This window comes from Amblyomma americanum, chromosome 4, assembly GCF_052857255.1.
Source record: "Amblyomma americanum isolate KBUSLIRL-KWMA chromosome 4, ASM5285725v1, whole genome shotgun sequence".
In the NCBI taxonomy this organism is placed as follows: domain Eukaryota; kingdom Metazoa; phylum Arthropoda; class Arachnida; order Ixodida; family Ixodidae; genus Amblyomma; species Amblyomma americanum.
In genome coordinates this window covers 32,237,356-32,309,444 of record NC_135500.1, presented here as the reverse complement: position 1 = coordinate 32,309,444, position 72,089 = coordinate 32,237,356, and the positions used below count along the sequence as shown (strand labels likewise).

Here is a 72,089-nt window from a genome sequence, read left to right as displayed (position 1 = left end):
CTAAAGTAGCAAGCGCCGGTCAATTCTGCTTCAATATCTTCTCGCCTGGGAAGCTGGTAGTGTTGCCTCTTTATATGCTCATTGATCCTTCTCGGGTCCATGCACACCCTAAGACTGCAGTCTTTCTTTTTGACCAAAACCAAAGGGCTTACCCAGTCTGTAGGTCCATCTTCTTTTGTGATGATACCAGCTCTCTCCATTCTTTGAAGCTCGTCGCGAAGCGGTTGGCGCAAAGACAGGGGCACCCGCCGCGCTGGCTGGACGACTGGGGTAGCATCTGGCTGTAGTACCATGCTGTATGGTTGCTTTAGGCATCCTAAACCCTCAAAGACGTGCCTGAAGTGCTTGATCGCTTCGTACTCAGCAGAAGTGTTGACAGTGTCCACTGTGCGCTGCACAAGGCCTAGAGCTTCACATGCGTGAAGCCCCAGTATTGCACGACGTCCATTTTTCACCACGTAGAATTTCACTGTAGTTGCAGCATCTCCAACGGTTATTTTTTGGACTGTTGTTCCGAAGTTGGTGATGATGCCTCCATTGTATGCTCGCAGCACAGAGCTCGTAGGATTCAGTTCGGCAGTTTTCAACTTGCGGTATATCGAAAATGGTAAGAGGCTTGCTTGTGCTCCGGTATCCACCTTGAATAATGCTTTACGACCCCCAACTTTGGCTTCGACAGTCCAATCACCAGTAATGCAGCTGTCGATGCAGACGTCAAGAACATCAAACTCATCATTGAACTGTGCGCCGACTTTGTTGACGAGCGCCCTGGCCGGACAACAAATCGCAAAGTGATGCAGCTTTCGACAAATGTTGCATCTTTTTCCGTAAGCAGGACACTGCCTCGGCTCGTGCCGTCGGTTGCATTTCTTGCACCGGTACGAACTACCGTTTACTGCACTGGTCTCTTGCCGGTCTACGCAGCGGTGGCACGACGCCCTACTGCGAGAGACGGAGTCAATGCTGGCACCGGGCCTGGCCCAGACCTGATTTCTTTGTGCCACTGATTCCGCTACCCTGCACATTTCTTCAGCCTTTAACAACGTTAAGCCCTTTTCCCGCAGCATTTTTTCACGCAGTTTGGAATTATTCGTCCCAAAGACGATCTGATCCCTGATCATTGAATCGTGCAGTCCTTCGAAGTTGCATTGCGCTGCTTGCTTCTTGAGGTCTCTAATAAATCTTTCGAACGGCTCTCCTTCTTCTTGTTTTCTCGAGCGAAAAACATACCGCTCATGCACTTCATTGCTTACCTCGGCACAGTATGCTTCAAACTTCCGGACCAGGGTGTCGTAATCTTCCTTGTCTTCCTGCTCACCAAACGTAAACGTGTTGAAGACGTCAAGTGCTTCGTCTCCGGCAACGCTCAACAGGAGTGCAGCTTTCGCTGCTCCGCTTCTTGGGTCGTCCTTTGGCGTGGTCGCCTTGATGAAGAGTTCCAGTTTTTGCTTAAACCGCTTCCAATTCTGCGACAGGTTACCGGAGAGCTGCAAAGGTTCCGGGGGCTTCAGCAGGTCCATAGCGCTCCGAGCTACGCCCTGCCCAACTGGCCACTTCTGACACCATGTATCAGTTCGCAATGACGGCACTCGACAGCATGAAGGCCAGAACAAGAAGAGCAAGTTTATTGCGGAGCATTGATATATATATATAGCCTTCGTGATAGCGCGGTTTAAGCACTGCGCATGTCAGGCACATTGTTATCGTGTTATCACGCAAGCCCGATACAATAGGCCCTGATACATTGTTTTCCTATTTTATGAGCACTATGTTACCTTTATATATATCTTTTAAAAGATTAATTACTCCATCTTCCACATCCAATGTGCCCAGTATGTCTCACAGATACCCTTGAATAACGTTGTAAAGTGTGCAAAAGCTTAATCTTACCGGTACTCACCTACGGGGCAGAAACGTGGAGGCTAACGAAAGGAGTTCAGCTTAAGTTAAGGACAACGCAGCGAGCCATGGAAAGAAAAATGATAGGTGTACCGTTAAGTGACCGCAAGCGGGCAGAGTGTGTGAGGGAACAAACACGGGTTAATAACATCCTAGTCGAAATCCAGAGAAAGAAATGGGCTTGGGCAGGGCATGTAATGAGAAGGCAAGATAGCCGCTGGTCCTTAAGGGTAACGGAGTGGATTCCAAGAGAAAGTAAGCGTAGCAGGGGGCGGCAGATGGTTAGGTGGGCGGATGAGATTAAGAAGTTTGCAGGCAAAGGGTGGATGCAGCTGGCAAAGGATAGGGTTAATTGGAGAGACATGAGAGAGGCCTTTGCCCTGCAGTGGGTGTAGTAAGGCTGATGATGATGATGATGACGATGAACGTTGTCGTAGGCTCCCTTAATATTTAGAAATGCTAGCCATAGGGGCCTGTGTTCCTTTTCAGCATTCTATATACACTGCGTCAATGAAAATAGATTGTCCTCCAACCTCCTTTGTTTCCGGAACCAATTTTGTAGCTCCCTTAGCACCCCCTCGTTCGCCATCCAAGCCTGCAATGTGTACTTTATAATCTGGATCACCACCCTGTAAACCACAGATGTCACTGTTACGGGACAGTAGTTACGTCATATTTGTCCCCCTTTTCCTTATATATCATGTTCATTCTACTTAATCGCCATTCATCGGGGACTTTCCTATCCACTATCATTTTATTTACTACCAGTTTCAATGTCTGCTTGGATTTTGGTCCAACTTCTTTATTTACATAATCGGAATACCATCGGGTCCTGTTGACGTGCCACTAGGAACCTTCTTCTCTGCCCTTTCCCACTCTCTTTGCTCAAGTGAAGCAATTGCAGTAACCGGTCTACCCTCCTTCGATAAATAATGTGCAAGATTTCTGTCTTTAAAATTTTCTGTCATCCTTGTTCTTACGTGTTTCATTGCTTCATCCCGTTCTAGTCGAATACCCTGATCTGTAGGAATAAACCTTTGCTCTAGCCTAGTCTTATTGCTGATAGCATTTAGACGCTTCCAGAATTTTTGAGCTGCTTTTCTATCCTTTTTATTTATTTTTGACATCCATTGGGCACCTTTTCTTCTAATTTTCTCGTTAATCAAATAGGATGTTTTCCTTCTACACTTTATGAATGTATCCCTTCTGTCTACTTCAACTTCTGGTTCCCCCCCTTGGATAATGTGTGTTTCCTGAACGCTTCCTGACGTTTCTCTATCGCCCTCTGGACCTCCTCATCCCAGCAACTCTTTGGTTTGCGTCTTTTCCCTTTTGGCTTCACTCGCACCTTAGCTAGCTCTAGCTCATGTAATTGAGTTAATTTGGCGCAAGTCCATTCTGTTTCATTATCCTCAAAAATTACTTTCTCAATTTGTTTGGCTGCTGCTTCCAATTGCTTTTTTGAATAAAAATTCCCTTCTGATTGTTCAATTTGCTTCAGTCCTACATTGATTTCTCTTCTGAAACTCAACTTGATACACTTGTAGTCACTACCTATACTCCTGGACTTAGACTTCCTAGACTTCGGTGTCTGGACAGACGCCCTCTTTTGACACAACGTGACCTAAAGTTGTCTGTTCACGAGCACCAAATCGACACATTTTTAAGTTCAGTTGAAGGCCGGCGTCCGTAAGACAGGTTAAGACGTGCTTCAGCCGGGACAGATGAGTGGCAAAGTCGGGCGAAGATATCACGTCGTCGTCGAGATAATAGAGGCACGAATGCAGAATGCAGGCCATGCAGAATGGTGACCGTCATGCGCTCGAAAGTAGCCGGAGCATTACAGAGGCCGAAAGCATGACGTTAATATCGTACAGGCCATCAGGGGTCACAAATGCGGTTTTAGGGCAATCTTCGGCTGCCATGGAGACCTGCCAGTACCCAGACCGTAAATCAAGAGAAAAGAGCTCCGTCCTTGTAGGCGGTCCAGAGCATCATCAATACGGGGAAGAGTGTAAACGTCCTTTCGCGTGATCTAATCCAGGCGGTAGTAATAACACAGAAATGAGTAGAGCAATTTTTATTCTTCACGAGTACAACGGGTGAGGCCCACAGACTGTGTGAAGCCTGAATCATGCCGCTGTGAAGCATGGTGTCAACTTGTTCCTGAAAAACTTTGTGTTCACTGGTGGAGACACAATATGGGCGCTGATGCAGAGGGGCATGGTCACCGGTGTCGATGTGCATCAAAGCGGGTTAGTGTGAATCGAAGGAGGAACGAAACTGATGAACCAGCTCTAGAAGTTGAGTGCGTTGAGGTGAAGGGCGAAAGGCGTCGATGGAGAAAAAAAAAACGTCTGGAGGCGAAGTGTTGAGTGCAGGAACCAGCGGGCTGCGGGCATCTACGTCGGAGGACGGCAAATCATCATTCCAGAATGAAATCAATGAGCTAGACGGTACCGACGCACTCACCGCAACGCACAGCGGAAGCATATGTAAACGGATTGGTCACGAGCAACGCGGTGAGGCCAGCTAACAGGGTGAGTATGGCGTAAGGTATGGGCAGGTACGTGCGGCACATAAAGAGGGGTAATGGTCTAAAAAGTATGTTGCCGTCGCAAACAAGGTCAGAAGTGATGGGCGCAAGAACAGAAGAGCACGCAGGCAGGTTAGTGTCTTCATCAACGATGGCCTTGCCAGAAGCAGCAGAAGGGGCATCGGTAAACGAGGAACCGCTGAGTGCAAAGAACTCGAGTTCAGCACTAGTACTATCGATGACTGCGTTGTGGCGCAACAGGAAGTCCCAAACCCATGATGATTTCATGACAACAGGTTGGAAAAATGATGAATTCAGTGACACAGAAAATCTCCTGGATAACGACACGAGCCGTGCACGTTGCTAATGGCGCAATAGCGTGCGTGCTTGCAGTGCGCAGCAAGTATCCAGAAAGTGGGGTCGTCACTTTTCAAAAGGAGCGACAAAAGGTGGCGGCCATAGCAGATACAGCAGCACCAGTGTCGAGAAGCGCCAAAACAGAAACATCCTCTGCGGAAACTGCGATCACATTTCAGAGAGATAAATGAGGTCTTGACATTTCGCTGGTGGCACAGTTCTTGCCTCAGGAACTGCGGCGTCCAGTTTTCCTCTATTGAAATATCCGGGCGCTGATGCATGGGAGAAAGGGAGTGGCGACAAGGAGAAGGTGAACGCCGGTGGGGAAGGTTGTGCTATCAGGTGAAAGAGGGCGACTCTGTGGCGGCTCGGCTGGCAGTGGGTATTCACTTGGAGGAGAGGCCAGTAACCGGTAACTTGGGAGACTGGAACACGACGATAGCAAAACCGGGCCAAATGACCACAAGAGTAACAAATAGGCCGGTTGTCACCAGTGCGCCTAGGATTGCCGAATTGCCGAAGCATTCGGAAAAAAGGCGTCATAGCGTGAGGGAATGGAGGCACAGACGCTGGAGAAAGAGCGTAGGTTGGGCAGTAGTTAGGCGTCCACGGCCGTGCAACGGTGGCAGCATAGGTCAGGGATGGCTTGCAGCGAAAGGTACGGGCGGTTGTGCTGGTGCTGGCGGAAAGACCGAGGGCCTGAGCCACTTGTTCGCCGATGACATTGCGAAGGTCGGGCGCCAGGTATGGAAATGGCACGGAGTGGGATGGCAGAAGCGAGAGTGGACGTGCAAATTCCTCACGCAAGAAATATTTAGTTTCGAGTAGCCGGGTGCAGTAGACAGGCTGGCAAGCGACTCAACAGGCGTGTCATGCTGTCGAGTTAGTAGCCTCTACTTGCGCAGCTCATCGTAGCTCTGGCAGATACTGACGACTTCGGCGATGGTGCAGAGATCTCGCGACAGGAGCATCTGCAAGGCGTCATCTTCGATACCTTTCAGATTATGCTTGATCTTGTCAGCCTCGGACATCTGGTCATTAATGCGCGAGCACAGGTTTACCACATCTTCAATGTAGCTTGTGAACGTCTCATCCGACTGCTGAGAGCGCTCACGCAAGCGGTGTTTTGCGCGTAGCTTGCACACACACACAGCAGGCCGTCCGAACACTTCGGTCAGGTTCGCCTTGAACGCAGTCCACGTGCACAAGTCTGCTTTGTGGTTTCGAAACCACAGGTTGGCAATGACGGTCAAGTAAAAGATGATGTTGCTCAACTTGGTGGTATCGTCCCACTTGTTTTATGTGCTCACCCGCTCGTATAAATAAGAGCCAGTCTTCAGTGTCGTGATCGTCAGTACCGCTGAAGAGTGCGGGGTCCCGCTGCCGGAAGGAGCCGGAACAGAGGACTGCTGATCCCACCTGCATGGCTTTGTGGTTCGCGTATTCGGGCATACCATAGGTTGGTAGTGTGCGGCTGCGGAGGTCCAGAGCGGTACGAGGATGGGAAACTGAACCTCCACCTAATATAACGGGGGCGTAGGTGAGCTCAAGACCCTCAATAATTTATAACTAAGGAAAGGTCTAGATCCTGCCGCCAACGTCAGTGATAGGCTCATTTTTGTGCATGACCATGCTCCGCCCCTCCACCACCATGAAAGTTCCTGCTCGTGTGGGTAGAGAGCTCGCGAGGAGCAGCTGACGGCTGCTGTGGCATCGCCTGTTCTGTTAACGGCCCGCAATCTTCTCCCTTCAGTGAATTCGTTTATTTATTTATTTATTTTTTGCTGGAAGATCGAGATATCAGCATACACACATTGCTGTGCTAATTATGGTCTGGGAAAGCCGTAATGCCTTGTTGCTGTACGGTTGGGTGCCGAAAGCGGACGGAAGATGGCAAGAAAAATATTTTGCATCCTACGCGGGAAGCAAAACTTGACAAGAAGAAAAGTGTGGCTTCACAGGAAACGGTCGGAAAGACTTTGAAACTTCGGCAACTGCCCGACTATGGAAGGTAAACGATGTTTGCTACACAGAGGTACAAGAAAAAGTTTACAAGTGCGTGTGCCAAGATGCGAGAGTATTTCGTACGCGTGCATGAATGTTGAGGACTAAAGTCCCTTATGAATATCACTGCATTCTGATGTAGCTCATGCAGTCTGATATAGCCCAGCTACCACGGCTCATGTGGATAGCGTGAAACGCAGCAGACCCGCGGCGTCTTCGCCTGCGACTATGTTGCCCACCGTCATGGACTTAGACTCTTCTCTAAAATGCTACGAAATCAATATTCTTCTGTTTTTTTAATTAGATGAAGCTAATTTTAGTTATAAAAGTACAAGCTATTTAGAAAAGCGCAAACTAACAAGCCCGCAAAATGCAGAATCCAGGCTACAGAGCACTCATCCTCTCTCGTGTTTTTCTTTTAGCACGCGTTTGAAATTCAAGGACAGACATGTTGTTTATACCTTGGTCTTCTTTTTTTTTCGCTTTTCGTAGGAGTAAGGCACCGGAACGTATTGTTCCCTCGCATGTGAAGGTAGGTTCCCCGCTTATGAATTCCGCGGGCCATGGTTTAGCGTGGGTGTCGTCTGCAACACAGGACTTTTCTATGTGGCGCGCGCGGCAGTTGTCTCTACCTTTTAAAAAGTATATAGGGACCTTAGGGTCAGCGCTTAGGCGGCAGCGAAGCCGCGGCGGCGAAACAGTTTTTGGTCTGTCAGGGTCGGCAGGCTCTTGCTCTGAGCGATGGCAGTGCGGCTGGGCTAATGCCCGTTTTATTCTTCACACCTTAATGAATATTTTTACTACTGCAACCATCGGCACCATTTTGCAGGGACCTCCTGCTTGCATGTCCCTTTCCCATCAGCCTGCAAGAGCACATGATGGGTCGCAGGGTTGCTTGACACCATTAACTGAGTTCCACAGCGCTGCGTGATTTTGCATTCAGCGATGGCACCCGCTTTTTGGGAGTTGCCGCAGTATGCATGAAGTTTGTGATACTTTCTTGCAAGCGGCGTTTACCTCCAGCTATCAGTCAAGATTTCAAGATATCTGCAGTTCATCAAGAAAATACTTCAAGGCAAACGGTAATATAAATGCATGAGACTGTGGGGAGTGGCTTGGCTCTGCAGGAAATTTTTCCGGAACCTGTATCTCGTTATATGCGATTTCGAGGTAACGAAGCTGTAGTGAATGATTCTCACCGATCATTTTGCGTGATGTTTCTTCTAAAATTAGTTGTAACATCTTCATGAATGCACACGAGCGAAATAAAGCGAAAGGGAAGATTTTAGGAATAAGTGATATCCCTTGTGTCACTTAAAGACAAAAACCTCAATGCAGCGAAGTTGGAGATATAACGAAGTTTTTTCCTAAAAGTACAACTTCGTAATATCGATGTTCAACTGTATGTTCTTTCCTACTGAGATATACGGGTAAGCCACTATAAATGATCTCAAAATAGCTGCCAAATGCATTCTACACCATTCATATTCTCCTGCCTATTCTGCTCTCATGGCCCAGATCTATAATCGCTACTTGTCCTACACAGCTATATCCCTTTATCACTCCCAATACCTTATCTGCATATTGTTAATATTCGTGTATTTATGGAATGCTGAAGATTATATCATTTCATATCAACACGACTGCACTAAGCATCCTGTTCAGCGGAAAACCCGGTGTAGTCCATCAGCGTTGTGCCAAACTCCGAACTGGTTGAAAAGGTGGCTACATCACACGTGCAGCAACGGAATTGAAAAGTGATTAAACATTACAAAATTGTTGATTAGATGGTTGCAACATGACTGAAAAGGCATTAGGACATTTGAAAATAGAAACTAAAAACTGCAAGTGTTGTAACTAGTCTGTAATCGAGCCTGATCATTGAGTTGCGAGTCAGACACGCTACCTCTACGCCACGCAGACACATTGGTATGGCTTGGTTAAAGCGGTGCTTTATATGTATGTCAAATGGTATTTACACAACGATGAGACTGTGAAAGAGAAAGCAGTGTCCGTGTCTACGCGGCCTAGAGGTGCGAGCAGTTGAAGGACCCATAAATGCTGTCGCGTGGTACCTTACAGGGAGGTCATAAGTGTCCCCCAAATTTTTAAATTGTCTCACTGTTCTTTATTTTCTATTTTCTTTCCAGAAACCCTAAAGGCTCTCACTACAAGGGTATTACAAAGGAGGTGACAAAAATGAAAACATAGAAATACAACAAAGAACATCTAACATGACAAAGTGAACAATACACAAAACTAGAAATAATGCAAGAAATAAATATGCTACAAGTATCAAAATGTGGTGGAACAACAACATGCAAAATGGAAGTAATGAACAAAGCAACATAATAAACAACGCAAAAAGTTAACGCATTACGATGAGCAGAGCAGAGCTGGAAAAACTTACACATCACTTTCATTTCTTAAAACTTGATGAAGTAACGTCACACTCATTTCACTTGCAATTGTAGAAGGCAGCCAGCTCTAGTCAATGATGGTTTAGGAATTAAATATTTTTGCAAAAGTTGAAGTGTGCCATGTGATGTGTTTGATCTCGAATGCATGGTCATGACGTGGGAAGACTGCCAAGAATGAGTGAAAGAAATAGTCAGCGAGCAACAGATGATAGGAAATTTTGTGAAAAAGTGTAAAGTGAGCCGAAGTCTATAATGATGGGAAAGGTTATCAATCAAGGCCAACCGAAGCTTTTGAAACCATTACGCTAGTGGAATGCAGGTAGTCTAAAAAAAAATGAAATGAGCATGGTTTTACAGGGATTTGCTGTTACCTATGATGTAGATTAGCTCCGGGTCCCATATGGATGAAGCGTACTTGATTTTAGGTCGGATTACGGTACCATAGGCAAGTTTTCATAGCTGCACAGGAGCATGTTGAAAGTTCGGCTTAGGAGACCAAGAGAATGGTTAGCAGTGGCTGGAATAAGTTAATGTGATATTTCCAGCTTAAGTCGGACTAGAGATAAGCTCCTAAATACTTGTAAAGTGGAAGCTGTCTCAACTGCTATGCCATTAAATGGTCCCTGAAAAGGTTGTCTGAGGTTGTCTATAAAATGCTAGCATTATGTAGAGTACAGGCCAACGAGCGTTCATGCCGAGTACAAGACCTCAAAAGCAAGCTGGTAATTTACAGTCCAAATTTTAAAATTGCCCGCTTCCACGCCTAGCGGTGACCTGGGGTGCTGGGCTTTCGCCCAAATCTTTGCTCGTTACCTCAGCAGTGAACTGTTAACATTGGTTCACGCGCGTCGGCAGCCGGCGGAGGGGGCGAGTGCAAGGAGGCCGGCGGAGGAGCGCAGACATTTCAGCGTGAAAAAAGTGAGGAGAGGAGAGGGAAAGGCGCGAAGTCGCAGAAATTCAAATTTTGACTACATATAACTCAGCTTCTACGTAGCACACCTGAAAAATACTTGCAGGAGGATATTTGTGAAGCGGCGTCCTTTAACATCCTAGACACATCGCATTTTTTTGAGACCCCACTTTCACAGCCCCTTTTAAGAGTGTATGTGGTTTCAACTGTGTGGTGGCATATCGAACTGAACGACTCTGCCGGCTTTTTAAAGCAATTTGAAAATGCATACAGTTCATTTGCAGGCTGCCTATGTCAAGAACACTGCTACTGATGTTCTCATCACACAACTACGACACCCAATTTCTCTAAAAATCATCCACACCCATTCTAAATGGTATTTTTTTATTATTTGCAAAGCTTAGATGTACAGCCTGCCTACAAGCTCCAACATCCCATGGAAGCACTGCCTGGTCCCTAGGACAAATAAACGAAATGAACATGAGAAGGTCATGGGTTCAGTTACACCGACAGCATGCCTTTTTGTATTCTGTTTACTATTCTGTTATCTTTTAGGTAAAAAAAAATATTATTACTCTACTGATTCCTTGATGATCAAAACCACAAATAAAAATATTCCTCTGTGGTTTCCTACGTTTTGGTGGCTGTTGCTTCTTTTATATGAGCATCAAAAGCACGAAGTTCACATATCACAGCAGGATACTCCATTCAGTCAAACATAGCTCATATTTTGCAACTGCTGACTGACACACATAAACGAAATTGGGGTTGATGATGATGAATTTTTATTGCGCAAGGGCATCTGTGGCCAAAGAGCGCCATGACACAAAGTTTTTTCTTATACTCAAGGTGGGGTCAAAGACCCATTTCCCAAGCATTTCACCCTAAAGAAGCCGAGCATCAGGCAGGGGAAAGTTTGTACCAATTGTATTACCGGTGGGTACCTGGAGGCACCGGAGATTGAACCCCACACCTCCCGCATGCGAGGCGGACGCTCAAAACGACTAAGCCACTGCTGCGGTCCAAATTAGTGTGGCATTATTCTGAATGAAACAAAAACTTACCAGGGCCAGTACTGCAACTTGTGTTCTTTCGGCAACAGCTGTTTGGCCGAAATGCTGAAGTGAATGAGCCGACACTTTCAATTCGACTGGCCAACCAAGTGTCACCGAAAGGGACATTTTCGAAAGCAACGCAGTTGGAATACAGACCCACGTAACAACACTTGCGCTACTCCTCTCTTTGAAGACCATGCTACCTTTGAAAGCCTAGTGTTATTCTTGAAGCACCAGAATAACTTGATAAGGAAGCAGAGAGGTAGCACAGCACATAATCCATGAAAAAAAATAAAACACTTAAGGTAAGCTGTCTGAAATCCAAAATTTCATTTAAGAACTGCACTGGAACCATGCCCTACCCTGAAAAAAGCAGTACAGATATACGCACCGAATGCTGGTCCACCATCCTGTGCAGTACATTTGGCCATGCCAGTCATAGTTGTCGACTATTAACAAGATGACGACCGGATCAAGACAAGAGAAAACTGCACATTGCTTCAGAGGGATCCCGGCCTGTGCATATGCACCAAAAGAAGAAAACATTGGATGTAAAAAAAATACCCACTCTGGGGAAGGGTAAGATGTGAAAAATTTTGTGCCGAACAGAAAGTTCTAATGCCGGAAGCTGCCTAATGAATAAGCAAAACAATGCAAAAAATTTGCCAGCACAGCTGGTGTACTTTCTCCTTGCAAGGTACACTGCAGGAAAGCATGAATATTATTAGGTTGTAGGAACTGAAAAAAACATGCAGGCGGAAAAACAGAAGCACCCCCTTGCCCATTTTTGTTCTGTGTCCTTGTCCACTTTGCACAGTGAAGTCGCATTTCAGGTATTTACCAGCTAGCCCACGCAAAAGTGCCACATTAAAGCACTTGGGGCAGTTGCACTGCTCTTTCCTACCTGGGAGGCCTGTCCTAAGGGCACTAGCTCCCCTACGAAAAGCAGGCTGGATCAGCTTCATCCAGTCTTCAATGTCAGAATACCCCGTCACCACATTTGACAGGTAGTGGAAGACATGAACAAGATTTTATTTGTGGGCATGGGAACTGGCACCAGCCATCTTCCCTACACAATCCTCAAAAGGAAATGAAGCTTTTGGAACAACACTTTAAGCCAGCCTGTCCATCCACTCTCCTCCTCACGAACCGTAAACAAATCTAATGGCCGCAGAGATAGCACCGGTCATGGTGCACACCCTAGTTAAGTAATATGCATTATTTAGCACAAAAGTTTAACCTCAGCAGACAAAAAAAGGGAGCCCACTGAAGCAGTCCATCTTATAACGGAATAGATATTCCCACAGTCGTCCAGAAAACTTATGACTACATTCAAATGAAAGCTATTAAATTCACTCGTTGACTTCCATGCAGCATTCAAATGGCTACAATAAAAGGCTGATTTGGCTCTGCCGCTTATGGGAAGAAAATTCACGCCCAGTGGCTACACTTCACAGCCGTACTGCGTAAGAATTGCAGCTTCATCAAAATAGGTAAGTCATTTCACACTGGGGAAACCTTCAGTTAAACTGCAGCTCTCTTCTGCACAGCAACCGGGGTTCCCCACCTTTTGTGAATTGCACAAAGTATCCATGGTGCACGTTAGTCCACGAACAGAAGCTGCGAGGAAGGATATAAGATCCCACAATCGCTGTGCTACGAAATTATTCACCCTGAGAGAACAACGGTGGTTATGACTGATAGAGGCGCACTGGGTAATAAGCCGTGGTAAAAACAGCGCAGCGACGACAGACACAGAGAAGACAGAAGAAGACGTCTTCTTCTGTCTTCTCTGTGTCTGTCGTCGCTGCGCTGTTTTTACCACGGCTTAAAGATGCACCAACTAGCTCAGTTGTCGGTTCTACTGGGTAATAAAAGACAAAAGAAAGGCGCTTTCGTGCGCGCCATCGGCGACAGATCGAAGCACGGGAAGCAACAACACGACGGGGCTTTCAAGCGCAGGGAAACGAGCTCCCCGTGCCCCTCCGTACTCTAAATACACCTTCACTTCGAAGCCTTCGCGAAATCAGTTCGCAGGAAGATGCCGCACAAATAATCGCGATCATTGTATATGTGCCGAAGCAGAACCACTTCCAACAAGCTCGAAGACAGTGGGAGAGCAGCGACGATATTATAACATGCGTGCACGACGCTGCCTTTTTGCAGTACTCACGAAAGTCCAGAGAAAGCTGCAGGAAGGGGTGCCGTGAAAACGTATTTCGGCGAGCCCGGTCATCAGGCCAAACCCACCAAACCTCCGATCTTTGAAACCGCCACCGCGCAGCTGCCGGGCGAGCAAAAGTTGAGTTCGAGAGTAGGCACAAAACAACCACGCGACTTCCGCTAACAAAAAAAAAAACAACGAATTTTCTCCTTGCCATCTTTTTTTTTCCTCACGCATGCCCAGAACACAAGATCGCGCGTCGGCGAATGTCAGGTGGACTGCTGGTAGTTGTAGATGCCTGCAGAGACCACCGCACCGCGCTGAAGTTGGAAACACTATAGAAGACGGGCACGTTGGTGACCACCGCTTCCGGCGGCGCCATGAAAAGGCAGACGGCCATCGCCTGCCTGCCTGCCTGAAGCATGGAGCCGACGGCCCACGATAGAGAGAGAGGCAGGATTAACTGCGCCTCCGGCTGTTCGAACGAAACTGTTTGATCTCTCAAAAAGGCGAGCGCAAGAGCAAAACCTCTTTCCCCGTAGCTTTTGGCGCGACGGAGACAGAAAAGGGAGGGAGGAGTCAATTTGTATTTTTTGTTGAAAAGCATTGGTCCCAGAAACATTTTCCCCAGTTCCATTTCTGGGACCAAAATGCTATGATTTGTTTTTGTTTCTGCTAAACACCCCAGAAAAAACGTCTCTAGACCATTAGTGGGCGCACTGCCCTTTTGCTTGTGTTTCTGTGTCCTGCCTCTACGGCCTGGAAATGTTCGATGAATGTTGTAGTAGGACTGGGACATTCCATCCTTTCTGGCGCACATGGGGAGGTACTTTGCTGGGTCTGAGAGTGTGCATGTGACCATATGTACAATGCCAGAGGTCCAGAGGCAGGCTAGCGAAACGGAAAGGAGGGCTGTTGAGGCTAACCGTGTAATTAGGCTAATGAATCGACAACTAAGATATGGGGTAATGGAAGTTATCAGGGAAGTGTACGAGGTCAGGTCCCACCCTTTTGCACAGGATGGCATTCACTAGGGTGGCGCCACTGGCAAGAGGGAGGGTAGTAGGATAGGTCGCCAGGCAACTGCTTTTTTGGGGGGACCCAGAGCTCTGAGGGAACCAGAGTAGAGAAGGAAGAACCAAGATCAAAGGGACGATGGAACCATAGGAGAAGAAATAAACACAAGCTCCAGGGCCAAGTTAATTCAGATATAGGTTTCATTAACATGAAATGTGGAAGGAACAGGCTGAAATGGGAGGAAATAGAACAGTTAAGGCAGGAGGAATCAATGGTATATGGTTTAGTGAAAACGCTTCTTAGAGACATGGAGCAACCACCCTGTAACCCTGACTACGCATGAGAATATAGGAATAGAACAGACGGCAGAAGAAAGGGGGTTGAATTGGGGCATTCATTCATAAATGTATGAATTTTCAAAGGGTTAAACTGGGATGCAGGAACACTTATGGCTAAAGGAAAAGTGGCAAGGGAGCAAACACTCCTTGGCTTTGTATACCTGTGGACATGAGCTAATGCCAAAGAAGAAAACAGGAATATGTTAGAATGTATTGCAAGCGACATTCATGAGCTAGGAGTACAGGGCGAGATAATTATATTAGGTGACATGAACGCACATATAGAAGACCTGGATGGGTACACAGATTCGAAAGGAAGCACGCCGCAGGATATGTGTGACAGGCATAATTTAGTTGCATGCAACAGTACCGAGAAGTGTGAAGGGCTCATAACATGGGACGCAGGGAGTCCGCACACAACGATAGATTATGCACTAATGTCACAGATGATGTATAATAGATTAGGGGTAATGAGCATAGATGAGCATGGTTTCAGAAGTCTAGGTAGTGACCACAAGCGTATCAAGTTGAGTTTCAGAGGAGAAACGAATGTAAGACTGAAGCGAGATGAACAGTCAGAGGGGAATTTTTGCTCAGAAGAGCAATTGGAAGCAGTAGCCAAACAAATTGAGAAAGTAATTTTTGAGGATAATGAAACAGAATGGACTTATACCAAATTAACTTGATTACTTGAGCTAGAGCTAGCTAGGTGCGAGTAAAACCAAAAAGGAAAAGACGCAAATTCAAGTGTTGGTGGGATGAGGAGGTCAAGAGGGCGATATAGAAACGTCAGGACGCGTCCAGGGAACACAGATATTCCAAGAAGGGGGACCAGAAGTTGAAGTGGACCGAAAATGGCATACCTTCATAAAGTGTAGAAGGGAAGCATCTTATTTGATTAACGAGAAAATTAGAAGAAAGGGTGCCCAATGGATGTCAAAAGTAAATAAAAAGGAGAGAAAAGCAGCTCAAAATTCCAGTAACGTCTATATGCATGAGTAATAAGAATAGGCTAGAGCAAAGGTTTATTGTTAGAAATAAGGGCATTCGACTAGAAGGGGATGAAGCAATGAAACACATAGGAACAAGGATGACAGAAAATTTTAAGAAAGAAACGTTGCACATAATTTAACGAAGGAGGATAGACCGGTTACTGCAATTGCTTCACTTGAGCAAAGACAGTGGGAACAGGGAGAGAAGAAGGTTCCTAGTGGGACGTCAACAGGACCAGATGGTATTCCGATTAAGTTAATAAAGAAGCTAGGACCAAACTCCAAGCAAACAATAATACGGGTAGTCAATAAAATGATAGTGGATGGGAAAGTCCCCGATGAATGGCGATTAATTAGAATGAACATGATATATAACGGAAAGGGGGACAAAGCTGACGTAACTACTGTCCCATAACAGTGATATCTGTGGTTTACAGGGTGGTGGTGCAGACTATAAAGGACAGATTGCAGGCTTGGGTGGAGAAGGAGGGGGTGCTAGGGGAGCTACAAAATGGGTTCCGGAAACAAAGGAAGTTGGAGGACAACGTTTTCATTGACGTAGTGTATAGAGATTGCTGGAAAGGAACACAGGCCCCCATGGCTAGCATTTCTCGATATTTGGGGAGCCTACGACAATGTTATTCAAGAGTATTTGTGAGACATAATGGGCGCATTAGATGTGGAAGATTGAGTTATTAATCTTTTAACACACACACACACACACACACACACACACACACACACACACACACACACACACACACACACACACACACACACACACACACACACACACACACACACTCACACACACACACACACACACACACACACACACACACACACACACACACACACACACACACACGCGCGCGCGCGCGCGCGCGCACGCACACGCACACGCACACATACATACATACATACATACATACATACATACGCACATACATACACACACACACACGCGAACACGCGCACGCGCACACACACACACGCGCGCACGCACGCACGCACATGTGTATATATATATATATATATATATATATATATATATATATATATACACATATATGTGTATGTATATATATATATATATATATATATATATATATATATATATATATATATATATATATATATATATATATATATATAATGGTAACAGAGTTCTTATATAATGGGCAAAAATGTATCAGGGCCTCTAGAGATACAGCGGGGGCTTAGTAAAGGATGTCGTCCTCTGTCTCCTTTGTTGTTCATGTTGTACCTGCAAGGGTTGGAGGCCAAGCTAGAGAGGAGCGGATTAGGCTTCTACCTTTCTTCAAGCAAGGGGGATTAAACAGTTATTACCGGGACTAATATACGCGGATGATATAGTGCTAATGGCTGACAACAAGGAAGATTTGCAGAGGTTGATAGACATATGTGGTACAGAGGGACATAGAGTAGGTTTCATGTTTAGTAAAGAAAAATCTGCAGTCATAATATTTAGATGAGGGCGGCGAGCATCGAATACAGGAGTTCACGCTATAAGTAGTGGATGAGTACAAGTATCTTGGGGTGTGGATAAATAACGGTGCTGAGTATCTGACAGAGCGTGATAAATATGTAATGAATAAAGCTAGTAGGAATGCAGCTGTCAGGAAAAATAGGGCACTGTGGAATTACAATAGGTATGAAGTGGTAAGCGGGATCTGGAAAGAGGTGATGGTTCCTAGCCTGACTTTCGGTAATGCAGTCCTGTGCATGCGACCAGATGTTCAAGCAAGTTTAGAAATCAAACAACGCGACGTAGGCAGGCTAGCTTTGGGAGCACATGTCAATACACCAAATCAGGGGGTACAGGGTGATATGGGATGGGCGTCGCTCGAGAGCAGAGAAGCTAGCAGTAAGATAGCATTTGAGGAGCGATTGAGAAAAATGAAGGAAAAGCATTGGGCTAGGAATGGTTTCAGATACCTGTACATAAGGGATGTTGACACGAAATGGAGAAAGCGAACTAGAAAATTGAGAAGCAAATATCTGGACAGCAGTAAGGGGGCAAACGAGCAATTATCGGTTAAGAAAAAGGGTAAAGAAACAGAGAGAGCTCTGTGGAAAACAGGGATGCGGACGATATCGGCACTGGGAACATATAAGATCTTTAAGCAGGAAATTGCCAAAGAAAATATCAATGATAATTGTAGGCGAAGCTCTTTGTTGTTTGAGGCCAGGATGGGAATTTTGCGGACTAAGACATATATAGTCAGGTACCACGAGATAGACCCGTTGTGCGTTGCGTGCGGAGAAGAGGAGGAAACGGCTGAACAGTGGATACTTTCCTGCAAAGTGCTTCACCCTACAGTGGAATGCAGCGGGGCTGATTTATCCAAATCATTGGGGTTTAGGGACGGTGAAGGGAAAGTAGATCTTAAGCGGGTAGAAGTAACCAAGCGGAGGGTATCTGATTGGTGGCTAAAATCAAGACAAGAGTAAAATTTTGCAAGTCAAGGCTAGGTGGCTTGAGCCACCGCCCGATTTAAAGGGTTCAGCTTTATCCGTCCATCCATCCTTCCTGGAAAGCTGGGCCTGTCGGAATCGCTGAGAATCGACAAGCGACTGGTGAATATTCCGTGGATGAATGACGTCGCTTCTGCTCTGCTTCACTAAAACGTGAGAAAAAGCTGTCGCTGGAAGCGATCTATTTGTTCGATGTCCGTATGGCCCACGGCAATTAGCGCAAGTAAGCGATTGGTGTTTTTTTTTCTCTCGCCTTCGGCGCTCATTTCCTTGGTCGCCTTACCTTGCTGGTATTGCATTTTCAGGAAGCCGTGAGAAACAGTGAACAATGGATAGACATCTTATCAAGAAGTACAAACCTCTCTAAGAGAGTGATGAAAGGACACTCAGTTCACACGGCGCGGGGCCTTCAACGAGCTCCTCTTAACATACCGAGGCTTGCCTTAGCGGCCCCGGCTAGAAGTCTGCAACTGTAACCACTGCCTCCGCACGCATGCAAATTGTTTGTGAAGATGCAGTCCCTACTGCTAAAGCACAACAAGGGCGACGTTACTAACAAAAGCGGAAAAAGATTTTGGAATGGTTTATGACACGTCGGTGGACAAGGTATTCTATGAGACTTGTCGCGCTGCGAAAATCTGTCTGCCATATACATCCAGGGATAAGAAGATTTGTCGCGCTGTGAACCTCTTTCTGCTATATATTTCCTGGGGTAAGGGCTCTCAATTGACGGTTGTGACGAATGGTTTTTCGAACTGGAAGAAAGCTTCATTAAAAATAAAGATTAGGAAGACAGATTTAAGAGTCACGAGGCGTCGAATATGCATCATGCGGCGATGAGCGGAACCGCAGCTAATAAAGTGTTGGGGAAACATAGCATCTGCTTGTGTAACTAAGAAGCAAAAGGAAATGAAAGACGCAAGAAAAGCACCGACAGCGACATTATTTTCATTGCAGTAGTTAGCATGCTAAGGACTGGCAGTGCATGGTCATGATGATGCACAAACTAATCTAAGACAGCTGCTGGAACTTCGCGCCAACGACATTCAAGGACTGCAATCATGGCTTTCTCGAACAATTTACAGGTGGCTTTCCAATGATATTTTAAACGAAGTGTTGGAAAAGATGGCTCGTGATGTGCTCCGGTCACTCACAAATGAGGCTCGTGCAGCTGGGCACTATGCCGTTATCACAGACGAAACAGCGGACATATCTGTTAAGGAGCAAGTGTCTATATGCTTTCGTATAGTGTTCAAAGAACTTCGAAACACATGAGCTGTTCTGTGGATTTTATAACACACGCTGACACCACAGCGACCAGTTCTGTTGCTGTTCTTAACGACGTCCTCTATAGTTTTAATCTGAGCATTGACAGTTGTCGTAAGCGTGCTATGATGGCGCTGCAAACATGAGAGGGCAGCACGGTGGCCTGCAAGCCCTAATGCAGCAGGAGGAGCCGCGAGCACTGTACGTACACTGCCTTGTGCACATACTGAACCTTATGCGGCAGGACATCTCAGAAAATGAAATATGTCGCGATTTCCTGGGCATGACAACAGAAACGATAAACTTTCTTACGTGGTCCCCGAAACGCCTAAATTCGTACGAGGCATTTCAGAAAGAAGATGAAAACGTAAATTTGCGAAAGCTTTGTGCTACGAGGTGTACGCCCAGGGCCACTTCACTGAGGTCTGTTGTTCGGAATTATGGCCACCTCATCTCGTCTCTTCATGGCCTAACATCACAAGAACGGAACGACGCCCGTGCCAAAGCCAGGGAATTTTTGAAAGCAGTGCCAAAATTCGGCGCGTACTTCAAGCACCGGACACAAAAATTTTCGCGATTAGAAACAGTAAGCACGGCGCTAAACGACAGGTATCTACCAGATATGTGGCAGCACATGGCAGAGTATGAGCATTTTTTAACAGGACATGGCCCGTGCCTTTCGCACAGATAGCACAGATCCTTTCGACCAATGGGTAATTATTGTTCCGCAGACACTGGTGTTCGCGCCCAACGGGAAGTCTAATGATAACGTGTTAATATGCCTTATCAGAACATTCAGGCTGGTGTTTCCTGTATTCACGCTCAGTTTATATATTCGTAAGAAGTGAAATGCCAACACCGATTTCTTTCCTTTGTCAGCCATTATCGCGAACGGTAGACCTCTCGTGACTGAGGTTCCATGTCCATTTTCTAGGAAGACCGGAGGAATGAGAATGCACGCAACGAAGGGACGCGCGTTAAATGTAGTAGGAGTTTATTGAGGACCTATATGTGCAGTGCGTTGCGTGTAGCTGTTCAAAACTCGATTCCATCCCTCTCCACGAGCCGATAGATCCGAGGGCAGTGACGCCTAGCTTCGCTCTCCAGCGATGTGCCATCCGCGCCGCGGGCGGAGCGCGCCGGGAATCGTCCAGCACGCACGGCGTAGCTCCGAGCCGCGGCCTGCAGGATAGCGTCTGGGGCTGCGCCGAAATGGCGCGTCTCGTTGTACGCTTCGACGGCGAAGAAGGCATCGCGCGGCAACACGGTGACCCGCGAGCGGCCGTCGGCGCAACGCAGTTCCCGCGCGGGAGGGAACTCGGCCGACTCGTGGCGGCCGCACACGTAGTGGTCTCGGAGGGTTCGCGCGATGGCTCCGGACGCTAAGGGAATCAGAAGCCTGGAGTCTTGGTACTGGCGCGCCATTTCTTCCATGCATAGCTGCAAAGAACGGATTGTGTTGCGATGAGCGGGCGTCTACGAACCTGACATACTTGCGATGTCTGCAACGCAGATGTTGAGGGAAAGTGTTATTTCTTGCCCGCGACCGTGAAGTGGTGCTTACAAAAATACAACTGCTCAATCGTATCCGGGACCATTTCGTCTTTTATCCAGGATCTGAAAAATATTCTTTTAATAAGTTTTAGCCTGTTTTTCGACTTACCATGATACAGTGCGATTAAGTGACGCAAATATCAAGACAACTACGTGTACACGTGTCGTTTTATTTCTCACTGCTTGTTTCATGCCTTTAATTGCAGTTGAATTTGTATTATATATCATCTGCGCACTCATATTGTTTTTCTTTCGCCCCTACACTAATGCCCGCAAGGACGCTGTAGGTATGTAAATAAATAAATAAATAAATAAATAAATAAATAAATAAATAAAAGCAATTTTTCATTTGCTAGCGTTATGATGCCTCTTAAAGGGGCTCCCAACAAAGGCGTGGTATTCCTGGGATGTTAAAGGACGCCGTTTCAGAAAAAATGAAGCTATGCGTCGCTGCTGTACTGCGCCTCACTGCGGAGCTCAACGAGACGGTGGAATAAGGTTTTGGGTTCAATGTGGAATAGTCGTGTGAGCAGCAGCGAATAAAAGAAAGTAAGAAATCAGCTGTGGGCGCGAACGTCGAGCTGTTGCCTGTAACTTGGGAGAGCTATGCCATTCTTGGGGGGTTTGGTGAGCAGGAAGTTGGTAGGAAGAGGGGGAATGCGCAGCCCGCTAACTGCCTCCTTTCTTGGGAGGGGTCACCGCAGCTGGGCTCTTGGATGGGCTCGTGCCCTGCGATTGCATTTAGTTCAACAGGCGCATTACACGTGCGGAATGAAAACTGCGAGCTGCTAAAGGACCCTTATGCGGCTCCTTGTGCCGTGTGGATACCTCCATCAGCGGATGTCCCTTCTCGAAGACAAGCACGGCTCCGCTGACGTGCGCAGGGTCGGCCTCTTCGGTGCCACGCTCTCCGAGGCAGTTCCGCAGACCGTCCAAGGGCTTCTTGACGATGACGTCGAGGTCGGCGTAGACACCGCCATGCTTCCACAGCAGCGCGAATCGTACTGCATCGCTGAGGCGCTCGGAGTGGCGCCCGACCAGGCTCTGGGCGCGCCAGTACCTGCACGCGGTGGCCATGGCGCAGTGAAGGCGCCATGAGAACGTACGGCGCTATCTGCCGCCCGACTGGATGCCGGTGTATTAAAAGAACAAAAAAAATAAATAAAAGCTAACAGAGGCTTGACACGAACCGAGATTTAAAAGCAGATAATGTTCAGCAGAATCCAAGTTATTGTGAAGTAAGCTGAGCAGCCGAGGAACGCAAGCGCAGCTGTTCTAAGCAAAATAAATTCCATACACGCTTGTGTTACGCATTCACACGACTGTTGTAAGGGAGTAATTACTCATTCACATCAACCCTAGCGCAGTCATACGGCTACAACGGAAAGCTTTACAGTTTTCTTAGAAACTTCGTAGTTAAAGAAAAATTCATCCTGGTGTGGGGTTCGAACCTGGTACTACCGCTACACCGGAGCAGTCGCTCTATACTAAATGAGCTAACTGGGACGGGAAGCTTATGGTAGGGGGAGAGAGAGTTGATCAATAACTCGAATTGGGAACATTGTTGGTCATATGTTTTAGGGAAATCCCCCAAGGTGGAGTAGATCTGTAATAAGGGAGTAATTACCGGGTTCGAACCCCGGACCAGGAAGAATTTTTCTTTAACTACGAAGTTTCTGAGAAAGCTGTGTAGCCTTCCTTTGTAGCCGTATGGCTGCGCTCGAGTGGATGTCAATGAGTAATTACTCCCTTATTACAGATCTACTCCACCTTGGGGGATTCCCCGAAAACATTTGACCATTCACACGACTGAACACGGCTGCATGACTTGAAGGCACAGTTTCACAGGATGTATTTTTGTGACCTCTAGACGTCTCATGACCATCGAGTGGCAACATACTTAAACTCAACAGGGGAAATATATGTGTGAAAACTGCTATTAAACCTGTAAAAATGTCTCGACGAACAATGAAACTAGGTCAAACCTGAAGTGTCGTAGCCAGAGTCATATTGCAGTACGCGATAGACCACGAAGCACCGAGAGGGAAGAAAGAAAACCGATTCCTTTACCCCTCCTGGGCCTCGGAAATGTTCTAGCAGCTTAAAAGTGTAGTAAAAGGTGATGTCTAAGTTTCGAATGCGGATTGGCGTAATGAGTCCCCATTTATTTAATACCGGGTGTTTCACTTAAGATGTTCTGCTATACGAGTATTTAAATATCAGCTTATAAATATAAATATAAGCGCATCCGAACAGAGATAAGGTGTGCTAACTAGTTGGCTGGTTAATACTGTGCAGTTAAATAGTATTGTCAATGGTGTAGCGCATTAGAATACAGCTAAGGCGTGCTAACTAGTGGACTGGTTAACTAATATTGTGTTGCTAACTAGCATTGTCAGCGATGTAGCGAATCTGAATAGAGATAAAATGTGCTTACTAGTATACTGGTGAACTAATATTGTGTAGCTAAGTAGCATTGTCAGCGATGTAGCGCATCAGAATAGAGCTAAGGCATGCTAACTAGTAGACTGGTTCAATAACATTGAGTAGCTAACTTTTTGACTATTAGTATTAGTATCGTTATTCATTACAAGGCGTAAAGCCCACCCCAAGTAATATCTATATCAGGTTATAGAATATCAAAAACGAAGTCATCCTTGGCGCTGTGGCTGAACAAATTTTGGCAATTTGGATCAGGTACTTCCATGCGCTGGAAGGGCTGCTGCAAGCTTGTCAAAACCGCATGAATTCTGGCGCGACGCAGTCATAATTTGTTGGACAACACTGATTGTAACTACGTTTTCAAAATTCTAAAAGCTGATGTGAATATTAGGGTGGGCTACACAGCTCTTAGTAAATAAGGAGACTATAACAGCAATAGTTAAAAAGTTAACCGCTCAATATTAGTTAACCAGCGTACTAGTTGGAACATCTTAGCTGCATTCTGATGCGTGACCCCAATGACATTGCTATGCTGGAAAAAGCGTTCTTATACACGATTTTAGTTTCGATATGTGGGCGCCGCCATGTTTGTTTTACCAGAGCGCCACCTACCGCCGACGCCATCATGGGCTGATAATCTGCAGCCCGTGGGCTTCATCGTGTGATTTCTGGCTGTGTCATCCGCCCGTTTTATTCCTGCCAAGCCTAGAAATGGTGCGGGGGGGTTCACCTAGTTTTAATCCTCGTGAGTGCTGTGCCATTAGCGCCTGCAAGAACCAGCGGGAGCAAGCGACCATGCTTCGACGGAGCGAACGATTAGCGTCGGTGAGCGCCATGCTCGCAGTTCACGCGTGTAGTTTTTGTCGCCGGTTGTCTGTACGGCAAACATTGCACAGTGTTGCATGTTAGAAAAACGAAAGCGAAATGTGCTGAAACTCACGATCGCATAGATCAATCGAATATCTCGTTTTTCGTGGAGCACAGTTTCTAATTAACGCTTGCGCTGCCTGCTTGGACATGGCGAGTGTGGCAATTTAGATGCAGAGCTTACGACAGAGCACTTTGTTCGCAAACTGAACATTCCGGCGACAACAGCGAGCTCTGTGACAGAAAGGAATCCACGTCTGATCATTGCAGTGTTGGTTTGCGGCGATACGCGCGATAAAAGTGAAATTTGCTCCCTCCTGCCGCTCGCGTAGGGCTGTTGATAATACGAGCGTTACAAGCCAGTTCACTGAAAGCAACCCGCATTCTTGCGTACTCTGCTCCCGCCAGTACTCACTGGCCCACAAATACCAGAAAATGTGCAATTACACAGATTGAAAGGTTGATACGGTAATGGAACGCTATTACCGCTTACTGACAGGCCGAATGGCCGCACCTGTGTTGAGAATTCCAATCTCAGTTGGGTTGCGGCACTGCTCAAGTCGTTGAGTTTGTCTTATTTCTGGCACGGTCATACATAGCGGATTTTCTTAAAGTGCATTTCATGTGATTTCCCGTGCATGTAGCATGTTCTTTCTTCTTACGTTGCCGTGGCTGCATTTTTGAATGCTCCTTTTGCAGTTGGGTAAAATTTCGTGTCACCTCTATTATTCATGCTATTGTGCAAATGAAATTAGTATTTTTGCATGTACTAACAGCATGTTTTTTTGATTTCCAGCTGGCAATGCCCACACGCTCCCGATATTCGTGAACATGTGGGGTGGCGAAACGAAGTTGTGGCCACATTTGCGAAGTCTTACATCGTGTACTGTCGAATTAAAACAACTTTGCCAAGGCCATACAAAAGTTTGAGCTCTTAAAATTATGTACAGGGTGTAGTTTGGCCAACCAGGCGCTGTGCTCGTTCCGCGCACGATATTAAGCACGGGCAATGGGTTTGCTTCTGTCTGCATTTCAATCACAAAATGCGCGGATGCGTCAGCTTGTTGTTGGCGCAAGTATTTTCTGTTCGCCAACCACGTCCACTACCAATGCAACTCGGGGCCGGCGGGAAAGGGTGAAGAAACAGACATCGCAGACATGCTGAGACCTTCCCATAACATGGTGCGCGTACATACTTGCGGCTTTTTTTTTACTTCCGTCGACTATTGCCGCAACCGGCAATAAAAAATTGATGTCTAGAGAGCGTAGGCTTTCCGTACAACATTTCAGCTTTTGTTGTACAGACGCAAACACGCGCTTGACAGGTGGCTAACCAGCCGAACGTTGCTCCGCGCGCCGAATTATCAGTGTACCTGAGGTTCTTTAACATGCACTGGCATTGCACAGCACATGGGCCTCTAAAATTTCGCCTCGATCGAAATTCGATTTCGCCGAAGCCAAAACGGCGATGACGATGCCGGAATTTCTGCAGAACGGGAGCCTTAACGCTGTCACGTTATAACTTTTGCTGGGATTAATTACAGCGTCACTAGATCCAATTTTGTAATGAGAGATTGACGGCAGTTACGGTTGAGGAGTGATTCGGCTACTGATCCGGAGTTCACGGCTTCGAACCCGACCGCGGCGGGTTTCGATAAAGGCGATGCGCTAAGGCGCCCGTGTGCTGTGCGATGTCAGTGCACGTTAAAGATCCCCAGGTGGTCGAAATTATTCCGGAGTCCCCCATTACGGCTTCTCTTTCTTCCTTCCTTCTTTCACCCCCTCCTTTATCCCTTTCCTTACGGTGTGGTTCAAGTGTCCGGCGATATTTGAGACATACCGCGCCTTTTCCTTTCCTCAAAAACCAATTTTAATTTTGTTTCATTTTCAACACATTTTAGCCGTTACGCTGACCTATAGTCTAGCACACGCAAAACGCCAGCACGTAGAATGGCAGGACATTTGCGCAATTCGTATGAAGTCAAATCATTACAGAGCTAGAGTGCCTGGGAGTCGTTTGGGCCATTGCGTTATTGCGCCCTTACTTGTTTGGCCTACCGCTCACTGCAGTTAACGACCACCATGCTGTGTGCTGTTTCTGTACCTTCAAGGACTACACTGGCCGCCTTGGGTGCTGGGCGTTGTGCTTGCAATGGTGTACATTTTCTGTCGTGCACAAATCCAGCCGGCTTCATCAAGATGCAGACTGCCACTTCCGTCATCCCACCGATCCTCCTTCTTCCATAAACTGACTAACACCTTTGTCCTCTCTCTCGGCCTTCTCACACAATGCCGATGAACAGCGCCTAGATCTCAACTTACTCTCCATCATCGACCGTCTCAACGCCGACAGTCCTAACCCTTCCCTTGCCATGTTCGTCATCAAGGGGAGCAATATGGGCCCTAATGGCGCTGAGCCCTTGCTTGCCCCCAAACACCTGCGTTCTGCCACCCTCGAAAATATCCATGATGCTTTGACGGCTGGTCATCTTGCTGCCGCTCGCACGCACTCCCGCTTTCGTCGGCGTTTCTTCTGGCCTCGCCTGTACCGCTCTGTCCAACGCTATGTGGCAGCCTGCGAGCGCTGTGAACGTCGAAAGAAGACCTCGGTTCTGCCTCCCGGACACTTGCAGCCGATAGCCATTCCGGCCGAGCCGTTTTCTCGTGTTGGCCTTGACTGGCTTGGGCCCTTCCAGGTGTCCACCTTGGGGAACAAATGGATCGCCGTCACCACCGACTATGCCACTCGGTGCGCGATCATGCGCGCCCTCCCGACCAGCTGCGCTAGTGACGTGGCTGACGTTCCGTGGCTGCTACTTCCTCTCCGTAGTGGTTGACGAACTACTTCGTGCTCCGTTCGGCACCAGTTCACCGTGGCTTATCGCCCTCATACGAACGGCCTTATGGAACGTCGCTGCTGCACGCTCAGCGACATGTTTTAAATGTGTGCTTCTGATAATCACCGCGATTCGGACGTTAACCTACCATTTGTGACATTCGCTTATTCTCTTCTCGCCATGATACTGTTAAATATTCGGATTTTTATCTTCTTGGACGAGGCTCAGTACTGCATACGTTACTGCCCGCCGCCGCAGACTCCGTCACTACTTATGCTAGTGATGCCATCGCCCTAGCCGATGCCGCCCGCCGGATTGCTCGTGACCGACTGCCTGCTTCTCAAGGGTCACAAAAACGGCGCCATGACAGTACAAACCGTGATGTGCACTATCCTTCCGGCTCCCTCGTCCTCCTCTGGCTCCCGTCCCGTCGTGTGGGCTTGCACGCAAAGCTTCTGCCCCGTTACACGAGCCCGTTCCGTGTTTTACGCCAAATGACCGACGTGACCTACGAGATTGCACCCCTCGCTCCCCAGACCCCATCCGCTAAACCTCCTTTCGAAGTAGTGCATATTGCTCGCCTTAAGCCACACCATTCCCACTCCACCTCGCCTGCTTCGCACTCACTGGGCCGGTGACATTGCCGCGGGGGTAGCGTTAGCCGCTGCCAACGAAGTGACTATCGGTGCTCTTGAAGACGACGACGCTGAGAGGGTGTGAGTGAGCGTTCTTAAACCCTCAGGTCGCAGGATACCTGTCTGCGCCTGACAAGTGTTTGTGTAACAATAGTTATTAAACGGTGTGATTGATCGGTCTATAAATTCGCTATTTTCTTTAAATACATTTTTAATCCTTCACTTCAAACCTTACGTCACATCCGTGATTTTGTGCCACCAATCTAATAAATAATAATTTGTTTTTTTTTTGAGGAAAGGAAATGGCACAGTAACTGTCTCACTTATCTCGGTGGACAGCCTAAGCGTGCCGTAGGGGAAGGGAGGAGGGTGGAAGTGAAAGATAATAATAATAATAATTGTTTTTTTGGGGGGGAAAGGAAATGGCGCAGTATCTGTCTCATATATCGTTGGACACCTGAACCGCGCCGTCAGGGAAGGGTAAAGGATGGAGTGAAAGAAGAAAGGAAGAGAGAGGTGCCGTAGTGGAGGGCTCCGGAATAATTTCTACCACCTGGAGATCTTTAACGTGCACTGACATCGCACAGCACACGGGCGCCTTAGCGTTTTTCCTCCATAAAAACGCAGCCGCCGCGGTCGGGTTCGAACCCGGGAACTCCGGATCAGTAGCCGAGCGCCCTGATCCGGAGTTCCCGGGTTTGAACCCGACCGCGGCGGCTGCGTTTTTATGGAGGAAAAACGCTAAGGCGCCCGTGTGCTGTGCGATGTCAGTGCACGTTAAAGATCCCCGGTTGGTCGAAATTATTCCGGAGCTTTTTGCTGATTTCCACCGTCGTCGGCGTCTGCACCGCCACCTGCCTTGGTCGGCAGGTGATGAAGTGAAGAGAGTAAAATAATAATAATTGTAATGGGACCGACAGGCGCAGCGCAGCGATGAAGCGGACGAGTTCAAGCGGGTCAACGAAGAAGCAGACGAAGTGCAGCTGGGTTTTTCGAACGACGCCTGTGAGTGTGCCCGTCGTGTCGCCGGTCAACCAAGATCAACCGACCTGTGCTTCAAATAAACGCCTTGACACTTGGTGGAGGTGCGGGGTATCGATCCCCGTACCTCTCGCCCGGACCCGGACCCTTCGCCGCCAAGCCCACCACTTCGCCGTTCGTGATGGCCTCTTATACCGCCGTAATTACCTCCCCGACGGCCGGAAGTGGCTTTTGGTCATCCCTCGACACCTCCGTGCTACAATCTGTGCCTCTTTTCACGCCGCTCCACAATGCGGCCACGACGGTGTACTGAAAACATATGCTGCCTTCGTCAGCGATTCTACTGGCGAGGTATGTACCGCTACATACGTCAAAACATTCGGTCATGCACCGCCTGCCAACGTCGCAAGAAACCTCCCCACCCCGCCGCCGCTCCTTTGCAGCCGTTACCTTGCCCTGGCCGTCCCTTTGACCGCGTCGGCATTGATCTTTATGGCCCGCTTCCAACTACTTCGGCTAATAATCGGTGGATCATCGTTGCCGTTGACCATCTCACCCATTACGTCGAAACGTCGGCTCTCAAATCTGCTACCGCAAACGATGTCGCTCACTTCATTCTACACAGTCTTGTTCTTCGTCACGGTGCCCCGAAAGAACTTCTAAGTGACCGCGGCCGTGTTTTTCTCTCGGACGCCGTCGAGGCCCTGCTCAAGCAATGCCAAATCGTTCATCGCTACACCAGCGCCTATCACCCCCAGACCAACGGCATGACTGAGCGGTTCAACCGCACTCTGAGTGACATGCTCGCCATGTACGTTGACACCGCCCACTCCAACTGGGATCAAGTGCTCCCGTTCGTCACGTACGCCTATAACACAGCTACTCAGACAACAACGGGGTTTTCTCCTTTCTTCCTCTTATATGGCCGGTAGCCTACATCCACCATGGACACCATCCTTCCTGATCACCCTGACCCTTCCGAGACCACCTTACTCTCCGAAGCTCACCTGTATGCCGAAGAATGCCGGCAACTTGCCCGCTCTTTCACCACACAGCAACAATGGGATCAGAAGCACCGTCGGGATTCCCCGGACCCTCCAGCGTCATACCCATCTGGCGCCCTCGTTTGGCTCTGGGTGCCTTCCTCCACTCCCGGCCTCGCCACGAAACTACTGTCTCGCTTTCACGGACCTTACCGGGTTGTCCACCAAACTTCTCCGGTGACTTATATCGTTGAACCGCTCGTTCCCTCTTCGGACCACCGTCGCCGGGGCCGCGAAACTGTGCACGTTGAGCGCCTCAAGCCTTACTATGACCCGCCCATCCTCTCCTCTCCGTAAGTCGCCAGGATGGCTCCTTTTTCGGAGGGAGAGTAATTGTAATGGGACCGACAGGCGCAGCGCAGCGATGAAGCAGACGAGTTCAAGCGGGTCAACGAAGAAGCAGACGAAGTGCAGCTGGGTTTTTCGAACGACGCCTGTGAGTGTGCCCGTCGTGTCGCCGGTCAACCAAGATCAACCGACCTGTGCTTCAAATAAACGCCTTGACATAATAATTGGTTTTGGGGGAAAGGAAATGGCGCAGTATCTGTCTCATATACCGTTGGACAGCTGAACCGCACCGTAAGAGAAGGGAAAAAAGAGGGAGTGAAAGAAGAAAGAGGTGCCGTACTGGAGGGCTCCAGGATAATTTTGACCACCTGGAGATCTTTGATCTTTAACGTGCACTGACATCGCACAGCACACGGACGCCATAGCGTTTTTCGTCCATAAAAACGCAGCCGCCGCGGTCGGGTTCGAACCCGGGAACTCCGGACCAGTAGCCGAGCTTCACTTTTGGGGGAGAGGAGAGAAAGTGGAAGAGGGTGGGAGGCGACGGGCGGAGTAGTATTTTGGGCTTCCGTCCCGTGCCTCTTGCGGGAAGTGGTTGGTATGAAGCCCACCACCAGATAACGGTGGGTACCAGCGTCCCTTCGCCTGGCGCCCGGATTCTTTTGACGTCTTCTTTCACTCCTTTATCCCTTCCCTTACGGCGCGGTTCAGGTGTCCGCCGATATGTGAGACAGATACTGCGCCATTTCCTTTCCTCCATAACCAATTATTATTATTATCACACCTTAGCTAACGCTCTAACATTCGCGTTACACTCTCGCGACCGTCCTATGATGTTTTAGTGCGCTAGTGCTTATAGTGGCCATTCCCCACATTTAGCCGTTGTGTGTTTGTCTGAAGCCGGTTTTGTGGCAGGCTGCTATACACATATATAACGCGTGTGTGTGTGCGTGTGTATGTGTGTGTGTGTGTGTGTGCACACCTATCGACCTGCCCATCATGTCAAGCGGCAGCTCATTTAATCATGAGACACTGCTCGGGCCTTAGGCCTACATGGGTCACAGCCCAACCCAAGCAAACCGAATCCCACCGACGGCAGCACCTGTCATAGAAAGGCGGCGGCGCATCGCTTCACCGGTGCACCACTGCCTCAGGAGTGGTAGGAAGACTCCTAGGGATCTATGAATTGAGAGAATGACCAATTCCGCATATATGGACATTCACCCATTATCCTTATCCGAACAACTGCCACCGTCAACACTGGATCTGAACACCGGAACCGAATACAAAACCGTAAGTCTAGCGCACCTAGTTCGCATTTCGCCTATCTACGCAAATCGACCATCATTTTTTTTCTTCGACCTTATAAAAAGCCTGGATATTGAGCTTATCTAAGACAAGAACCGTGCGATTAGGCTTACTTGTAAAAGAGTACATATCAGTTACCAGGATAACGTTTGGGAACGTCACAGTTGAATGCCTTAGCGCATTAGGGGCACATAGATTAAAACGACGTAGAGTCTTGCGAGTCTATGTCCTTATTTTGTGTCTGTCTCTACTGTGCATGAGGCATAATTTTTATCAGGAAAGAAAAGCAGCGCCAAGAGAAAATTTGCTTCTTAGGAGAAAAAGTACGATTGTCAGCAACCCGTTAATGAATATGTGAAGTTATAGAGGGCAGTGCACAGATCTCTGCCAACACCCCTTTATTAGGAAAAACATTTACCAAGTTTACATTGTCCGAAGGAAAGCGATTAGGTTTAATTTATAACAAGCAGAAGAGTCGAGATTCGCCTGTAGCACTAATCAAAAACGACAAAACCCCACCACTTGAAGTACAAATACAAATGTCCCGTTTATTCTTTCTGCATAACCTTTATTTCATATATACTTAACATGCCTCATCCCGAAATTCTCAAGTAGCTATCGTCGAGACGAAAGCACCAGTCTGGACGCCATTTGCTTGAACCAATTTTTGCGATGACTGAGGCATTCAAGCACAGTTTTTTCCCGCGGTCTGTTTCTGACTGGAACTCTCTTCCGGGGGCCATTTTCCAGTTCTCTAGTTTTAGTAAAGCTCTAGAAAAAAATTTGTTACAGTAAATTAGTATTGTAATTTTTGTATGTATTATTTATTGCAACTTCGTGAAGTGCCTTTCTAGTCCCAATCTTCGTTTACATGATATCTATAGTGCCCCCCCCCCCCCCCCACACCCTGCAACGGCCATAAATGTTGATTTGCAGTATTTTGAAATAAATTAGTAAATAAATAAATAAATAAAAATGAATAAATAAACAGAATTAATGTTCTTTCCTGCGCTGGAACTCCAAAAAACTATACGCTCAGCGCCAGTGCCGACTGCTAGAGAGCTGTGAGCCGCCAATGGGTGGAGTCCCTTACAGGACTAAATACTTTATTTCTATTTACCGAGGAAACTCCGCTGCTCCGTTAACCAGCACCCACCTGAGCGGCGTCCTGGCGAACAGGTCGTCCAGGTGGATGCGCCTCACGCGCACGTTGGCGAAGGCCAGCAGGGCTTCCAGCGTCCGACAGTCGCTGAGCGGGATGCCCACGCCGTGCCCTCCGCTCCGGTGCGGCCCGTCCAGGAAGAGGACGACCCGCGTGGTCCGGTGGTGCCGGGCGGCCGCCTCGACGGCGCACGCCTCGCGATGGCCCAGGCACCTCGACGTCCGCGCGCCGGCAAAGAAAAAGCTGCCGTCCAAATCTCCTGCGGCCGTGGTGGGACGCAGTGAAAGCTAATGGACAACTACTGCAAGAAAATTAGGTCTAGGAGTTTGGCTGGTTCATTGCTTGTTGGAGTCTAAACTACGAAATAAGGCACACATGCCCCGCCGGTCAGAAAAGTAGAGGGCGCTGCTGCACTGGACGTTGTTCGGCGAGACATTCTGGCAATCCTTCTTGCCCATGTGCTTCTTCGTCTGGCAAGCAGGTGGTGTGCCTCGCGCCATGCACCTATCCTTTGTCTCATCGGGTGGAAACCGGCTGACGAATCACAACGCCTGCAGCCCGCAAACATGCGGTGTGTTGAGCACTGAAAGCTCATGCTAGGGACGCTGCTCGAGAATGCGATGCCCGAAAGCATACGCAAGTCTGCGCCCACACACTGAGGAAAAAAGCACACGAAGTCGCGAAAAAAGTTACACAGCGCAGACACGCAGCACACCTTTCGCCAAGTTTAGCGACTACGTGGCATAACATAAAACGCTGTCGATTTTATTTCGTTGTGTACTCAAACCAAAACGTCCCTACAATCTGGAATGGAATTCACTTCCATGCGTGTTCTCGGATACGAAAAAAATAACACTAACTATGTGACCAGATTAGGGCGAAAAACAAAGCAGGAAAATGTTAGGTTGCAGTCCAACCAGGAAGAATAATTGTGCCATTCTGAAAATGACATGTGGCTCACAATTCGAAGCTGCCTGCCTGCATTCAAGATATTGAAAACAGACTCCTTCCAGGTAACCTGGGGGTTTGTGGCGTGAAAGCCCGAACAAATTTCACGTGAGGCAGAGTTAGCCGTTATGATTGCTAATGTTCCGCGACAAGGCAAGCCCGGTAGGCTGTGGGCGCTGATAAGTTGGGGACCCCTAAAAGATAAATGAAACGTCATCATCACTTTATCTTGAGTCCGACTACACCCACTGCAGGACAGCTGCGGCCACCCTATCCCAGCAAACTTCTTAATTTCACCCGCCCACCTAACTCTCTGCCTCCCCTGCTACGCTTGCCCTCTCCAGGAATCCAGTCCGTTACCCTTAACGGCCATCGGTTATTTTGCAACATAACAAAGCTTAAAGATGCTCCGATAGGAGCCCCGCTCACCCGCAGAGTGGGGTCCCTTTCTCGGCTTGCCGGATGGAGCCATCGCGATCAGGTACGTCGGCAGTGCCTCCAGAACCACGTCCACCACAAGCGTGAAAATTCCCAGGCAGAGAAGGGCGACTAGAAAATCGCTGCGCATAACGGCCGCTCCTTCTTCTTCTTCTTCTTCTCCTCAAGTAATATGGCACATACCCACGTGGGGGGGATTGGCCAAGGTATAGGGTAGAATGCCAATGAAGCATTTGCGCGGGGAAGGAAACGTCAGAAGACTGAATCAAGATAAAAAAAATTGGGAAAAATAAAATGAATTCAAGAGGTATGAGTCATCCGGAATAGAATCAATCTAGCCTTTTTTGGACATGCGAAAGAATTTTGTGTATAGCTAACAAGATAATCGATTAGTTGCACTTATGTAATCGTGAAGGTAGCCGCATACACTGCTTAACGGGAATCCCTTGGCACTCGCACCGAACGATAGAAGAACTGTAAGAGACAGAGGCAGTCCTAGTCTCGAAAGAGGAACCTCCAGCTCCTTCCTTCTTCTTCTTCTTCTTCTTCTTCTCCTCAAGTAATATGGCACATACCCACGTGGGGGGATTGGCCAAGGTATAGAGTAGAATGAAAATGAAGCATTTGCGCGGGGAAGGAAACGTCAGAAGACTGAATCAAGATCAAAAAAATTGGGAAAAATAAAATGAATTCAAGAGGTATGAGTCATCCGGAATAGAATCAATCTAGCCTTTTTTGGACATGCCAAAGAATTTTGTATATAGCTAACAAGATAATCGATTAGTTGCACTTATGTAATCGTGAAGGTAGCCGCATACACTGCTTAACGGGAATCCCTTGGCACTCGCACCGAACGATAGAAGAACTGTAAGAGACAGAGGCAGTCCTAGTCTCGAAAGAGGAACCTCCAGATATTGCTTTCTCTGAACCGCGAACCGCCGGCAAGAGAGGAGAAAATGATCGATTGATTCAACTTGCCCACATGATACACAAAGGTTTGTCGCAGCGAACCCGCACCTGCATAAGTACAAGTTTAAGTGAGGGATTCTACATCGCAGGAGCGTCATGGACACTTCACAAAGCCTTGACTTACACCACCGGATATTCCATGGATACTTTAGGTGTTGAAAGTCCACGGTAGAGAGCAACGGATCACTCAAAGTAGCTGAAATATGTTGGAACCGCTGGAAACGTGAAGCTGCTAACAGAATGAGGTGAGGGACGGGATATATTACAGGTGCGCTGAGAGCTGACCTTGCCAATAAATCAGCCACCTCGTTAAAATAGACGCCTGAATGCCCAGGTACCCAGACCAAACGGATCTCGCGCACTGTGCTCGGAACAAAAAACCTAAGTGAACGAGTCAAGAAAGATTTTTCCGAATTTTGGAGAGAGACAATAACTGAAAGGCAGTCTGTAAGAATAACAACCCGTGCGACATGTCTGGGAATTTTGAGAAGAGCCAAACCAATGGCCAAAAACTCTGCGAAGAATATAGGAGTATAATCAGGGATACGAACGGAGTAGCTCCAATCTAGATCCTGCGAATATATGCCAATCGCCGCCTTCTCACAGCTGCCGGAGGCATCAGTGGAGAGAACAGTATGCTGTGGAAAATTCTGCAGGTGTTCAGAAAGAAGACCATTTAGGGTATGTGCGGGCATATGCTTCGCATGGGACGGGAAAATAAAGTCGTAATAGAAGACGGGATCAGCCTGCGTGTCAGCAACTCGTTGCAAGGAGATCAGATCAACCTGAAGCGGAGCTAACAGATTCTGCGTGAACCTAACTTGCGGAAGCTGATAACGTGGCCAGTGATTAGTCAAAAAAAGGTGTGGTTGGGATACAAAAATTGGAATACTAACGCCTGGGGCCGGGTCAAAAGACTTGAGGAAAGTACGCACTGTTAGAAGTTGGAAGCGGGAATAGAGGTTGGGGATACGGGCTTCCAGATAAAGGACAGCGTTGGAAGCTGATTTTGGGAGCCCGAGGCATAGCCGTAGGGCACGTCTTTCCAGTAAGGCTAATGGCTGCAGCTTGTAGTTCGCGCTACCAGAGAACAAGGGGCAACCAAATTCCAGAATCGGTCTCATATAAGCCTTATAGAGCAACAGTAGCGTGTCACGACGCATGCCAAATTTTTTATTGCCAACTCGGGTCAAACGGCCCAGTGCACGTTCCCCTTTAATAACATTATTCTTAATATGGTGTCGCCAGTCCAAATTTTGGTCATAAGTAACACCTAGGTATTTAACCGACTCCACCTGCGGAATCGGAGTGGAGCGGTAGGCTAGCGAGATGTACATAGGAGCGTCGGGTGGAAATACCAGCACGCCGCATTTGCTGACATTAAGTGATAAATTGATTTGGTCCAACCAGACTTCAAAAGCATTCAGATATGCCTGCAAATGCCCGTAGAGCACATGAATATCATTTGCTGATGCGAAAAAAGCTATATCATCTGCGTATACATAAACTGTAACGTTAGGATGAATGGGGATGTCCCGAACTAATATGTTGAAAAGCAGCGGAGAAAGAACAGAGCCTTGCGGCACACCTCTTGATTGACCATAGGTATTAGAACAAAAACATCCGTCTGTACAGAAGAAAAATCTATCTTTTAGAAATTCACAAATCCAGGCGTAGAGGTAATGCGGTGGTTGTAGTTGAGCAAGCTTGTTAATGAGGAATGTGTGCTCCACGCTGTCATAGGCCTTCGCAACGTCAAGCGTCACCAAGGCCGAAACTTCTCTCTGGCGCATTGAGAGTCGTATTCGGCTCTCGAGATCCACATGCGCGGACCATATGGAACAACCGCGACGAAAGCCAATCTGTGCGGGGCTGAGGCCGTTAATATGATGAACATGCTTTGTGAGGCGACTGTGTACTACTCTTTCTATTTGCTTTGCTAAATTTGAGGTTAAAGCAATCGGCCGAATATTGTCTAATTGTAATTCATTGTCTGCATTTTTTAAAAGTAAAATTATTTTCGCAATTTTCCAACTGTGAGGAATCCAAGAGGTTTCCAATGACGCATTTACAATATCTAGAAGGTGAGTTGGAAAGTCGTGCGCTAAAATCTTTAACATGCCCCCAGTAATCCCGTCAGATCCCGGAGCAGCAGAGTGCATCGAGGAAACAATTTGCAGGAGCTCCGACACGTCGACCTCAGGATAGTCCGAGCTGGGGGTGACAGTGTGCAAAGGTTCTGCTTTCTGTACCTGGAAACGTAAGGCCAGCCCCTGCGCGATGGGTTCAAGGTTTTGCTTAGCCTCCTGCGGAGACATTACCATTGACCTTATGCGATTGGAGGCCGGAGAGCTGTTATTCTGCGCCATGAATCTATAGAGAGCCTTCTTATTCTGGGGTTTTGAGAGATACGTGTTTAAATTTTGATTATAATCCTGCTTTGCCTTTTTAACAGTTCTTTTGAAACATGCAGAGAACTTATAATTTATCCAATTAGCTGGGCTCTGATTATAGGAAAGGCTTTTCCAGGCTGCTTTTCTACGACGATAAGCTATCTCACACTCCTCCGTCCACCAAGGAGACGGCTGTCTGGCAGGAGCAGTAGTGCACACCGAGAATACAGAGCTCTCAGCAGCATCTTGCAGAAAGGTAATTGTCCACTGAGCTCTTTGTGCTCGACCTGAGCTAACTATGGAGGGGAGTGAGGCAGATATCAATTTTTTGTACATAATGCGGTTTAGAAATTTCATGGTTGCACCACCTTTTCTGATAGGCGAGGATATAATAGAAAAGGTTATTGGAAAGTGGTCACTAGATGTACCTGATTCTTCAGTTGACCATGCAGATACGCCAACCCCACGAGATGCTAATGTTAAATCTATGATTGAACGGGATCCTCCTCGCATAAAGGTTACTGCTCCGGAATTACAGCAGCGCACTGCATTCATTGACATCCAGGACCACAGAAGCTGGCCGCAGGAGTCATAGCGACTATCCCAGGCACTGTGGTGCGAATTAAAATCTCCTGCGATGACTGTGCTGTTTGCGCCGCTCAGTAAGGTATCCAAACAGTCTGTCCTGTGAACACCGATTGGGAAGTAGACGTTAGCAATAGTGACTTTGGCGCACTGTGGAAGGGAGATTTCAACCGCCAACAACTCACAGTCAGGGCGCATAACTGTCTGCGAGATTGATGCCCGGTGACATATTTTCGTAGAGATCATTGTAGAGATCCTTCCTCCGCCACGCATTTATTCTGCTTCTTCTGCTGCTGCTCAAGCGCTTGCAGATGTAGAACATAAAGATGGTGCTCGTCCATCCGTTGAAAAAATAAAAAGATAAACGGCGCAAGGAAGGCGAAAGCCAAGGTTTAAATAAAGAAAAAGCCTATCTTGTCGTCGACAGTATATGCGCAAGCGTCAAATGCATTCCAGGAAAGGTGTGGCGCATTCTAGGCCGGCTTTTTCCAAAAGGCGTTAGCTTCCAGAATACCCGCTGCGTTGGCTCAGTGGTTGGGCAGCTTGTCTACTGAGCCGGAGTACTCGGGTTCGAACCCGTCCGTGGCGGCCTCGTTTAGAAGGAGGTGAAACGCAAATGGCGCCCGCGTGCTGTGCGAGATCCTTTGGTGGCCGAAATTATTCCGGAGACCTCTACTAGGGTAAATTGGTAGCATGCAGGAAAAACGGCAGTGTGTGGCAGATACCGCGCAACAATACGCTAATAGTTTTGGACTCCAATGCGCACCCAATAAATCGCAGTTACTAATAGTTAGGAAGAACGGAGACTCTGACTTTGTTACAGTATTTGTAGGGGGAGAGCAAATTCAAGAAATGCCCCTTGCGAGAATCTTAGGTCTCTTAATAGACAGCAAGGGCAGCAACGCGAAGTGATTAGGGGACTGCAAGCAACGTATGAGCAAGTGGCGAGAATGATTAGTAGGGTATCAAACCACAAGCATGAACTTAAAGAAAAAGGAACCATAACGCTAATATAGGCTTTTATTGTGAGCAGGATCACTTACACAGCACCGTATTTGAAATGGGAGAAAAGTGAGAAGAACAAGTTGGACGTCATAATACGCAAAGTATATAAAAGAGCACTCAGTATCCCGGCCCACGAAGGAAGAGAAAAACTGCTGCACACGGGCATTCGCCGTACCGTAGACGAAATTATTGAAGGCCATTCAATATCGCACAGGATACGGCTATCAGGAAGCAGGACAGGAAGCTCCCATGTATTTGGTCTACGGAGAAAAGAGAGGGTTTGGAAGACCAGCTTAGAAGCAAGATCGAGATGCAGCCAATTTCGATAAATTTGCAGCCCGAATTTCACAAGAAAAGAAGAAAAGCTAGGGCGAACGCCATAAGGAGGACATGGGGCACGATGGAAGAGGAAATTTACGTGGACGCGGCAGGACCGGTCAACGGGATATAAACCACAGCAGGCACTGATGCGCAAGGGAAATTACCTAATGGAGCACCAGTTGGATGCCACGGAATCGCCCAACTGGAGGAGGCGGCGATAGCTTTGGCGATGGTTTGCCGGAATGCCTCGTGTGTTATTATGGACACCCAGATTGCATGCCATTAGTATACAATAGGAAGGATTGGTAAACGCGCAAATAGAATACTCAGAACTAAAGAAGATACAGGCATTATATGGACTTCAGTACATACTACAGATGTTGGAAAAGAAGGCGCTCACGCCGCTGCCTGCGCGCTATCACCCCGGGTGCCCCAACATTCGCAGGGATATACCTAATCAGCGCCACTATTAAGCTATAGGGATTTACTTCAACATTTGCGATTAGCGAGGAATGTATACGCCGAACCATGCAACAGTCTAAACAGGGAGTAAGGGCTCATCATAAGAAAATTGCAATCGAATACTTATATAAATCGCGTCAAATTCAGCTATATTTTCCAAATTCGTGCGATCCGCATTGCGCCTTCTGCGGTGAAGTGCCTAACCCATACGATATGGTATGGCCATGGCAGAAATAAAACCAGCTATACCAAGAATCAATAACCCAAGAACTGCAGGACTGGGAGGCGGCAATGTCCAGCTCAAATTCGGAAGACCAGATTTTGGTAGTGAGCCAGCCAAGAGCTGCAGCAAAAGCCAATGGGCTCCTGGAACGGGGTCTCACCCAATCATACTATGCATTAAACATTTTTTATTCCCCTCTCCCTCCACTACTGCATCTATTTTCCCCCTTTCACTCCTACCTTTCTCGCTCCCCTCAAGGCGTGGTTTAGGCGCCCACCGAGATATGAGACAGCTATTGTTCCTTTTGTGATAAACAACCTTCCAGAATGACACGGGTTCCTCCACTGGAGATCTTTAACCAGCAACAGGTTAATTGGAGAGATATGAGAGAGGAATATGTCCTGCAATAGGCGTGGTTAAGCTGCTGCTGCTGCTGGTGATGATGATGACTTCGCACAGCATACAGGCACAGGGGCCTTTTGCATTTCGGCTCCATCGAAACGCGACTGCCGCGGCCGGAAACGACCCCGGGCCCTCCGCTCGGTAGCTGAGATGCCTACTCACTGGGTGAGTCACTGAAGCGCGTTATTCCGGAGCTCTCCACTACGGTGCCTCCTTCTTCCACTCCCACCTTCGTTATTTAACGATGTATTCCTTGTCTTCACCATGAAGTGAAGCAGTTGCTGCGTCATTTCGTTCCCTCAAAACCAAATTTATTTCCTCCGCTGGTTCGACGCGGTGAGCAGCAGAGGTCTTGGGCCAGGAGTCGTACAGTAGCGTTTTTTCCAACACGAACAGCGATGGGCTGTTTAGCGGCGCGACGCACAGTTCGTTTGCAGAAGCGCCGTGTATATTTGCTGTTCAGCCCTAAGGAGGAGCGCAAACGTAGCCTTGAAATTGTGTCACTTCCCCTACGGGCGGCGACGCGTAGAGAGAGTCGCGCAATACTGCGCGCTGCCGCTAGTTATCCGAGGAATCGCCGCTGCCATTCGAGAACCTACTAAGGCCCGCGAGGTGCGGTTCGGTTCGTGGAGCGCCGGTTCCTTTAGCCTGCGATGAGCTACATACCAGAGGAACGCAAATTTTCGGGAGGAGGAGGAACTTTTACTTTGAAACTCTTCTTGAGTGGAGCCCTCAGACCAAGGCTCAATGTGCGCCGCGATCCCGCCAGAGCAGCTGTCGCTGCAGTCTTGACGATTCGTGCTGGTCAGAGCGGTCTGAGAAAGAAGGACTCTCATTCCGTGGCCTCGTTGGCCACAGCTATAAGCACCGCTGTAAGCATTTCAAATGACGTCATACATACATGCTACCTTACACTAAAATATACTATATACGAAGTGCAACACGGTCGACAATAAATCACAATATAGCGAAAAAAGCGCACCATACAATAACTAACGCGAAAACACAAATAAATGTTCACGATATGGACAACAAAAGTTGAAGTTTGCCTTTATACATTGCTTCGAAAAAAAAAACACAAGACCCCACAGCAATGAGAAATACAAAGAGCACGCTCAAAATTACCAAATAACGCATGCGCAAAAACAGAGGAAGGTTAGGCATTCAGTCGTAAACAATCTATCGGGAAAAGCATATTCGAACAAACGTGTGCGCGATTGGCGAGGACGCAAGTTGTGGCTATGACAGCCTCTAGATGCACGTGATGAATATGGCTGAATGTGAAAGAGCTGGAAAGGATGCAAGAATCTGGCGAAGTTGTTGGTAACAAAGGGGAAAATATATGCTCATTTAATTCATCGTAAGTGCGAAGAGCGTCATCGCCAGTCAAGCAGATGGTTGGTCGGTCGGTCAGTCGGTCGGTATTCATGATTTGTGGGATGTAACGTCCCGAAGCGACTCAAACTATGAGGGATGCCGTAGTGGAGGGCTTCGGATAAATTGCGACCATCTGGTGTTCGTTAACATGCACTGACGTCACATTTCTCCTCCTCCGAAATGCGACCGCCGCGGCCGGAATCGAACCAGCGTCTTTCGGCTCAGCAGCCGGGCACCGTATGCCGACTGAGCCACTTCGGCTGCAAGGTAAGCGGGAGGGCGCCCTTATGTTTGTTGAACTTTTCCGCCTTGTGGCGGAACCACATACCGAATCTTTCTGAGAACCTTCCAATTTTAACGCGACAGCGCTAAAGGCCCCGTTACGCAGAAAGTCCGGTGTCTGTGCTGTCGGCGTTATGAGCGATAAATAGGGAGGCGTTTGGTGGCCCATGCAGCCACCTCCAGAAAACAACCTAGTTGGGCTACCTAGGTCGGGTGACCCGGTGGCGACATAACAACCTACCCGCCGGATTGTGAGAAAATTTATCACCCTAGTAGGCGGCAGTTAAATTAATGATTGATCGCGATGAGCAACCTGGATCGCACAAGAACAATGAGTGGCAGCACCTGCCATCGCAGGGCAGCGTGGCATCCCTTAACCGCTGCACCATTGCGCAAGGATTGGTACGAGGACTCCCAGGGACATATGGATGTAAAGTTGAGAGTGACTAATTCCGCATATATGGACATTAACCCATTAACGCTACCGCTTCATATATTCTTAAGGCGGAGCTTCAGTGTGCAGTCTAATTTTTTTCTTCTCTGCCATGCATAATTACCCAGGTAGCTCATGACAGCGGGCCAATATTAGAAAGCCACTGGCAAAGCGCGGCCCTAAGTAGGCCCAGAGTTTCCAATGAGCATCTCATATTGGCTCTGCCATCATCAAGTCATGGCTATCATGGGCCATGTTAGCCAGAGTTCTCCCACTCTTTGCAGAATTGGCTAAGCCATTTTCAAAACCTGGCTATATTGGCCCTGTCTTGCCACCCCTTATCCAGTGTAAAAAGTGTACTGGCAGAGTGAACATTGTACCATCCATCATACTGGGTAGAAGATTGATTTCATTGTCGAGTACCATCTCGACAGTTTATAATCTTTGAATGCGCTAAAACTCGCTTGAGCTCCCGGGCTGGGATTCTGCGAGTTCAAAAATTTGAAGTTTTATTCATCTTTTTTTCTTACCGAACACTTTCGCAGTATATGTGCCGAATTGGATAAACAACGAATATTTTCCGACTGCGCAGTCGGAGATAGAATCATGGTTATGAAAAAAAATCTAAATGAAACCGAAGCTGTCAGCAGATCGCGCCGGCCAGAGGGAGCTCTCGTACAGTAGAAACTGAAGAAGGAGCGTGTCGAAGCCGTCGAGGCGCGGTGCGGCGACGTCTGCCGCAGGCTCCGTCGCTGATCACAACAATTTCCAAACGCATTCGCTCGCTGTGTGCTGCTGCCATCGACTTTTGTTCTGTCCGTTCGCTGATTTTTGTTGTGCAACGCCGTGACGGCGACTTCGATGGTTGTCAGTGGATTGTGCATATTCCACCACAGAGGAACCGCTCTGTCGCATAAGGCCGACGACGACACCATCCAAGCCGACAACTACAGATCTATAGAATTCTATCGTTAATACTAGGCAACTAGGAGCGGCTGCAACTAACCCATAAAATTCCTTTTAAAAGGTCTCGTAAATTTAGTAATTAACGAATGCGCGCTGGCATGACCCAGTTGTAATGATTCGTGTAACTATATATGGTTAAGCGAAGCCGCTAATAAAAAAATATACTTTTTTGAGAAGTGCATAGAGAGAGCTCATGCTGTTGCCTTTGTCCGATTTATGGGCATAATAACCCGCCTATTTGTATGCAATTTATGTATTTGAAAGCTTTTTTGCATGCTCTGCTTGCGTGAGTGTCTGAAAACCAGCCCGAGAGGGCTTCCTTCTAAAAAATTCAAATGACTTTCATTTCATAAATTTTCAATTAAAAAAGCACTTTTTTGTTTCACTCCAGAGAATTCACTGCCACACTGTGCAGTGAGTGTCTGCTTAATGGAGATGCTAAAACAAAGTTTGAAGTTTTATTCATCTTTTTTCTTACCGAACACTTTTGCAGTATATGGGTCGAGTTGGATAAACAACGAATATTTTCCTATTGCGGAGTCGGAGATAGAAGCATGGTTATGAAAAAACAAAACAAAATGAAACCGAAGCTGACAGCCAGCTTTGTGCGCAATTTTAGCAACGTCCAGAAACCAAGCAGTGACCTCGTAATTTACAATTGTAAGTTGCGCACGCGCGAAATATTATGCCGCTTATATTCATAAGCGTACGCAAACATGCGGTAAGAGATTCCTACGCTTTCGCACGCCGTTCCCTGTTATCGCGTCTTCCCGCTGTGTTTTCCGATTTGCGTTTTCCTTCCTTTTCTGCAGATTGTAAGGTTTCAAAATGTTGTTTTTTGTGAATTTTTTTCTCTTGTGTAATTTGCATTTAGGGCTATAGCTCTTGCTGACGTCTTTACTTATTTGCTCACAAATTAATTTTTTTGCTTTCGAACATTGCCTTTATTGATAAAAAGCATCCGAGATAGTTGCGAGTCACAATTCAACATGATTTTGTTTGTTCTAGCTTTTTGCGTGAAATTTCCACACCCACAAAAAGTTGGAGGATTCTTCGACGACCAGCGAATAAATCTACTGACAAATGGTGTTAGACGCATGTTTACCTTGCTTGTTTGCCACATTTCCCGTATGTAATATTATGAAAGTGCGAATTTGCTTGCATAATATTTTATATATTGTTTTATGTTTTTGTTATTTCATTATATCAGTTCAAGGCACCTTGAACTAGCACACGGCCCTACATAATGCACCAATGTGTGAAGCCGTTTTGGCGAAGTCCATCTCGAAGCTCCACGTTTTTCTCTTCAAAGTTTTCGGTCGCTGGACATGATGCTTCTTCTGCGGCTGTGCAAGAATACTTTGACGCTTCCGCGTTTTCCGCACCCTTGCCTTCTGATCTGATTATGACTAATTCTCCAAGAATTCCAAACCTCTTTCACATGCTTCGGCCCCCGTCCCCTGTCTCTTTTGAAGTCTCGTATCTCTCCAACTCATCTCCCAGAAGTGCCCTGTCCAAGGCAGCGCGCTAACACCCTTCCCCGCGAAGCGCCTTTTTTACTAACTTTCTCCTAGCTGTTTCTCCCGTGCGCAGCTACGCGCTGCGCCGTTGGTGCCCCCCCAAGATCTTCCTTTCTCTACCTTTCAGCTCGAATCTTTTTTTCGCGAAGACAAAAGCTGTGCATAAAATAATGGCTCTCCTCCCTGCAGCCACCACCCCTCACCACCACCACCACACTTGTCTCCCCTGCCACTCCTCACAGCGCGATGCATCTACACGACACAATCTTGACTGGATGAGCCTTGTCTTGTCTGGCACGGCGGCGCCCAACCGCACAACCAGCGCGACGAAAGAGCATGAACACTCGAGCTGGCTCCGTTTGTAGTCTGCGCAAGTGAAAACCCACATCTGACAATATATGAGAGCTCCGACGCGGTTCACTAACCTGGCCTGCGATATCTTATTTGTAAGTACTACACATATTTTATCTTGAGGCACGTTCGTAAATGAAAGCGATTTTGGGAGTAAGTGTTGCTTTGACTGCATGCGGCTTTACTTTTTCTGGCAGAAAAAGAGAACGAGACAAAGCACAAGGACGACTTCTTTGTATCTACTCTCATTGCCAAATATCTGGCTTGATGTCGTGCGCAGTGCAGATCTGCCCGAATGGTAAGAACTTTATTTTTCGTATTTGGTGCAATGAATTCACCAAACATTCACTGCTTTGTCGAACAGAGGGTTTTAATTTATGTGACCTGACATCCGATTCATTTAGTAATCGTTTGTCATGTACAGCTTATGCAGGATAGGAATCGGAACTGCTTTGTGTTCCACTACAGACCTGCCAGTAAAGATATCTGTACTACTTCCGTGCTGTTTCTCTTTGGCTAACACATTTGCAGTTGCAATATAAAATACACAATTTATGGTTAAAGCTTTTGCCAAGTTATCTCTGAATGAAAAAAAGGCATCCGCCGTGGTGGCTCAGTGGTTAGGGCGCTCTGCTACTGATCCGGAGTTCTCGGGTTCGAACCCGACCGCGGCGGCTGCGTTTTTATGGAGGCAAAACGATAAGGCGCCCGTGTGCTGCGCAATGTCAGTGCACGTTAAACATCCTCAGTTGGTAGAAATTATTCCGGAGCCCTCCACTAGGGCACCTCTTTCTTCGTTTCTTCTTTCACGCCCTCCTTTATCCCTTCCCTTACGGCCCGGTTCAGGTGTCCGCCGAAATATGAGACAGATACTGCGCCATTTCCTTTCCACCAAAAACCAATTATTATTACTATTATTATCACTCTGCACTGTCAGACAGGTGTTTTGTGTGGTTTTCAAGTCAGTTTCGAATCTGTATTACATGCATTGAAAGCAACTAACATAAATTGTTGGATTAAAAAACAAACAAATGTGTTCTGAGTTTTTCCGTCCAGGGTATTTATTTTTAACACCATCCAAAAAAACTAGCTTTGTTCAAAACTGTTGTTTTGGCGGCCATATGGAGGAGATGCTACAACCTGCGCATCTTTACCTGAATAAAATAGCGCTCTCAATTTAGAGATACGTAATTATGGCAATAAAACAAAATAATACTTTAATTTGCTTTCAATATCACATTACTTTGTTTTTTTTCACATTGAATATCTTTACTAGAGGTGCAAAACAGCGCATTAAACTAAATATCACCAATTTGGTACAAGGCAAATTAAATTTCACTTTGTGCAAAAAATGCGTTGTTAGTTGTTACAAATTGCCATGTAAAATGTGTGTCGAGTGTCTTCAGATCGACAGTGCCTCATAAAATTCAGTGTGATTTAATCATTTCTGTTTTTGTCTTGTGACGGCGTCACGGATCTCCCCGGAGAACACTCGGACCGAAAGAATGGACTAGGCGACAGGTGTACCCACACAGTCGCACGTTTAATATGCCCTACTTGACACACACACTAGAACACAAAACTAACACAAAACACAGACTATAAATACACACGAGCTGGGAACACTGCTACCCGCGTCTCCTACTAGTGTTCTACTGTTATTCTGATAGTCGTCGGTGTTCGTGCTCACAGTTGGTTCCGTGCGGCTGCGGCGTTGTATGAGTCCAGTAGCCGGCGTCCATGCGGCGTTCGGCGTGCTTGGACTGGCGTCGCTGGCGGCGTCGCTGGCAGCGTCGTGTAAGCTCCCGGTCCAAGCGCCCGTAGAGTTGATGCCGGTGTTGTTGGCGTTGGAGGCACCACTCGGATGGGTGGCAACAGCGCTGGAGACACCCCTGACCGTAGCAGGTGGTAGCGTCCTCCGTTGACTCCCCGGAACGGGCTCAAGCACGGCAGGAAGCCCGCGATGCGAAGCTGTGGAACGCGAGCTCACCGGAGCAGTATCCGGCGTCGCTCTCTTCCAGCCGAAACGTCCCTGACCCGCCAGAGACTCCACTTCTCTGTTCTTCCCTCCTGTGCCTCGCTCTCCCTCACCCTTTTATAGCCTTGGCGTAAGCCTTGTCGCCGTCTTCTCCTTCTCTTCTCCACCAATCATCTCTCTCCCTCTCACCGAATGCTTCTCCACTAATCATATCTCTCCTCCTCACCGAATGCTTCTTCTTCATCTTCTTTATTCTTCGGTTAATCCACGCTGTCTTATTCACACCTCTTTCCTTCATAATTTTATTTTAGACTCATTATTATATGTGACAGACGGCCATATTCAGGTTCATCATGACATCATGCCTCTCTTTGCAGGCTCGACGCATTGTGAGGTCATCGTGGAAGAGCTGGACGAGGAATTTGAGTGGAGTGCAAGAGTCCTCTTGCAAGAGGAGTGCACTGATTACGTCAGATTTGACTGATCAGTTCACAGGAGGACAGCTCCGTTAAGCACTTTATGGATGTCTTAGTTGTGCTACAGCAGCTCACCCAGCTGCGTTGTCCAACCTGAATCATCGGCACGCAGCAATCTTGAAAATAAATGATTTTTCCAGAGCCTTTGATACCATGCTCTTCGGGCCTCCTTTCCTTTTATTTCCAGGATTACTGGTAGCAGCGCAAGCCATTCTGCGTGCGCTAGAAGCGTGATCCTTGTATCTCAATGCAATAAACTGGTCTTTTTCCTGAATACGTATGCATGGTATTTTTCTAGCAGAGTCACCGATGAATCTTCCAAACAGAGACGACCAGAACACGTACGAACGAAGCAGGGAGTAGCACGATGTATCCAGCATAACAAGGTCTCCACTGTTCCTTATCTCTAAGATGTAAGAAATAAAGAGGCGTTATAACATGAACACTTTTATTTACTAGTAAAACAATTCGTGATCTATATTACAGTACGCATAAGCAAGACAATTATTTCGCCTCCGTGTCCATCACTTCGCACAGTAAGAGAAAAATGTGAAGGCGTTGACCCTGCCGCAAACCATTATTCCTTTGAACGCGTTTGCAATCCAGTCATCGCGGGATAAAAGAACGAGGGCTTTGCACGGTAAAATGCAGCACAAAGAAAGAAGCATTCGAGGTACAATGACAAGAATCAGAGGGTTTGTTAAGTAGTATACTGAACTTTGAAGATCCATATAACGTCGAAGATTTTTGGGCAGTCGGTAATAATTCGCGCGTAAATGGAAGTCCACAGATGCGGGGCAACCATGTGGACCTCGCGAAATTTCTTCAAGCCATGTGGTCACAATCACAAAATCCCGGTCCACTGAGGAGTGGGACTTGGAGGCCTCGCCTGCACGAGAAAAAAAAAGCAGAACATTTGCACGAAATAGTGCAGAAACATTTTGCTAGCACCTTCAGCCCTTCCAGGTGCTGAGCATGCACACGCGAACACAATCACAGAATCCAGAATTTTATGACTTCTGCTGCAGGTGATGAAGAACGATCCACGTTGGCCATGACACCACCTTTAGCAGGCTCTGAGGTTGCCCGAAACTAGGGCTTCGCCCGCGAGGGGCGCAGCGGGGTTTACGGAGCTTCTCCCAAGAGAAAGCCCCTAAAGAAAGCCGGGCGCCAGGCCGGGGGACGCTTGTACCCATTTTTACCGGTGGGTGTACGGTGGTGAGTTTCGAACCGACCATCTCCCGCAGCCGAGACGGGCGCCCTACCCACTAGGCCTACCCACTATGGCAAGGAAAAAAATTAGGTACGACCAATTGTATTGACGCGGAGGAAATGTGACAGCATTCTTCTTTCATTCGTCGATCCATTGCAGTTAAAATTTCAATCCAATTCCGAATACGCAGCTACGCAAAATGTGTCATTTAGGGACTTTTATAACAGGGTGACCCAATCGGTTTGAAGGATAGGAGAATAACGGAGTGAGGGTGCGCATACGCACAATAACCCGAGGGGTGTTTTTCTCCTGCGCCTGCGCACTGGCGCCCTGCTTCCCACTAGTCACCTAACCGATTGGGTCACTCTATTCTAAAAGTCTCTATTGTTTGATTGCGGCGAGTCCTCATACCACTACCTACGCAATGGGAATATCGGCGCAGCCTCATTTTTGCACAGAGTTCTTCTACAGAGGCTGTCTATTTTGCATGTAGGCCTGCTGTTGTCAGAGTCATTTTCCTTAGTCATTTTCATTTTTGCCGAGTCATTCCTCTTTCCGCGTCTTCCTCCTCTTTCCTACAAGTGTAGAGGGAGAGGGGAAGAGTGTACGGTTGGCAGGTGACAAGTATAGAGGGGCAAATCACCCCGAAACACCAGCTGCCATGGTTGGCTTATGGAGGCTTGAGAAAGGCCAATGACGCCAACTTCATGGTCCTCCTAATGCTACCATCGCATTAAACGATCAGCAACGCGCATACTTACGGTAGGTAATATTGTGCCCACAGGCGCCATCAGGGGAGTGCGGAGAGCACACGGTGTAACGCTGTGGTAGTGTCTAGCCCAAGTTGCGCTTGCTTCTTGAGCTTTTTTTTTGTGCGGGAGCACTACTAGGCGCATTTTCCGTTTTCGGGAAGCCTCCTTTGTGGCAGGCGGCCCACCCCCCAGCCCCCACCCAGTTGTGGGCAACCTGCCAGGTGTGTACCCCTGGCGGGCCTTCACCTGAGTGAAGGCTACATCTGGGTGAAGGCCTTCATGGTAAAAGCCTTTCGTGTAAAGTCCTTTAAGGTAAAGGCCTTTAGGTCAAATGTCTTTAGCACGTAAAGACCTTTAGTGCCCACCGTAACTACTGCTACTGCACTATATTCCTTGCTTAGCTAGGCTAAACAGTCTGCTATTTTTTTTTTTCAGTATGTTGCAGGTGGCTATGAAACGCCTTTTTTCCTCACTTTCGTGCGATTTGCGAGCATAGCTCCAGTCAAATGGGACCCGTAAGGCAGTCAGGAACCAGTGGGGCATGAGATTTTCTAGTGGAAATGAATGATCTAGTGCAAATGTGAGAATGCTTGTCTCAGTGCAGAGCACAGTACTGAGTACTGACTTTTCAAAGGGCTCAGTGTAAACAAACGCAGTACAAAGAGAACTGATCAGGAGGGAGCGCGCGCCCTGAGCAAATCTAGCAAAATCAATGTGCCTTATAAAGGAGTCACGAAAGGAAACATGACCAAGAAGGCGATTCATGTGCAGTCTTTCTAAATTCCAAACGTTTTTTAAACGGCGTTTTGTTGGAACACTGGATCACCCGCCACGTGTGAGGGCGTCCGTTATCAGCCTTATCCGCCGTTGGTGTCAGACAAAAGGCGTACAATTATTTGTGGCGCAAAAGCGGAGAATCGCTGAGATAGGTGTTGCAGCTGTTAATTTGCTAGTCTTAAAGTCTAGCCGTTTAGTAACGATGAGATCTCACCGAGATAATGTTGTTATATTAGAAAATCAGCTCAATTTTAGAAAAAAAACATGAAAGAAACGACCCACATCATGACGGGAAGAGGGGAGGCACTTCGTGTCCCGGAAAAGGGCATAGCTCCGGGGTTACAGAGTAGCACCTTATTATGCCAGTTAGTACAGTGCTTCTATGGTGTCCGTGAGGAGCTTACTGGTGCTACTCAAAAGAACGGCCTGTTTCTCAAAATCTGAAGTGTCGCGAAGTTGTCGTGAAGCTTTGTCATTTCTAATATTAACAAGCAAAAGCAAAAGGTGGTGACGCTGTCATGTGACACTTTATACTGTATCATGCGATCCTCTGTTATGACGGCGCACTACGATGTAATCCCCATGTAAAAGTGGCGTCGTCTGAAACATGATTTTTCCGCAGCCATTAATTTTATGATTGCTTTTATTTTTCGTATCCAATAGCAGTTGAGTGGAGGGACTTTTGATGTGCTCTCTTTTCAGAAAAAAAAGTGGAAGGAATATTCATGTTCTAGTTTTCCAGGCATTCTGAAATCGACAGTGTGCACGATAGTTTCTATTTTACTGTTGGAGGACCTTGTTCTGAATTAATTTTTCGTCCCATTTTTGACAACGGGTAAACTTATGCCATCTAACTTGAACTAAGTTGATAGAGCGACTGCTTCAGTCAAGCGCTGGTCCCGGGTTCGAACTCCAGACCACGACAAAATTTTCTTTCACTGCAGAGTTTCTGAGAAAGCTGTATAGCTTTCCTGTGCAGCCGTACGGCAGCGCTTGGGTGGATACCAATGAGTATTTACTCCATTATACGACGAGTTTGTAGCTGCAGATCTTGTAAATATAATGATGTTGAGGATAACTTTATCCGTCTAATGGCCGCGTTACGACTATTTCTTGAGCTATGTTTAGACATTTCTTCTTTTGATAAGGGCATTCGACACTGGAAAACTTCTCTAATTATTAGGCCCAGTTCTTATCGATATTGGAGAGCCACCAGCTTTCGCAGCCTCTAAAGGCTGTACGCATGCTGTACTGCTCTGTACGTGCGACATGCGAGTTTTACTGTGTTAAAAGTATAGCCTTCATACGGACAAAAAGCTATTATATGTGTGTATGGCCAAGGGCTCCAACCCCCAGTGATTCTGTTGGATCGTGGCACCCTCCAGGCCCGGAAGATTCCTCTTTCGGGGCACCATTCAGAGGGCGCACTTCCGGGCACCCGCCAGTAAAAATGCGTCACCCACATACGTGTTTCCACTCTCCAGAAGCTCTGCTAATCACGGGCAGGCCCATCTGCACCCACACTCTCCACCCACCAGATGCCCACGGCGAAATCAAATTCGAAATGTATGGGAAGGTGATCACTGTAAAGCGAAATGTTATACATCCCATACTGCTTAAGTAGATTTGTCACATCGCATCATATGATGGCCTGAGAATTTTTAAAACACATTTTATGCCATTCCGGCAGACGGTCAGTCCTAGACTAGGCTATGTTATATTCCAATAGAAATACCTAAATGCTGGCAACTCTGCATCCAGGGACAGCTTCCTTTGACACTGAAACCAATGCTGAAGACTGACGCACCAGTGTCTCTGCGTGGCGAGTATACTCTCGAAAAGTGGTTCTCTCTGCCACATCAAAAACCATGATTATCCAGTAACAGTAAAGTTATCATTAACCTTAATTTTCTTTTTCTGCAGCTCTCGCACACTCTGGTTTCCACGAGCGTCGCGAAGGGTCGCTGTAATGACCACGACAGCCCATTGTAATTTTAAACCAGCTGCAGCTGGTTTAAAATTACTCCTTGGAGGCTGAATGCGTGCCCCTCCGAGAGTTTGAGTTTCCCAACTCCAGATTAAAACGTTCTTTTGCCCATTATGTCGTTAAGAACGAAGTAAAAAATCTGAGGGAGCAGGCGCACGAGAAAGAAGTAAACAAAATGGAAAGAATGCTTGTTTAAAGGCAAGACTGCTTAGCGCAGGGACATATGCGGGACGGACCTTTATCTTTTCTGCCCAGTCTAGGCTGCTTAGTCAGGGGTTTTCGGAATTTCAAGCTGACCGCCAGGAAAACAAGCACCTTATGACATCGCTCCTCAATGTACGCAACGTTCCGCACCTCAGCATCCTGCATAGCTTCTCCCGGAGTCGAGACCTGGCCGCGTCAGCATTGGTCTGCTCTCTGGGACTCCACAGCCTCTCCGCAGCTGCCGATACGCCATACCTTAGGGAAATGGAGTGGATGCTTTACTGTTACCCACATGCTCGACATCGTTTCGCTTTCAGTAAGCTCCCACTATTCGAAGAAAAATGCAGTGCATGTTCTGCATACCCTCATGTGGGGTTTCAGCAGTTGAGAAGATAATGCGAGGTACCTCGAACATGTCAGGATGCTTATTTTTTTCGTCAGCAGTGGAGCCCTTTGCGGCTGCCCCTTTCTGATTGCTACGTTCCTCGTGCTCTGGCGTTCCTCCTCATTTTAGCATAGTTCTATGCCACCGCCCCCATTTAGCGTGCACAGCACGCTGCCACAGCACATGCGCAGATCACCCAGGGGCATAAGATGGCGCCAGGTGCACACATGCCTGCCGCGCCAGTACCAGCGCATGCGCCCTGGCGGCGCGTAGTGACGATAGCGCTATGTTGAGCAGGAAATGATACGCATGCCACCGCGCTGCCGTGATATGCAACTTTTTCCTCCAAAAGGTGATCTAGTATACATTTTTTCTCCTTAAATTTTGGGAAACTTACAGACGCCGCTCAGTTTCAACTTGGCGCCGCAATAGCTTGTCACGACTCTGAGTCAGATACCACAATAGTTGAACGGCTCTCCGAGGAACACACTGTCACTAATCTCGAGCTCATTGCCATACGCCTTGCCATTACTCGAATAGTAGATCGACAGGATCCGGCTCCATGCACCTACCATGTTTACACTGATTCACAAGCAGCGTACGCCGCATGCCGCGCGGGGGGAGCAGACTATGCCGTTCTCAGCGCAATTCGAACGGAAGCCCGACGGCTGCGAGAGGAGGGCTACACTATTGTTATTAGATGGATTCCTGCACACGAAGGAATCACTGGAAACGAAAAGGCACACCAGGCAGCGCGCGCTGCAGCTCTTTCCGCACCTTTGCCTGGATGCACACCCGTTTCCGCTTCTTGGGCCCGTGATGACGTTACACATCCGTCGTCACCTCCTATGGATAGGGCCGAGACATGGCATCGCGCACAATGCTATCGCCGCCGCATCCTCCAGCACGTGGCGAACCCTGAGCAATTATACCGCCGCCCACCTAGAACTTTCCGAAGGGTAGAGGCGGTACTCCTCCGCCGCGCCCAGACTGGCCAGCTTCTGTCACCAGCAAAGCTCAACCTCATCAACCCGCACTCATACCCGACCCCTCAATGCCCGACATGCCCGGCCAGAGGCACGGCCGAACACCTTTTGCGGCGCTGCCCTGCTTTTGACGTGGTGCGGGAGCGAGCACTTCAGTCCCTGGGCGGGCACCGACCTGGCACCTTGCAGGAATGGGTCGATCCACCATTACACATCGGATCATCGGACGCACTCCGGCTGTGGCGGGCTTTTCTCCTATACTTCAAGGAAGAAGAAGGGCCTGGCCGTTTCTTCGCAAAGCCGACCACAGGACCACCCCACTTCGAAGAAGAAGTGGAGACCGGCCCTCCTCCCCCTCCCCCACCCCCACCCCCATGAAGCCCCTCATTTCTGCCGCAAGGCTAGGCCTATTTTATGCAGAAATAAAGACGTTTAAAAAAATTTTTTTGATGTGGTCCAACTTGGGTGCTATTTTGAAATCAGGCAATTTCTTGACATCCAGTGGGGGAGTTTTGGTGTGACAGAGCAGCTTGTGACTGCTCCTAGCGCCACCGCACTGCTGTTTTATACAACTTTCCATCCAAAATCCGGACTAGCCCGGTCTTGCCGGCCATCTTAAATTTTGGAGTCCTACATTCGGGCGGTGGGCCAACTTTGGTCATATTGTGACCAGCCGGCCGAAAAAAGAGACGCTATGATCGATGGCAATGAGATGATTTAATGGCCGGTAGCCTAGCGCGAGCGCTCCTGCCCGCGCCACTGCACAGTTCGTCTTCTTCGTCACACTACCCGGGGCCACCGAGCGATCGTCTCGATCGGTGACAAAGAGACGCGCGAAGTGGTTACTGGCTTAAGAGGATGGTTGGACAGGAACGAGAAAGGGGTGAGGTGCTGGCCGCCACGATGAATAAGATGGCTGAATGATTCCTGGCCTTGAAGCTTCCGGGCCGCAGGTCGCCATGAGCTGACGGTCGAGTTCCCAGGACGCGCCGAACGGCCTGGGCAGGGGATCGGAGTCTTCAGGTGTAAGCGCCATCTCGGGTCGGTGGGGTCGATAGGTCAGGTCCTTGCGTCGGGTTCAGTTCGTCGTGTTGAGTGGTCGGGGCGGGGGACGGGGCGGGGGGGGGGGGGGGGGGAGGAACAACGGCGAGGTCGGTTCGGGTCTGAACGGCTGGGGCACGGCCGAGCGACGCACGCCAAGAACTCACGGCTGACGACCACGGCTGACGCAGGACGCCGAAGCTCCCCGGACCAGGATGTCGATGGTACCCCGCACCTCCACCAAATGTTACGTGGCGGCCAGCCGAAAAAAGAGACGCTATGATCGATGGCAATGAGATGATTTAATGGCCGGTAGCCTAGCGCGAGCGCTCCTGCCCGCGCCACTGCACAGTTCTTCGTCACACTACCCGGGGCCACCGAGCGATCGTCTCGATCGGTGACAAAGAGACGCGCGAAGTGGTTACTGGCTTAAGAGGATGGTTGGACAGGAACGAGAAAGGGGTGAGGTGCTGGCCGCCACGATGAATAAGATGGCTGAATGATTCCTGGCCTTGAAGCTTCCGGGCCGCAGGTCGCCAAGAGCTGACGGTCGAGTTCCCAGGACGCGCCGAACGGCCTGGGCAGGGGATCGGAGTCTTCAGGTGTAAGCGCCATCTCGGGTCGGTGGGGTCGATAGGTCAGGTCCTTGCGTCGGGTTCAGTTCGTCGTGTTGAGTGGTCGGGGCGGGGGACGGGGCGGGGGGGGGGGGGAGGAACAACGGCGAGGTCGGTTCGGGTCTGAAAGGCTGGGGCACGGCCGAGCGACGCACGCCAAGAACTCACGGCTGACGACCACGGCTGACGCAGGACGCCGAAGCTCCCCGGACCAGGATGTCGATTGCACCCAGCACCTCCACCAAATGTTACGTGGCGGCCAGCCGAAAAAAGAGACGCTATGATCGATGGCAATGAGATGATTTAATGGCCGGTAGCCTAACGCGAGCGCTCCTGCTCGCGCCACTGCACAGTTCGTCTTCTTCGTCACACTATTTCGGAATCGGGGAATTTCCGGATATACGGTGAAGGGGTTTTGGTGTAACAAAGCAGCTTATGAATGTCGCTAGCGCCATGTTACTGACGTTATATACAACTTCTGGGGATGGGCCATCGTGGGTTCTATTTCGGAATCAAGGAATATCCTGACGTTCGGCGGAGGGGTTTCGGTGTGACGACCGCTTTAATGCTATCGTAATAATAATACTACTCTGTTGGTACTCTCGCAGAATATGTCTATATCAGCAAAGTGCTTCAAAGGTACGCCAGGAAAAAGCAGTCTATTCAAGCAACGGTTACAGCCCGAGTGTTTGAAGCATCTGTTTTGTCATATTGATGCGGTAAAACCGAGTATTTCTGACTTGTCTTTACAAATTACAAGTCGTATCCTTTGCCGGAGGCAGCCAGTAGGGCGACTCTCTATACTAGCGGTGTCCATTAAGCTGTTGGCTGGTCACAAACGTAGGAGGAACGTGAAACGCTGCTCTTATAGTGACAGCAGCCACGATCACGCGTAAAGACACTGTTTAGCGGAAATTATATAATAGAAAGAACAGTTTATGAAAGCCAGTATTTGATCTATGCAAAAAACTTCACTTCCCCCCCCCCCCTTCTGTCACCATCCACATGCTTTGCTACGGCTTGTCGCCGAATTTTATGCGAAGCTGTGATGTTTGTTTTGAAGGGTCCTTATCATTCATTTAAGAATGCTTGACACGCCTGATTTCTTTGTTCCACTTGAATGATAACCTCTTGCTAGAGACAGGTGATATAATTAGCGCATTGCCGCAACAATTAATGCTCACCATGTGCGCACTAAAAGATTGGTGCGAAAGACGCTGTCGCCCCGGACGCAGACTTCGCCTCCAATAATGACTTTTTTGGCGGTACCTGCCAGAAACACAAAATTCAAAAGACAGTCCTCTTCGTACTTCGACAAAATGAGCAGAACTGACTCAGACGCACTGAAGCAAAAATTTAGAACTTCGGACTCACTTATACGAAACCTAACCGCTAAAGGAGTCAGTCACACTCATTGAGACCCAGGCTCACTTGAAAGCAGAAGCAACCACCCGGGATCACTCAAAATTAATCGAAGTTATGCGCTCATGGACTCGTGCTCACTCGTATTCAAGTACCAAGAGCAATTATCGACCTAGATTCAAGGGGAATGAAATGCAATTTAGAAAGCGGTAAAAATAAATACGTGCCCTGTACGGAAGCCATAAATTTTCTGTATAAATTGTCAGTGATCTCCTCGTAATAGATTTCTATTTACGAATAACTAGAAATGTATTATAACTGGAAATGTATTAGTAATTCGTAAAATGCAGCAGCGCTCTTTATCGCCGCCGGCGTCATCTTTGTTATGAAGAATTTTCGGGTTTCCGGTTATGAATACTTAGCAAAAATAATTTAGGTCACTTCTTCCCAGTCATCATGCAATAACATAAAATAATAGGTAAATCTAAGACGTCAACATCTACCCACTACGTGATCTTATGCCAAATCGCACATTAGTGGTATAGATCAAGGATGGAGTACCCAGGTTCGAACCTGACCGCGGCGGCCTCGTTTCGATGGAGGCGAAAGGAAAAAGGCGCATGTGTGCTGTGTGATGTCAATGCAATTTAAAGATCCCCAAGTGGTAAAAATCATTCCGGAGCCAACTACGGCACATCTTTCGTCATTTATTCTTTTACTTCCTGCTTCATCGCTTCCCTTACGGTGCGGTTCGGGTGTCCACCGAGATACCTGAGACCGTTAGTGCGCCATTTCCTTTCCTCAAAAGCCAATTTTCCTTTTATTTAGATCACAACTTAAACACTCCGACTGCCTGATTAATTAGGGGCAGAACAGTGATGTGAGCGTACTTTTACAGACAGTCAGGCACACCGTTGCAGTTGCCAGTTAATAATTTTTCCGGTTCCATGCTGCAGTCTCCGATAAACACATAGGTTGTGCTCGCAGCGCTTTCCTGTACCATTGAAGTAGTGCGGCTCGCAGCGGTAGAGAGCGTTCCAGCTTCCATCGCGAGGGCGCTCGTCCAGCCGCCAGCAGTGGGACACCAGTACGCGGTGTCCCCTGGCTGTCACACTGTGCAGAAGCTTGCCGCCGTCCTTGCTCCGAAGTTGCACGGTCGCCTGCTGGGGTAGCTGCGTCAGATAGCGAAGAAATGCTGGATGTGTCAGCCCACGGTTTCCATCTAAAGAAGCTGGCTAGTGCCGTTGCGAAACACTTTTTTAGACAATCCAAAGACGTTTGTCTATAAAGGGTCTAAACTTTCTATAGACAAATCGAATTTAGTTTACAGACAACCTGTAACTATGCTTAGAAGAGCGGAAAGTTGGGCCAGTTGGTTGAAATGCATAGCTAATAACCTGTTGAAGCATTGCCTCACGCCCGACACTAATGACAAAAGAAAAAGGCTGCTCTTTGGCAGCACAACCATCCTTTTTAGACACAATGACCACTTGCTTCGTGAACTCATTGAAGCCCTTCACATGGGCTTGAATAGAGCTAATTGTATCGAACTTCTGTAGGACTGACTAATCGGCAATTTGCTTTTTTGGCTTCATCACTTGGGTTGGGATGACAATATTAGTGTTTAATTTTCTATACATGGTGTGAAACGTGATTTTCCTCCTATAACTCTCGTTTTTAAATGGAGCTATTGGTCTCAATGCACCCCAAGTCCCAAAGGAGAAAAAAAAAACATTATGCGCCATCCGCCCCGCCACCTAGCGTCTCGTCTGCTTCTGGTTAGTCGTCGTTTTAAACCTCAATACACGCTTTTCGCGCAGTTCTTAGAGACATAGCTTTCGAGCGACAACCCAACGATGACTTGTAAAACCGAAGTGCTCAAATCTCGCTCATTTCGTTGTAAAACGAAGTCTCCCATTGTTTTAGGCCGCAATACACGCTTTTCGACCTTTTCTTAGAGATTTAGATTTTGAGCAACCACCGAACGATCACTTGTGAAACCAGTGATCAAATCTGGCTCGTTTCGTTGTAAAACAACGTCTCCCAACGTTTTAAGCCTCAATATACGCTTTTCGCGCAGTTCTTAGAAATTTAGCTTTTGAGCGCCCACCCAACGATGACTTGTAAAACCGAAGTGCTCAAATCTCGCTCTTGTCGTTGTAAAACGACGTCTCCCATCGTTTTAAGCCCAAACACATTCTTTTCGCGCCGTTCTTATAGATTTATCTTTTGAGCGCCCACCCAACGAAGACTTGCAAAACCGAAATGCTCAAATTTGGCTCGTTTCTTTGTAAAACAACGTCTCCCATCGTTTTAAGCCCCAATACACGCTTTTCGCGCAGTTCTTAGAGATTTAGCATTTGAGCGCCCACCAAATGAAGACTTGTGAAACCGAAGTGCTCAACATTGGCTTTTTTCATTCTAAAACGATGTCTCGCATCGTTTTAAGCCCCAATACGCGCTTTTCGCGCAGTTCTAAGAGATTTATCTTTTGAGCGCCCACCTAACGACCACTTGTAAACACGAAGTGCTCAAATCTGGCTCGTTTCGGTCTAAAACGACTTCTCCCATCGTTTAAACGAAATAAATGCTTTTCGAGCAGCTCTTGAAGATTTATTTAGCTTCTTAGCGCCCACCCAACGATGACTTCTGAAACCGAAGATCTCAAATCTGCTTCGTAAGCCCCAGTACACGCTTTTCGCGCAGTCCTTAGAGATTTAGCTTTTGAGCGCCCATCCAACGACTCGTAAAACCGAAGTGCAGAAACCAGGCTCATTTTGCATTAAAACGACGTCTCCCATCGTTTTAAGCTGCAGTACATGATTTTTGCGCAGTTCTAAGAGATTTAGCTGTTTAGCTCCCAGGCGACGATAACTTAACACTGAAGTGCTCAAATCTGGCTCGTTTCCTGGTAAAACGACGTCGCCCACCGCTTTAAACCTCAATACACGCTATTTGCGCAGTTAGAGGTATAGGTTCAGAGCGCCCACCCAACGTCGACTTGTAAAACCGAAATCCTTAAATCTGCCTCGTTTCGTTGTAAAACAAACTCTGCCATCGTTTTAAGCCCCAATACACTTTTGAGCGTACAGCCAACGACGACTTCATCAGTACCGTGTAATTCAGCAGTACAAATCTCAGGTACATAGTGACAGCACATTTTTTTCTGACCTTGCGAATCTACGGGAAAATACCGCTGTTCACAACACAAGACACTACGAATATTGGTATGTACCTTGTCCACGCACAAATTACGGTTTTCAACCACTCAGGTATGTGTTGCCATCTTTCCTTAATAGAAATGCTTTCACTAATCAATCCATTCTTTCCGTTTCATATAACGCTGTCAGAAATATGTTCTTACAAAACAATGAATCATATCCAACGGTAAAATAAACTAAGTATCCATGTGCTGTGATTAAACTATCATTTGCGTGTGTGTAACAGTACCGAGACTATTCTGGTGATCTGTTATGAAGATATTGTACATATTTGTTATTTCATGCATTCTCTTGTTATTGTTTTACTGCTGCCTGTCATCGCCGTGCCAAGCCGCTACGGGAGATGGGAGCTTTGTCAAGCCGCGTGCGCGGCTTTTTTTCCTTTCTCCTCAGCCATTGTACATGACTGAAATAAATGCAAATGAAAATGAATGAAAGTGCTGAAATCTGGCTCGTTTCGCTTTAAAACCACGTCTCCCAACGCATTACGCCCAAATACATGTTTTTTGCGTAGTTATTAGAGATTTAGCGCTTGAGCGCCCACCCAACGATGACTTGTACAACCGAAGTGCTCAAATCTGGCTCGCTTTGTTGTAAAACGACGTCTCCCATCGTATTAAGCCCAAACACACGTTTGTCGCGCAGGTCCTAGAGATTTGGTTTTTGAGCGCCCACCCATCGACGAGTAGTGTAACCGAAGTGCTAAAATCTGGCTCGGTTCGTTGTAAAACGATGTCTCCCATCGTTTTAAGCCCCAATACACGCTTTTCGCGCAGTTCTTGGAGATTTAGCTTCTGAGCGCCCACCCAACGACGACTTGTAAAACGGAAGTGCTCAAATCTGGCTCTTTTCGTTGTAAAACGATGTCTCCAATCGATTTAAACCCTTATACAAACATTTCGCACAGTTCTTAGAGATTTAGTTCTTGAGCGCCCATCCAAATATTTCTTGTAAAACCGAATTGCTCAAATACGGTTCGTTTCGTTGTAAAACGGCGTCTCATCGTTTTAAGCGCAATACACGCTTTTTGCACAGTTATTGGATATTTAGCTTTTGAACGCCCATCAAAAGAATATTTGTAAAACCGAAGTGCTCAAATCTGGATGCTTTCGTTGTAAAACGAAGCTTCCCATCGTTCTAAACCCAATACACGCTTTTCGCGCCCTTTATCAACTTGGCAGTACAGTACACAGGCAGAGATTTTCAATTTTCCAAATAAACACTGAAACAAAATAACAAAACAATTTCTAAAAAAGCAGCGCTATGCATTGCAGCAAAAACATAGGTATTAGAAAAACAAATAACTAGTCACGGGGAAACGAAAAAAAATAATAACAGGTATAGGTTTAAATTGAGTGCAATATTACGTAATCTTGCTAAGAAAAAATCGCTTAATAACATCACTTGAATGCTGAAAGGGGTCAAACAATTCTTTGTTCAATTTATTTAATAATACTGGAACAGTATAAGAAAGAGATTGCTCGGTATAATATGCCCTAGGCGTCGCACTAACCAAATTTCTTTATGTCTAGTCTGCAGGATGTGCGTGTTTTTCTCAAGTTTTGCCAGATAACCAATATAATGTTCATCACTTTGTGAAGAGCGTTTATATATCATTAAAAGTATATAATTGTTTAAACTATAGATTGGCAAGATTTCATATTTTAAAATCAAGTCATGTGTGGGGGAACAATAAGGAACACCAGCAATGCACCTTACAGCTCTTTTTTGAAGAAGGTGAAGCTTGGATAAATTTGTGACACCCGTAGTGCCCCAAACGGTACAACAATATTGTAAAAGAGAAAGAACTCATGAGTTGTATAGCAATAGCTTAACTTTGACAGGGAGAGTACCGCGTAGCCGCAACATGACACCGACAGCTGAAGACACTTATGATCTGATATAGTCAACATGATCATTCCAACTGAAATGCTTTGAGAATATAACGCGAAGGATTTTAACGGAATCTACAATTTCAACAATATCAGAGCTTAAGAACACGTTCAACGGCCTAGAAATTGTCTTTCCTTTTGGAAAGTACAATATTATTTTCGTCTTTTTAGAATTAACCTTCAAACAATTTGATTTTGCCCATGAATTTAATGCACTCAGTGTTTTGGTTGCTTTCTCTTCAATGTCACTTTCTGATCTCCCGGTTATGAACACCGAAGTGTCTTCAGCGTAGGATACAATCTTTCCATCAGTTACGCATTGCACAATATGATTTATATAGATGAAAAATAAGAAAGATTTACCCATTTAGCGCCCACCAAACGACGACTTGCAAAACCGAAGTGCTGAAATCTGGCTCGTATCGCGTGAAAATGACGTCTCCCATCGTCTAAGCCCCAATATACGCTTTTCGCGCAGCTCTTAAAGATTTAGCCTTTGAGCGCCCAACCAACCACGACTTGTAAAACCGAAGTGGCACTTTTCGTTGTAAAACGACGTCTCTCATCGTTGTAAATCCCAATACACGCTTTTCGCACAGTTCTTAGAGATTTAGCTTTTGAGCGCCCATCCAAAGGTTACTTGTAAAACTGAAGTGCTCAAATCTGGCTTGTTTTGTTTTAAAACGTCTCCCATCGTTTTAAGCGCAATATTACTTTCTGCGCCGTTCTTAGAGATTTAGCTTTTGAGCGCCACCGCAACGACGACTCGTAAAACGAAGTGCAGAAATCTGGCTCGTTTCGCATTAAAACGACGCCTCCCACTGTTTTAAGCCCCAATACATGCTTTTCGCGCAGTTCTTATAGATTTAGCTTTTGAGCGCCGACGCAATCATTACTTGTAAAGCCGAAGTGGCACTTTTCGTTTTAAAACGACATCTCCCATCGTTTTAAGCCCCAATACGCGCTTTTCGCGCTGTTCTTAGCGATTTATCTTTTTTGCGCCCACCCAGCGACGACTTGTAAAATCGAAGTGCTCAAATCCAGCTCGTACGTTTCATTGTAAAACGACGTCTCTCATCGTTGTAAGCGCAATACACGCCTTTCGCGCACTTCTTAGAGATTTACCTTTTTAGCTGCCACACAACGACGACTTGTTAAACTGAAGACCTCAAATCTGGCTTGTTTCGTTGTAAAAAGTCGTCTCCCTTCTATTTAATCTTCAATACACGCTTTGCGCGCAGTTCTTAGAGATTTAGTTTTTGAGCACCCACCCAACGATGACTTGTAAAGCCGAAGTGTTGAAATCTCACTCTTTTTGTTGTAAAACAACGTCTAGCTCCCATCGTTTTAAGCACAAACACACGCTTTTAGCGCAGTTCTTAGAGATTTATGATTTGAGCGCCCACCCAACTACGACTTGTAAAACCGAGATCCTCAAATCTGGCTTGTTTCGTTGTAAAACAACCTCTCTTATCGTTTTAATCCCCAATACACGCTTTTTGCGCAGTTCTTAGATTTACCTTTTTAGCGAGCACCTAACGACCACTTGTAAAACGGAAGTGCTCAAATATGGCTCGTTTCGCTAAAAAACGAGGTGTCCCAACGTTCTAAGCCCAAACACACGCTTTTCGCGCCGTTCTTAGAGATTTATTTGTTGAGTGTCCACCCAACGACGACTTCTAAAACCGAAGTGCTCATATCTGGCTCGTTTAGTTGTAAAACGAAGTCTCCCATCGTTTTAAGCCACAATACACGCTTCTCTACCTGTTCTTAGAGATCTCGGTTTTGAGCACCCACCGAACGATGACTTGTGAAACCAGCAATGAAATCAGGCTCGTTTTGTTGTAAAACGACGTCTCTCATTGTTTTAAGCCATATACACGCTTTTGTCGCTGTTCTTAGAGATATAACTTTTCAGCACTGACCGAACGATAACGTGTAAAAACAAAGTGCTCAAGTCTGGCTTGTTTCGTTGTAAAACGACGTTCCCATCGTTTAAGCGCCAATACACGCTTTTCGCGCAGTCCTTAGAGATTTAGTTTTTGAGCACCCACCCAATGATGACGTGTAAAAGTGAAGTGCTCAAAATTTGCACTTTTCATTATAAAACGACGTCTCCCATCGTATTAAGCCCAAACACACGTTTCTTGCGCACTTCTGAGAAATTTGGTTTTTGAGCGCCCACCCATCGACGAGTAGTAAAACCGAAGTGCTATATTCTGGCTCGTTTCGCGTGAAAACGACGTCTCCCATCGTTTTAGGCCCCAATAAGCACTTTTTTCTTAACGATTTAGCTTTTTAGCGCCCACCCAACCATGAATTGTAAAACCAAAGTGGCACTTTTTGTTGTAAAACGACGTTCTCATCGTTTGAGTGCCAATACAAGCTTCTCGCGCAGTTCTCGGAGATTTGGTTTTGAGAGCCAACCCACCGACGAGTAGTAAAACCGAAGAGCTAATATGTGGCTCGTTTCGTTGTGAAACAATGTCTCCCATCGTTTTAAGCCCCAATACACGCTTTTCGCGCAGTTCTTGGAGATTTAGCTTTTGAGCGTACAGCCAACGATGACTTGTAAAACCGAAGAGCAGAAATCTGGCTGGTTTCGCTTCAAAACGGCGTCTCCCATTGTTTTAAGCCCAATAGATTCTTTTACGCAGTTAGAGATTTAGCTTTTTATCGCCCACCGCACGACAACTTGCAAAACCGAAGTGCTCAAATCCGGCTCGTTTCGGTGTAAAACAACGTCTCTCATCGTTTTAAGCGCAATACACACTTTTCGCGCAGTTCTTAGAGATTTAGCTTTTTAGCGGCCACCCAACGACGACTTGTTAAACTGAAGGGCTCAAATCTGGCTTGCTTCGTTGTAAAAAGTCGTCTCCCATCTATTTATTCTTCAATAAACGCTTTGCGCGCAGTTCTTTCAGATTTAGTTGTTGAGCGCCCACCCAACGATGACTTGTAAAGCCGAAGTGCTCAAATCTCGCTCTTTTTGTTGTAAAACAACGTCTAGCTCCCATCGTTTTAAGCCCAAACACACGCTTTTAGCGCAGTTCTTAGAGATTTATGTTTTGAGCGCCCACCCAACTACGACTTGTAAAACCGAGATCCTCAAATCTGGCTTGTTTCGTTGAAAAACAACCTCTCCCATGGTTTAATCCCCAATACATGCTTTTCGCGCAGTTCTTAGAGATTTACCTTTTGAGCGCCCACCTAACGACCACTTGTAAAACCGAAGTGCTCAAATCTGACTCGTTTCGCTCTAAAACGACGCGTCCCAACGTTCTAAGCCCCAACACACGCTTTTCGCGCAACTCTTAGAGATTTAGTTGTTGAGTGTCCACCCAACGACGACTTCTAAAACGGAAGTGCTCATATCTGGCTCGTTTAGTTGTAAAACGTAGACTCCCATCGTTTTAAGCCGCAATACACGCTTTTCGACCTGTTCTTAGTGATTTCGGTTTTGAGCACCCACCGAACGATGACTTTTGAAAACAGTGATCAAATCAGACTCGTTTTGTTGTAAAACGACGTCTCTCATTGTTTTATGCCATATACACGCTTTTCGCGCTGTTCTTAGAGATATAACTTTTCAGCACTGACCGAACGATAACTTGTAAAAACAAAGTGCTCAAATCTGGCTTTTTTCGTTGTAAAACGACGTTCCAATCGCTTAAGCGCCAATACACGCTTTTCGCGCAGTTTTTAGATATTTCACTTTTGAGGATCCACCCAATGATGACTTGTAAAACAGAAGTTCTCAAATTTTGCTCTTTTCCGTGTGAAACGCCGTCCCATATCGTATTGAGCGCAAACACACGCATCTCGCGCAGCTCTTAGAGATTTAGCTTTTGAACGCCCACAAAACAACGACTTGTGAAGCCGAAGTACTCAAATCTGGTTCTTTTCGCTGTAAAACGACGTCTCCCATCGTTTTAAGCCCAATACACGCTTTTCGCGCAGTCCTTAGAGATTTAGTTTTCCAGCACCCACCCAATGATGACTTGTAAAAGTGAAGTGCTCAAAATTTGCACTTTTCATTGTGAAACGACGTCTCCCATCGTATTAAGCCCAAACACACGCTTCTCGCGCAGTTCTGAGAGATTTGGTTTTTGAGCGCCCACCCATCGACGAGTAGTAAAACCCAAGTGCTAAAATCTGGCTCGTTTCGTTGTAAAACAATGTCTTCCATCTTTTTGAGCCCCAATACACGCTTTTCGCGCAGTATTTGGAGATTTAACTTTTGAGCGGCCACCCAACGACGACTTGCAAAACCGAAGTGCTGAAATCTGGCTCGTTTCGCGTGAAAACGACGTCTCCCATCGTTTTAGGCCCCAATAAACGCTTTTTGTCTTAACGATTTAGCTTTTTAGCGCCCACCCAACCATGACATGTAAAACGACGTTCCCGTCGTTTGAGCGTCAATACACGCTTCTCGCGCAGTTCTTAGAGATTTGGTTTTGAGAGCCAACCCATCGAGGAGTAGTAAAACCGAAGTGCTCAAATCTGGCTCGTTTCGTTGTAAAACGACGTCTCCCATCGTTTTAAGCCCAATACACGCTTTTCGCACAGTTCTTAGAGATTTATCTTTTGAGCGCCACCGCAACGACGACTCGTAAAACGAAGTGCAGAAATCTTGCTCGTTTCTCATTAAAACGACGTCTCCCATTATTTTAAGCCCCAGTACACACTTTTCGCGCAGTTCTTATAGATTTAGCTTTTGAGCGCCCACCCAACCATGACATGTAAAACGACGTTCCCGTCGTTTGAGCGTCAATACACGCTTCTCGCGCAGTTCTTAGAGATTTGGTTTTGAGAGCCAACCCATCGAGGAGTAGTAAAACCGAAGTGCTCAAATCTGGCTCGTTTCGTTTTAAAACGACGTTTCCCATCGTTTTAAGCCCCAATACGCGCTTTTCGCGTTGTTCTAAGAGCTTGATATTTTTAGCGCCCATGCTGCGATGACTTGTAAAATCGAAGTGCTCAAATCCGGCTCGTTTCGTTGTAAAACGACGTCTCTCATCGTTTTAAGTGCAATACACGTTTTTCGCGCACTTCTTAGAGATTTAGCTTTTTAGCGGCCACCCAACGACGACTAGTTAAACTGAAGGGCTCAAATCTGGCTTGTTTTCGTGTAAAAAGTCGTCTCTCATCAATTTACACTTCAATACACGCTTTTCGCGCACTTCTTAGAGATTTAGTTTTTGAGCGCCCACCCATCGATGACTTGTAAAGCCGAAGGGCTGAAATCTCGCTCTTCTTGTTGTAAAATGACGTCTAGCTCCCATCGTTTTAAGCCCAAACACACGTTTTTATCGCAGTTGTTAGATATTTATGTTTTCAGCGCCTACCCAACGACGACTTGTAAAACCGAGATCCTCAAATCTGGCTCGTTTCGTTGTAAAACAACCCCTCCCATCGTTTTAAGCCTCAATACACGCTTTTCGCGCAGTTCTTAAGATTTAGTTTTTGAGTGCCCAGCCAACGATGACATGTAAAATCGAAGTGCTCATATCTGGCTCGTTTAGTTGTAAAACGGAGTCTGCCATCGTTTTATGCCGCAATACACGCTTTTCGACCTTTTCTTAGAAATTTTTGTTTTGAGCAACCACCGAACGATGACTTGTGAAACCAGTGATCAAATCTGGCGTGTGTTGCTGTGAAACGATGTCTCCCATCGTATTAAGCCCAAACACACGCTCCTCGCGCAGTTCCTAGACATTTGGTTTTTGAGCGCACACCCATCGACGAGTAGTAAAACCGAAGTGCTCAAATCTGGCTCGTTTCGCTCTAAAACGACGTGTCCCAACGTTCTAAGCCCCAGCACACGCTTTTTCGCGCAGTTCTTAGAGATTTAGTTGTTGAGTGTCCACCCAACGACGACTTGTAAAACCGAAGTGCTCATATCTGGCTCGGTTAGTTGTAAAACGACGTCTCCCATCGTTTTAAGCCCAAACACGCTTTTCGCGAAGTTCGTGGAAATTTAGCTTTTGAACGCCCACCCAGCGACGACTTGTAAAAAGGAAGCGCTCAAATCCGGCTCGTTTCGTTTTACAACGTCTCCCATCGTTTTAAGTCCCAAGACACGCTTTTGTCGCAATTCTTACAGATTTAGCTTTTGAGGGCCCACCCAGCGATGACTTGTAAAACTGAAGTGCTCAAATATCACTCGTTTAGTTGTAAAACGTCGTCTGCCGTCGTTTTAAGTCATATACATGCTTTTCGCGTTGTTCTTAAAGATATAACATTTGAGCACTGAGCGAACGATAAATTGTAAAAACAAAGTGCTCAAATCTGGCTCGTTTCGTTGTAAAACGACGTCTCCCATCGTTTTAAACCGAAATATGCGCTTTTCGCGCAGTTCTTAGAGATTTAGTTTTCGAGTGGCCAACTAATGATGACCTGTGAAACCGAAGTGCACAAATATGGCTCTTGTCGTTGTAAAACGATGTCTCCCATCGTATTAAGCCCAAACACAGGTTTCTCGCGCAGTTCCTAGAGATTTGGTTTTTGAGCGCCCACCCATCGACGAGTAGTAAAACTGAAATGCTCAAATCTGGCTCTTTTCTTTGTAAAACGATGTCTCCAATCGATTTAAATCCTTATACACGCATTTCGCACAGTTCTTAGAGATTTAGTTTTTCAGCGCCCCTCGAAAGATTACTTGTAAAACCGAAGTGCTCAAATCTGGATCGTTTCATTGTAAACCGACGCTTCCCATCGTTCTAAACACAATACACGCTTTTCGCGCAGTTCTTAGGGATTTAGTTTTTGAGCGCCCACCAAACGATGACTTGTAAAGCCAAAGTGCTGAAATCTGGCTCGTTTCGCGTGAAAACGACGTCTCCCATCGTTTTAAGTCCCAATACACGCTTTTCGCGCAGATCTTAAAGATTGAGCCTTTGAGCTCCCAACCAACGACGACTTGTAAAACCGAAGTGGCACTTTTCGTTGTAAAACGACGTCTCCCAACGTTCTAAGCCCAAAAACGCTTTTCGCGCAGTTCGTGGAAACTTAGCTTTTGAACGCCCACCCAACGACAACTTGCTAAACCGAAGTGCTCAAATCTGGCTCGTTTCATAGTAAATCAACCTCTCCCATCGTTTTAAGCCCCAATACACGGTTTTCGCACAGTTCTTAGAGATTTAGCTTTTGAGGGCCCACACAACGTCCTCTTGTAAAATCGAAGCACTGAAATCTGAAAACCTGACTCGTTTCGCTTGTAAACGCCGTCTCTCATCGTTTTTAGCCGTAATACACGCTTTTCGCAAATTATAGATTTAGCATTTGAGCGCCCACCGAAACATGACTTGCGAAACCGAAGTGGCTATTTTCGCTGTAGAACGATGACTCCCATCGTTTAAGCGCCAATACACGCTTTTTGCGCAGTTCTTAGAGCTTTAGCTTTTGAGGGCCCACCCAGCGATGACTTGTAAAAGCGAAGTGCTCAAATCTGGCTTGTTTCCTTGTAAAACGAGGTCTTCCATTGTTATGAGCCCCAACACATGCTTTTCGCGCAGTTCTGAGCGATTTAGTTTTTGAGGGCCCACCAGCGATGACTTGTAAAACTGAAGTGCTTTAATCTGTCTAGTTGATTCGGAAAACGACGTCTCCCATCGTTTTAAGCCATGTACAAGCTTTTCGCGCTGTTCTTAAAGATATAACATTTGAGCACTGAGCGAACGATATATTGTAAAAACAAAGTGCTCAAATCTGGCTCGTTTCGTTGTAAAACGACGTCTCAAATCGTTTTAAGCCGTAATATACTCTTTTCGCGCAGTTCTTAGAGATTTACCTTTTGAGCGCCCACCCAAAGATGACTTGAGAAACCGAACTGCGCAAATATGGCTCTTTTCGTTGTAAAACGATGTCTCCCATCGTATTAAGCCCAAACACACGCTTGTCGCGCAGTTCCTACAGATTTGGTTTTTGAGGGCAAACCCTGCGATGGCTTGTAAAAACAAAGTGCCCAAATCAGGCTCGTTAGTTTTACGACGTCGCCCATCGTTTTAAGTCCCAAGACGCGCTTTTCTCGCAGTTCTTACAGATTTTGCTTTTGAGGGCCCACCGAATGATGACTTGTAAAACAGAAGTTCTTCAATTTTGCTTATTTCCTTGTGAAACGCCGTCCCATATCGTATTGAGCCCAAACACACGCATCTCGCGCCACTCTTAGAGATTTAGCTTTTGAGCGCCCACCCAACAATGACTTGTAAAGCCTAAGTGTTCAAATCTGGCTCGTTTCGTTGTAAAACAATGTCTCCCATCTTTTCGAGCCCCAATACACGCTTTTCGCGCAGTCCTTGGAGATTTAGCATCTGTGCGCCCACCCAACGACGACTTGCAAAACCGAAGTGCTGAAATCTGGCTCGTTTCGCGTGAAAACGACGTCTCCCATCGTTTTAAGCCCCAATAAACGCTTTTTGTCTTAACGATTTAGCTTTTTAGCGCCCACCCAATCATGACTTGTAAAACCGAAGTGGCGCTTTTCGTTGTAAAACGACGTCCCCATTGTTTGGGCGCCAATGCACGCTTCTCGCGCAGTTCTTAGAGATTTGGTTTTTGAGCGCCAACCCATCGACGAGTAGTAAAACCGAAGAGCTAATATCTGGCTCGTTTCGTTGTAAAACAATGTCTCCCATCGGTTTAATCCCCAATACATGCTTTTCGCGCAGTTCTTCCAGATTTAGCTTCTGAGCGTACAGCCAACGATGACTTGTAAAACCAATGTGCAGAAATCTAGCTGGTTTTGTTTCAAAATGACGTCTCCCATTGTTTTAAGCCCAATAGATGCTTTTGCGCAGTTGTTAGAGATTTAGCTCTTTAGCGCCCACCCAATGACAACTTGCAAAACTTAAGTGCTCAAATCCGGCTCGTTTCGGTGTAAAACAACGTCTCTCGTCGTTTTAAGCGCAATACACGCTTTTCGCGCAGTTCTTAGAGATTTAGCTTTTCAGCGGCCACCCAACGATGCCTTGTTAAACTGAAGGGCTCAAATTTTGCTTGTTTCGTTGTAAAAAGTCGTCTCCCATCGATTTAATCTTCAATACACGCTTCTCGCGTAGTTCTTAGAGATTTGGTTCTTGAGCGCCCACCCATAAGACGAGTAGTAGAACCGAAGTGCTAAAATCTGGCTCGTTTCGTTCGTTGTAAAAAATGTCGCCCATCGTTTTAAGCCCCAATACACACTTTTTGCGCAGTTCTTGGAGATTTAGCTTTTGGGAGTAAACCCAACGATTACTTGTAAATGCGAAGTCCAGAAATCTGGCTCGTTTCACTTTAAAACGACGTCTCCCATTGTTTTAAGCCCAATACATTATTTTTCGCAGTTCTTAGAGATTTAGCTTCTTAGCGCCCACCCAACGACGAATTCTAAAGCCGAAGGGCTCAAATCGCTCTTTTCCTTGTAAAACGACGTCTCCTATTGTTTTAAACCCAAACACACGCATTTCGCGCAGTTCTTAGAGATTTAGCTTTTGAGCGCCAACCCAACGACTTGCAAAACCGAGGTGCTGTTCTGGCTCGTTTCGCGTGAATACGACGTCTCCCATCGTTTTAAGCCTCAATACACGCTTTTAACAGTTCTTAGAGATATAGCTTTTGAGCGCCCACCCAATGATGACTTGTAAAATTGGTGCTTAAATTTTGCATTTTTTGTTGTAAAATGACCTCTCCGATCAATTAAGCCCGAATACACGCCTTTTGTCTTAAAGATTTAGCTTTTCAGCGCCCACGCAACCATGACTTGTAAAACCGAAGTGGCACTTTTCGTTGTAAAACGACGTTCCCATCGTTTGAGTGCCTGTACAGGCTTCTCGCGCAGTTCTTCGAGAGTTGGTTTTTCTGCGCCCACCCGTCGACAAGTAGTAAAACCGAAGAGCTAATATCTGGCTCGTTTCGTTGTAAAACAATGTCTCCCATCGTTTTAAGCCCCAATACACGCTTTTCGCGCAGT

The 72,089-nt window shown here is 46.9% G+C and overlaps 2 protein-coding genes across 3 annotated transcripts in view; both read right to left on the bottom strand.

The window, feature by feature from the left end:
* The window catches only part of LOC144127851 (uncharacterized), a 4,154-nt gene extending 2,565 nt beyond the window's left edge, over positions 1-1,589 (bottom strand). For both annotated transcript variants that reach the window (XM_077660816.1, XM_077660817.1), the window contains exon 1: positions 153-1,589. In XM_077660816.1, coding sequence (XP_077516942.1) covers positions 153-1,520 — 1,368 coding nt within the window. In that variant the 5' untranslated portion in view covers positions 1,521-1,589. The remainder of the gene's footprint in view (positions 1-152) is intronic.
* An 18,887-nt stretch (positions 1,590-20,476) lies between these two features.
* On the bottom strand, positions 20,477-34,090 carry LOC144129443 (lactosylceramide 4-alpha-galactosyltransferase-like). The gene is made up of 4 exons (XM_077663627.1): positions 33,952-34,090; positions 32,569-32,833; positions 21,840-22,071; positions 20,477-20,897 (listed from the first exon to the last, which is right to left on the bottom strand). The coding sequence occupies exons 1-4, from the start codon at positions 34,088-34,090 to the stop codon at positions 20,493-20,495; spliced, it is 1,041 nt and encodes a 346-aa protein (XP_077519753.1). The 3' UTR covers positions 20,477-20,492.
* Positions 34,091-72,089: the final 37,999 nt, after the last annotated feature.

Coding starts and splice junctions, on each gene's coding strand:
- LOC144129443 (XM_077663627.1), bottom strand. CDS start 34,090: ATGCGCAGCGATTTTCTAGTCGCCCTTCTCTGCCTGGGAATTTTCACG. Junction 32,834..33,951: donor AAAGGGACCCCACTCTGCGG/GTGAGCGGGGCT, acceptor CCACGGCCGCAG/GAGATTTGGACGGCAGCTTT. Junction 22,072..32,568: donor TTCGCCAGGACGCCGCTCAG/GTGGGTGCTGGT, acceptor CACCGCGTGCAG/GTACTGGCGCGCCCAGAGCC.